Genomic DNA, 70586 nt, shown 5'->3' with positions numbered 1-70586 from the left:
CCACATTTTTGTCTTTGGTCCGACTCTGAACACGTGTTTGTGCGTGTGTTTTCCTGCCTCTGGGTAACCTTTGCAAGTGATTGTACTCACCGACCAGTATGTGCAATATGTGGAATATTTCAAGCATGGTGCCCTAAAAAAAAATCCACGTGTCCAAGCAACAGCCCAGACACGCGTCATACTATGTAAGAGAAACTTCTCTCCGACTTTTCCTCTCAGCCTCTGAAAAATCAGCATGCTTTCTGCCAATTAACTGTGTGTGTTCTGTTATTCATGCACATTTGCTCTTTTGAAATATTGGGCAAGGCCTTTAGATAGGCCCACACATAAAAGAGTGTACTTTGTCGATGTCAAGAGGGGCTCATTGTAAACGGGCCGTTAACACCGGAGGACAACTAGAAAGAGAGAAAAGAAGATGGCCTGGGGGGGGGTATAAACGCGCACAATGATATTCGCGCACACACAAGTCACTGCGGTGTTGACTCCTGGGTGCAGCGGTAGCCCGAGGGCTGCAAATTAGTCATTTCATCGGTGCCTAACGTTGATGTGAGGGGCACAATGTCTCCTTTTTGTCTCTCGACAGAGGGGGAAAGTCAAACCCTGCAGAGGGTTAGAAGGCTACAGGACACAGACGGGACACATTTTTACAACAGGCTCCTACCTGTGTAAAAAAGGCTGTTCTGTAATGACTACTGGAACAGCGCCTATCATTGTGGAAGAGCCTTGTAATTACAATATGTCTGCTAGCCTTTAAAGTAAAATTCTTAGTCATTTGAGGCGAGGGGATGGGCTCCGACTGTGCCTGTGACATAGTAACAGTACACGTGGTGAGATATTAGCCAGGATTTTAACTTTTCTCTCAAGCTCTTTTTTCCCTTATCTCTACATACTGTGTACAACTCACCATGAATGTCTCTCGGTAAGACTGTCCTAAAAGTGTTGAAGTAAGTACTTGTCACCGTTAATTCATCATCACAGTAAGACACACACAGAAAGCTGCTGGTCCACTGCTCCCCGAGGGTTCAAGATGTCTCACCTCTGACGGCATCGCAGGCAGTGGAAGCATGTGCTCTGCCCTTGACGCAGATGGTAAACACCTTTAAGACATTTACTTATAAAATTGCTTTTTTTTTTCATTATTTGAGGACATGCCAGTCTCTTAAGACTTCCATGTACTTTTTCTTTTCTTTTGCCAGTATGACTTTATAGCCTTTTGGATTGAACAGCTGAGATCAACACCAGATGAATGTTTATATAAAGTTTAGAATTCTTGCTTTTCCAGAAGGTCCACGATCAGAGGGAATCCGGGATTCATTTCTTTCGAAACCAACTGAATATGTATTTGTTAAAAACAGAAGCTTCCTAGTGTAACTATGATATGTAAATTGAATCTGTCAGTAGGATCCAGTGGAAATTAAAGGACAAAGGAACTTGAGGATCAAACAGAAAGAACAAAGCATTGTTAGAGTTAAGAATGAACCAGGAGATTTATTTGGCTTGAAATTGTCATGATGTTCCTAAATTGACAGTTTTTGCAATGTCCATTTTTCAATTGAGTGTTCTTGAAATCAAATAAAGATTAAACACTATCAAAGTTAGTGTTATCTATTTATTTATTTAAAACATTCTAAATACTTACTCTAAAATAAAAAATGCAAAACTGAGTTTCACATTTAAATCACATGAATATATAATATTAATTCAACTATGTAACTAACAGAAAATCCACTTGCTAATAAAAATTGCTTTATCCCAAAAATGTGTGACCAGCATAACAGAAAGGTGGCCATTTTTAGTTGATTCTCTAATTTTTTTGAAATATTTCATCTCTAATAACGCATTGTCAAAGAGTATACTATTTGACCATCAACTATGTTGGGTAAATTGTTATGGTTTGCAATTATTTTATGATTGTAATTCAAATGTTGAAATTTAAGGATAACCCAATAAAAATGTCGTTAGCCATGCTAGGCTAAAATGATTTGCTAAAATAGGGAAATTGTCGACTACTACTAAAATAAAATATATTTTCCTTTAAAATATCAATGAAAATGTTAACATTAGGCTTTGCAATAGTGGATATATTACACTGACTGAATATTCTTACTTACAAGCACATTACTTTTTTGTTCATGTGAAATGTACCCCCAATTATAGAGTGCCTCTTTTACAGATCTAATGAAATGGCAGTTAATTACTCTCTACTAACCCACCACCCAGATAATAAGGCCACGGGGCAAAAGTCAGTCCAGTTTGATTCTTGGGGGCAAGATCACACAAGATGTGTGCGTAAAAACACACCGGCAACCATAATTCAGTTGTAAAGTGAGGATGTTCTGCTTCTAACTGAGTGGAATCAGAGGGTGTATTGTGTGTTAGGTAAGATGCCCTTTTGTTGACACTTACTCCAATGAATCCCTGCTTGTTCAAAACAAGTCAGTCCTTTGTCCTCGTTGGATCTGGTCAATTTGAAGATGATATCCCACTTTTAAAGAAACCAGCGCATAGAGATCGGTGGGGGGAGGTGAATTGCTCTCGTAAAAAAGCAAACAAAAAAGACATAGACAACAAGAAGAGTGAGACCCTCTTTGCTCTGAATTGTAAATCTGTCAGTCACAGACAAGAGCTGTAAAAGTCTGTTACCAATATGGGAGATAGTAAAACATGAGTTTGAGACAGCTAACCTATTGATGTCAGAGTTTCTTTCAAAGTAGCAAACTAGTGGAGTCACAATGACTAATTTAGCTCTAAAAATATTCCTGAGCAGTTACAAGTTACTTGCAAAATATAATAAATAAAATTACACATTACTCGTGTTACTTCTGGTTGCAAAAGGCCAAGATGGCGATGAACAAAATGCCGTACTTACGGCAGTCCACAAACTAATGTCGGTGACTACAACCATGACTTATATGAAGCCACCAGACTGAAAAAAACTAAATACTGGTCGCTAGATTTTATTTTCAGTTCAGTTTCCCGTCAGAAAATATTCTAAATATAGTGTAAACTCAAACTGATATAGATTTATTTAATGTGACTACTACGTTTTGCTGCTGCCCCCATCCACAGCGGTACATTGCTTTGCTCCCGTGTTGGTACATCCACCTGCTTCTCCAAACATTGTAGTTAATACACTGACTATAGATAAGTACCTCATACAACCCCACTTCAAAAACACCCAAAATATCCCTTTAAGGTAAGGAAGAGGAGGCATAACCTCAAATGTTTCCAGTTAAAGGATTTCACTCAGCTCTCTGGAACATCTTAATATTCTGGCATCAAACCAAGGCCCTTATCTAAACAAAGGTCCAACAATGATTAATATGGAAGTACTGTAGTGTTTTGAAACTGTAGTGATAATTCTAACTAGTTCATATACTGTTGTGTGATTTAATCTATGACTATACTTTATAAATGTGTAATATTTTATAAGAGGATTATGTTGTGTATGCAAAATCATAATTTCTAAAGTAGTAAATGCAGCAGTCAATTAAATGTAGTGGAGTAAAAAGCATAATATTTATCATTATAATGGAGCACAAGTATAAAGTACCATAAATGGTACCATATTATTTTATATTACCTTAGTAAATGTGCTTAGTAACATTTGGCCACTGATCCACATCACATGCAAGCGGCTGCATGATACAATCAGGCTGATGCTTTACAGTTTAACAAAGATAAGAATGTTCTTCCTTTGAACTCTCTGGTTGAAGTGGCCTTAATATGAGATCGTAATCTATCAACAGAGAAACACATGGTGTCGATGGCCGTCTGGCCTGTGAGCAAGTCTTTTCTCAGAAAATCTGAGCCTCACGGGGACGATCAACTGAGGGGCCAATACAGTTGTGGTTGCACACCAGACACACTTCCTGGTCATTAATGTACAGTAATTCAAATTATTACATACATTTTATTATAGCAGTCTTCACATCATAAAGCAGACAAGAGACAGAAAGGCTGTTGGCGCTTACTCTCACGTTAATGACATTTCACACGCGTGCCCCATTGGATCTTTATGTGACCAGAAAATTGCTTTACGATGCAGAGAGTGGATGAAGTGAAATTGTGACAGAAAAATCACTTCCAACATCTTCATCCTTTTTAGCAAAGTCACAAAGAAAAAACTAAGCACGTGGTGTGACACCAGGGAGAGGAGATTCATAATAACAATAAGAGTTACTAAATGCTCATTTTAAACCACCATACTGCATATCACACATATGCATATAGATATAGAGGTAAAGGCCTACGCATATAGTGCACAAAGTTCTTTTAACGTTTTAAAAGTATCAACAGCAACTCATTACTATGGATTAAAAGTGATTTAAAAGTAAGTCTTGATATCTTCTCTCACGCAAAATTGGGGTGTGGTCCCATCACATTTTTAATTGTTTGATCTTATTGTTACCTCGGCAATGGGGCAGGTTGTAACAATGGGACTCCTTGTATTTGACATCTATTCATTAATTCTGTGGTTTAGTTGGAGGTGTTGTAAACATTGCTATTTGCAGCAGACACATGAGGGTCAAAAAATTTGAGAGCGAAAACTTCAGGGAGTAATACTGTAGGTTACTGAGACAAAAAAGTGTTAGAACCTTTCCTGGTCTTGCCCTACTGCTTTGAAATAGAAGATAGGTGTCTATCCTTAGCCACTGTCCCATTTGGAAAATGAACCAAAGTGCCAAAGTAATTTAATTGTTGATGTCTAAAAATTTGATGTCAAACAACTCTAACATGAAGTTTTCTCGCCTCAGAAAAACTCAAGATATTTTTAGAATACTGGCTCATATAAGTAGATATCTTTGTTTGGTTTCAGCCATGCTAGTAGCTCTGGAGATGTCAATGTCAGTCCATCCACCACTTGGGTCCAGACTGAAATATCTCAAGCAATATTGGTTGATTGCAATGAATGTTTGCACAGAGGATGAATCCTTTACCGACTTTGGCGATCCCCTGACTTTGACTGTAGCGACAGGACGGAGTTGACATTTTTTGATGTTTCAGTGAAATGTTTCAGCTACTGGATGTATTGTCATGACATCCTGTATAAATATTCTTGTCCCCCTCAGAATTAATTATACAGCGCCATCGTCAGGTCAATATGTCACCTTGTGCAATATTTTGGAGTTCGACCAACATACCTGCAAAACTGAAGACATCTCATCACCCTGAGCTGTACTTTATCTTTAGTGCTAATTAGCAAAAGCTTGCTAACACCCTAAACTAAGATGGCGAACATAATAAAAACACTTAACCTGCTAACATCACCATGTTAGCATGCTGTCAGTATTTAGCTTCAGCAGTAGCGTAGATGTAGACTCTTGTTAAAGGATTCAAGGTGCATCGACAACTTTATATGATAAAGTAGTGGATGAATATATTTTGCTTTTAAAATGTAGACGGAAATGTATATCTTGCTCAGCCTTTTTAATTGTTAAATGTTTTTTTTCTGGTCATATATTCAAAACTGATTTCCAAATACTTTGACAACTAAATTGTTAAGTTGTATTGTATTGTAATTGGATAGGCTCCCATTCCAAACAGGTTAAATAAACGCTGATAACATTGACTTTAACAGCAAATACCTGAGATTTGACTGATAACAAGTTCTATTGTTGTAGTACTTGTGTGTCTTTCATTACAATGAGGAGCAGCTTGGCGAACATGGTGAGTTAACTACAATGTGACTGCACTTTAACAGCCTGATAAGGCCCAAGTGATAATTGATTGACGTGGATTGAATGAAATGGCTCAATATCAAACGCTGGTCTTGTTTCACTGTTTGTAAAAGAGAACACTGGTAGGGCTAAACTGAAACACTTTATTATGACTAATTAAATAGCGATGATCAATCCCTGCAGGAATATTAATGGATGCCAAAATAAAAATAAAGTAAGGCATAAACTCACCATTCAGTACCAACAACACAATATAATCTATATATATAAAAAAATATCTTCATGAACTGATTTATGATTTTACCCCATTTCCTCCATTAAAACAAGGGCGCTGTAATGAACAGCGATTAACTTGTAGACATCCTGTCTGTCTTCCTCGGTCGCCCTCCAACCCCTCCTCTTCTTAGGGAGAGGAGGGGTTGGAGGGGTAGGGAGAAACTCTGCAGACTCTTGACACTGTACACTGAGACTCAGCGGCCAGTACTGGAGAGGAATGAGCCACCAGAGGAGCTGACTGGAGCTTCTGGAGCACTGAGCTAGAGCTTTTTCACTTCAGACACCAGTGACAGAGGAGGATGACTGGAGCGTCGCTTCAGGAACAGCATCCCTCCAATCTGGGAACTTTTCTCTGTCCTGAGAGCTTGAAAGTTACCGGGATAGTTTGATCTGAAGAGGCACATATATTGGATTTCTGCTTCGGCTGCAAGTTAGGTAAGTAAGAGCTTAAACTGCCATGACCGGAGAACATTAATTGATTTTAGGGACTGTATGAAAATGATTGGGGTCTTCACTTTTAAACAAAAACCAAGGCCTTCTCCAGGGTTATTGATGTTTACTTTGGACTCCTATTGACTTTAAACTGTAATACCCTCCCCTCATTATGTCAAAAAAACATGTTACATTTTGATAATTTCTTCCCTTTTCTGACTCCCTCTCTCTTCCCCTAATAATTGTTGTACAGTCCGTACACTAAAAATTACAAAAAAAATTCTGCAGGGTGTGTCTGCGTATTAATTGTGAGTTTTAGTAAGTTTATATAGCTAGAGGATGGCAGCTGAGCTTAAGTCACTTAATAAACCCTGGAGCCCTAATGTGCCTCCTAGACCGTGAGGATGTTTTTTTCATAAAGCGTAATATTCCTGTAGTCAGAACAGGCCTGAATGCAATATTTTCTTGCAAATTGTGTTCCAGGCATACCCAAAGAGGATCAGTTGCGGCCTTGTTGGATAAAAAACACATTTACAAACTAAACTGCAGGATGAAGACTCATCTCCTCTGTTTGGAGTTGCTCCTCTTGGCGGGACACGTTCTTCAGGCTAGTGGGCAGCTGGAGTCAAAGCAGCAAGCGCCCCAGGACGTTCTGGCTGTTACACAGAAACTTGGGCTCGTAGAGAGAGATGTGCAGGGTCTGGTGAGGCCCAACATCACCATTCCCCGCCGCCGGCTACCTCCCATGTGCACAGGGCCCACAGAAATCCGAGACACCTTCAAGTACATCAACACGGTGGTGTCCTGCCTGGTATTTGTTGTGGGCATCATAGGGAATTCCACTCTGCTGAGAATCATCTATAAGAATAAGTGCATGCGTAACGGGCCGAACATCCTGATCGGCAGCCTGGCACTCGGAGACCTGCTGCACATCATCATCGGCATTCCCATCAATGTTTACAAGGTGAGCAATACCGTGTTAGAGTGATCTACAGTGTTTTTAACAGTGTTTTTATTTGTCAATTCAAAACTCCCTTAGATTTTCAATTCATTTTTGATGCAATCTTGTTTGAGGTCATATGCAAATATTGTGCTGCATATTGGATTTTAAATATTTTACACACACACATTCTTTCATAACACACTTGTCTGCAGACTCACACATACGCACTCTTGAAAGGAGGCTTTTTCCATGTTATTACTTTACTGGATTCTGAGGCCCTCTGTATCCCCTTATGGCTCTGCCATGTTATTATCTGTTGGGCTCATTGTGTGTGTGCGTGAGAGAGAGAGAGCGAGAGAGAGCGAGAGAGAGAGAGAGAGAAAGAGAGGGAGGACCAAAGTTTCTGTATATTTGGGTAAGGGGGTAGGCATGTTAAAACAACTGGCTGCTGTTGCATACCAGAGACCGGAGAGACATGGGAGGTATGGGGAGATACAGGGCTACATATGATTCCAATTGATCCACCCTCACATTCCAGTCACTCATACAAAGCAGACGTGAAACATTTCAATACTGTACTGGTTTAGCAGAGTTTTGTTCTCCAGGAGCTATATTACCTGCCTGGGTTACCGTGCCTTGAGGCCAAACAGGGGCCTCGTGTTTTCAAGAAAAGACCAAAAAAATGTAACCTGACATCTGCCTCTTGGGACTACAGATGAAAAATAGCCTCTTGGCTAACTCTGGCGCATTTACAGAAACGTTTTTATTAATGTGCACTGTCCCTTATCAAATAAACCAATAAATAAAAAATACACAGAAACCGATAACTTCAGGTTCACGGATATCTGGTCAAGACTGGATCCCCAAGGCTGGGGAGAACAACTTGGTGCCAGATGATTTGCTTCACTCCCTCTCATGGTTTAACTCTGTCACCAACTCTCTCTCTCTCTCTCTCTCTCTCTCTCTCTCTCTCTCTCTCACATCAGCTCCTGGCAGAGGACTGGCCTTTCGGCGTAACTCTGTGCAAGATGGTGCCATTCGTCCAAAAAGCCTCCGTGGGGATCACAGTGCTAAGTCTGTGTGCTTTGAGTATTGACAGGTAAACCTATCTTCATTTTCTAATATGACGCAACAGTCATAGGGTTACAGAAACATTGCAGAGCGGTGACTTCTGACCTCCTTGCCGGCTGCTTTTAACGTTGCTGATCGATACATTTACACTTGTTCTATTGCATTTGTCAAGCTCATCTGGTTATGACTGTCAACTACATGTGTGAGCTTAGAATAATGACTTGACATCTTGCTGAGACCACGCTCATGTCTGTACGGTAAATGTGAAGCTGCAGCCAGTACAAGGTTAGCATAGCTTAGCATAAGTACTGGAGCTTTAGCGGTGCATGTTAGCTCAGTTAAGTTAACTGGCTGTTGGCACTATTTACCCTACAGACATGAGAGTGGTATGGATCTTCTTAGTAACAAAATGAAGATACGTGGATTTCCCAAAACGTCAAACTATTTCCTTAACTAATGGTAATTTGTTGGTTGACTGTCTGCACACGTTGGATCTTCCAGGTATCGAGCCGTGGCCTCCTGGAGCCGTATCAAAGGGATTGGCGTTCCAAAGTGGATGGCTATCGAAATTGCGCTCATCTGGATAATATCCATCGTCCTGGCTGTGCCAGAGGCAATAGCTTTTGACATGATTACCATGGACTACAAGGGAGAACACTTGAGGATCTGTTTGCTGCACCCAATGCAGACAAGCGACTTCATGAGGGTGAGCTGTGACACACATACTCATATAATTCAGTGTGATGTAAAATGGTGTTTGTTGACACAGCTGTGCATGCTGCAAACCTGCACATGCACGCATTAATAAACACTGACACGTACAAACACACAAGGAGAAGCAGATGTATGTGCGTGTTGGCTCGCACGCCGACCCGTGTATGAATATATGTGGACACTTACCATACTGTGAAAGACTTTCTGGAGTCATCACTGTGTGTGTGTGTGTGTGTGTGTGTGTGTGTGTGTGTGTGTGTGTGTAACATGTGCGTTCACGTGACTCCCATCGACTTTAAAACAACTGTGAACCGTTTTCAATTCCACTGAGGTACTTTGATAAATAGATTTTTAAATGAAAGTCAACAAGTGAATTTGAGACACACCCTTGAGTCTCACTCCGGTCCAGGTCAGACTTGGGATACGTCCCTTAAATTTACTTCTGAAATGTTTCACCTTTAACTGTGAGCTCTCTCGTACAGATGCTGGCGCATAACTCATCGCTGTTCTCCCGTTTCCTCTGTGCAGTTTTATAAATCAGCGAAGGACTGGTGGCTCTTCAGTGCATATTTCTGCCTGCCGTTGGTCTGCACTGCTATTTTCTACACCCTGATGACCTGCGAGATGCTGAGGAAGAAGAATGGAGTCCAGATCGCTCTCAGTGACCACCTCAAACAGGTTCGCTGATGGCTGACGTGTCATTTAGCCCATTTTGTTAGTGGCTATACTGACTGTCCTCACATTGAGTGTTAAAAGATAGTTAAAATTAGATTTTTCTTATCAGTGGCAGGGCAAACACAAAACTGACCCAAGGGAATCTTTTATGTTTAAAACATAACATAAGACCATTCACACATTCACAAGCGTGTCCAATTGAAGAGATAAAAACTACAATTGGCCCTTATTGGTCAACGTGGCAATATAATCTACTACTTTATTTGTTTTGATTTATGAAAACAAAAACCTTGAGGCAAAAACTTTCCAAGATTATAAAGCTTCTTTGTGTACAAATTTCACCATGTCGGTACAATCAGTTACTACATAGTTGTTAGATGTTTATGCTTACATCTGTTCTACTTTTTTTTGTATTTTTGTTTTGTTGTCCTTGTTTTTTATTTCTTATATATACAATTTTTTTCCTGTTTATTTGTAAATAAATGTACGTGGAGAGCAATGAAAAACTGGAGTCAAATTCCTTGTATGCATACGCGTACATGGACAATAAAGCTGATTCTGATTACGAGACAGTGATTTATGTGTGTTTGTGTGTGTTCAGCGAAGGGAGGTGGCTAAGACAGTATTCTGCCTGGTTCTGGTCTTCGCTGTGTGCTGGCTGCCTCTCCACCTCAGCCGTATCCTGAAGCTCACCATCTACGACGAGAAAGATCCAAACCGTTGCGAACTGCTCAGGTATGGAAGAGATGTCATGTTCCACAGTGCACAAAATAGAGGACAGAGCAGACATGACAATTTAGAAGAATAATGAATCACCCTCCTGGCAGGGAGAGGTAGAAGACTAATGTGTCTCTGTAACCTTTTTTAGTTTCTTTTTGGTGTTGGACTACATTGGCATCAACATGGCATCCATCAACTCCTGCATCAACCCAATCGCCCTCTACGTGGTCAGCAAGCGCTTCAAGAACTGCTTCAGGGTAAGGTGCAACTTAGTTGTACGTGTGCCACGTGCATAGTGAAATATCTTGAAATTTCTTTTGAAGAATTTAATGAGATGATTGATGCCACTCTTATTTCCATACGATTAATAAGAAGCAGCCGGTTGGCGTAGCTTAGCATAAAGACTAGAAACAGCTAGCCTGGTTCCGACAGAAGGTAACAAAATCCACCTACTAGCATCTCTAATGCTTGCTAATTAAAATGTTCTATCTCATCTGTTTAATCTGTATTACAAAAAAACCTAAAGACAACAATTGTGTTATATGCAACTTTGTTGGTCGGGCACTGTAACTTCTTGTGCTAAGCTAAGCTAACCGGTTGCTGGCTCCATCTTCATATTGAACTGACAAACATCTAACTGTCGGCAAGAAAGCAAAAATGATTTGGAACTGCCTTTCAATGAGCAAGATCCGAGATTGGGAGCATTTCGCTTGGGACGGCGTTATCAGTTGTAACCACCTAAGCTAACCAGTGGGGCACGCTCACATGCACTAACATGCACTAAAATCACATGCTACCAGCGACAAAGAAGGGAGAAGGTCAGATAACAACATACACAGAGGGAGACATTACTCCACTATGTCTTTCCGTAACAAATAGTTGTTTGCTGCTCTAATAACGTTCAGAATGTCCAATACAGCTCCTTTAAGGCAACAACAACAACAAAAAAGAAAAAGAAGGAACTACTTGCTCCTTTCTTTTAGCTGTGAATGCCGTATGCAAACGTTTCTCTCAGCCTACACTTCATAATCCCTCTCACCACCTTTCTCCCTCCTCTAGTCCTGCCTGTGCTGCTGGTGTTTACCGGCCGAGATGTTGATGGATGAGAAGCAGTCGTGCATGAAGATGAAAGTCACAGAACGAGCCTCCGACCAGAGCAACTCCCGCTTGACCAACAAGTCCACTACCACTGCCTGAGTAAGAAAGGAGTAGATATGGCAACGAAAAAAAAAAAAGAAATATTGAAGTGTGGATGACTGAATGAGGATACGCGCTTATTCTTGTCCCATCTACAGCATCATATGAAGTCTCCATCAACTTTTAACCAACGTGCTTTTGGAGATCAGTGAGATGAGACTCCCTCTTACCTAAAACTCTTTTTTATACTGGACTACTGCGCACTCTCCCTGTCCAAAACGAAATAAGCGTCAGTGAACTCCAAAACACTGTATTCTTGGACAACAAGAGTGAGACATGTGTGAGGCAGTAAAACTGCCGTTCAAAATACCAAATATCGAGAGTTAAGGTGGGGCAAAGTTCAGCACAAGTGTTTTATAAAATTGGAGGTCAAGGGTCGATTAGCAAAGACAGCTCATCAGGCTCTCGGTCTGGTGGTTACTTTGACGCTATGAATCTCGCAATGAGTTACGCATTACATTTGAGTGTGACGCTGTGTTCCGTGTTGCTACCACGCACTGCAGCGGCTTGGAAGAGATTAAATCCAATGAGCTTGTTTGAGATTTGTTTACGTCATTTCGTTACATATTTCTTTGCATATATGTATGTATTGAGAATTTTTTGCATGCTGTATTGCTTGATACTTTAGTGCTGTAAGAGCCATATTAGACTCGAGATGTGATTCAGTAACGAAAACTGTTGAAATGCTCCTTTTGTTCGGCTACTGGCTACGTCATGGCCACCAGCCCTCGGTTGAGGTTAATCGGTCTGCGGATCAAGACCGTTGTGCCAAGTTGAGCACAGAATGAATCTTGTAACTTTATTTTTTATTTTTTAAATGCAGTTACTGCCTCTGTAGACTAATTTTGAGTCAAGCTTATTGCCAATACACAGACTGTAACAGTAGCGGTAATGTGGATTACCGGACAGAGAGAAGATTGCCGCTACAAGTGCCTTTAAATGTATCGTCTCTGTGCCATTTTCCCACTAGTTATTGAACTACTGATGTTTTCAAGCTGTGCAATGTCAGCTGTGTGACCACTCTGCTATTGTATTATTCTGATCAATATTGGGCCTGTTCTTGAGGCTTCCAAGTGTATTTGCTCTGCATTATCTTAATCTGACTCCTTACTTCAGCTGGTATGACAAGACGTAGGGGTTTCTTTTTGAAATATATAAAATGAATATAATAAATAAGAAGCTAAGCACTCTATACTTTTCAAAAGAAAAAAAAGGGGAAGCATAGATTTTCAGGCAACTATCTGTTCAGAGATACAGTCACAATCAATTATGACTGTGAATGTTCTAGCTTTGCCTGTTATCCTGGCCTGACTGTGTGTGTGTGTGTGTGTGTGTGTGTGTGTGTGTGTGTGTGTGTGTGTGTGTGTGTGTGTGTGTGTGTGTGTGTTGTGTGTGTGTGGGGGTGTTTGATTTAAGTGTGACGGCAAGCAGCATCATATGATAGTGAATACTAAAACAGAACATTACTGTGATCTCTCCATTTTCCACCAACTTCTTCACTTCAAACACACACACACACACACACACACACACACACACACACACACACACACACACACACACACACACACACACACACACACACAGAGTTCTGACCTGGGAATGTTCCTTCGGGCTAAACCACTGTCACGCATGTCATGTTAGCTGTCAAAAGCGCTTTCTGGCCTGTGATCTCTCACCACCCCTTCCCGACTTGTGTCTTCATCTCCTCTCCTTGCCTTCACTCCCTCTTCTTCTTCTTCTGCCTGTTTCTCTCTTCTTTTTCAGGGCCTCTTCCCTCTGCTCTCCCCTCGTTTCTCTTCCCTTTCCCTCTGAATTCCTGTCTCCACTCCTCCCAATAACCCCTCTGCCTTTATTCTTCCATTATGGTTTCAAACAATTCAGTGTGGCTGGAAATTAAATCAAACCCAGTGCTGTAAGCGGCCTTAAGTGAAAGAAATCACATTTAGCACATTCCTCTCTAAATCATTCTCTTTTCTACTCCCAACTGTGTTAAACTGATGTATCTGCTTGTGGATGCAGACGTTGGCCCTCTACTGATGTGATTGATTGTCCTCTAAGATCCCTGCTACAAAAAGAAACAGCCATAAAAAGTTGCAAAGAAAGGAAATGTGGTGCAGTGAGCTACTTACTAAACATACTATAAATCAAAGTGTAATCAGCTCAGAGGCAATTTAGAGCCTCCTTTTGCTCCATAAATGTTGTGTTTGAAAAGAATATAATTTATTGGCCCAGGCAGCGTTGATTTATGGTGATTTAGTAGGCTGTAAGAACAGTTGTGATCTATCACAGAGTTTAAGATAACACTTATAAGATTCACTGAGTCAACCTGCATTAAAGGAATGGTTCAACACTTTGGGAAATGCGCTTATTTGCTTTCCAGCTGAGAACTACCTGAGCCTACAATAAATGTGCCACCGCGAGCAGCCGATTAGCCTCTAATCTGGTTTAACCCTGTTGAATCTTTACAAAAGCCAGTAGGTTGTGTTTTTACAAGTTGTTATGTGACCATTTCTTGAACGGCACAGCAGCTCTCTATGCTTAGAGAGCTACTAGCTAAGCTTAGCTAACCAGCTGCTGACACTGCTTCTTTTACCAATCACGGTACATGCTCTGGAAACAGACTGAAAACAGCTAGCCAGGCTCTATCCAAAGGTTAAAAAACTGCTGACCAGCACTGGTAATTGCCACTGTGTCTTGATTATTTACTTCGCTCTTTTAGGGATCAAATAAACTGGATATAACATGTTAATTTGGAAGCTTTAGAAGTGCTGGGAGGCAGATTTTGTTAGCTTTGGATAGAGCCAGGCTAGGCGTTTCCAGGTGTTCCCAGTGTTTATGCTAAGCTAAGCGTTTCTTGGGTTAGCTTCATTAGCATACAAACATGAAAGTGGTATCAATCTTCTCATCTAATACTTTGCAAGAAAGAAATGAAACACATTTCCCAAATTGCCAAACTATTGCTTCAGAGGAACAGTGCGGCACTTTTTCACTTTAACTATCTAGACTTCCACATTTAATGCAGGTAAACTCTGCACAGTCCAGCCAGAACTAATATATTGCTACATCAGTCTATTGTAGAGACTTAATTTCACTTTTATTGCTATGAGGAGCCAGAAAATAGAGAGGAAAACCTGCAGCAGATTGAATGCCGAAAGGTTAATGAGAGACCGTGCATTATTTAGCAATAAAAACTACTGTAAACTTTTGATAGACTTATAATTTTTGGCTTTGCTGTGAGCTTCTCTGCACTCAACACACAATGTGGACTTCTCCTTTTTTAACTGCGTTGAACATTGGGACTGTATGTCCTTCTCAGCAGACAGACACGCGTGTGCAGTACATTTGGACACCGCACATGCACGAACAGACCACATACCAGTACACACAGTTCATTTTCTCCTCCCTACAGTTTTCGAGGCCAACCCACAGAGCTGGGACATGGCAGGATTGGAGGGTTGATGTTGTGGGGTTTTGAGTCTGAGGGGTTGGGGCGTGAAAAGACCTGGTTTGGCCCCTGTCTGCTCACTCTTTATCCAAACATTCTTTACTTGTTTTTCTATTCCAGCAATCCACCATTTAGCATATTTACACAGCATGTTTGGCAGACAAGTGCCAGCGAACGGCATTCAGAAACAATTATCAGCAGTTGGTTGAACATGATGTTGGACTTAGCATTCAAATATTTGACCGGCAGTATTTGTTCCATTTCTTAACCTTTTTGGTGCTCATAGAACAATCCTGCATGGCAGACCTAGGTATACAAACATATAGCATATAGACACATACAGCTTCATCTGTTATCCAGATAAAGCTCTCACTCCGGTCTTTTTTACCTCAGCTGCATCTGACAGAAATACCTTGAAAGACCTCGCACAGTTCTTGATGTGCAAGACTTGCTGGCTTCCTTCTTAGTTTTAGAATATTTATGCAGGATTGATAGCACAGGGAGGAGAGCTTTCAGTTGGGCATAGCCCTTCCACTGATATTTGGGAAGAAAACATGCTACATTATGTGCGTGTGTGTAGGTGTTTGTGAGTGTGTGTGTAGTTCAGCCATGGAGATACTTCAAGGGAAAAATGTTGAACCAAACTCAAACCAAAAACCTCATGCTGCCGATGAGAACACAAAACAAAAAAAAAGGTATGTGAGTTGGAGTCTCTGTATTAGTGCATGAGTGAGTAAAAAATGCACACCACGGTCCATGAGTGTGTGCACGCGTGTGAAAAAAATGTTCTCTGCAGATTTGTCTGATTTGAAGTGCTGTTTTTTTTTTGGTCACACATCATTGATTTCACACTTCAAAGAAGGGTTGATAAATGACACAAAAAACGCAACTCGTCACTCACTTTCACAGATGTAGAAATGTCACACCCTTGAACACATGCATATGCTCGCACATGCACACGCACGCACGCACACACACACACACACACACACACACACACACAGTGCAGCAGCAGAAGGTGAGCAGACGCAGCGAGCAGAAGGAATTCATCAGACTGACGTACCGTGGACTCAGTCCTACACTGTTACTGTACCTCCCCCGTAATGCTTATCTGGCTAGAGAGCGGTGCAAACGTGACGGTTGTCATCATGTAGCTTACATCAGGTAAATATCCAGTTGTTTGCAGCTTGTCAGTGAGGTCAATTTAAAGCCATATACTGTAAAACAGACACATAGTATAAGGGCTACAACTAACACACTTTGTGTCAATCAAGCTGATAAATATTGTCACCGTTTGTAAAATGTCATAAAAAAAGTTAGAAAAAAAAATAGCTTGTTTCCTATCATAGATGACTAAGTAAACAACCAAATATTTAAATTTGATAACCTGGAACCAGAGACATTTTAACAATCATCCTTATCAAAACGAATTTGTCGACCGACTAAAGGATTCTTTTGGGCATAATCACCTGAAAATAAGAATATTATTTCCTTAGAATGAGCCGTTTATATACAGACGTAGAAAATCCTCTTCACGGAAGCCGCCATCTTGCACCGCCATATTTCTACAGTAGCCCAGGAAGAACAAACCAAACAGTGGCTCTTGGGCCATTCGTGTTTTAACGTCAGCCACGCTTGGCACACAAGAGAAGTTTCAGTTGGTTGCAATCTGCAATTTCCCCGCTAGATTTCGCCAAATCCTACACACTACTCCTTAAATAAAACCCAGAACAGAGACAGAACTGTTGTCCTCTGCATGTGTCAAAGTGCACCTTTAGGAACCATGTTGCCCAAGTGAAAAGTATTTTTGAGGTAATTAATTATGTCATGATTAACTATATTGCAATGGGAATGCTTAAACTAAATATAATTTTAGTATGAGAAAAAAGGCACACCTTACCTACAGCTAAGCTTTCAATACCCTTCCTCTTTTCTGACCACGTCTCCCCCGATAGTCATTTTCATACAGTCCCTCATCGTTTCAGCTTAACACATTTATTTTGGGGTTCATTTGATTACTTCCAGGTAATAAAGTAATTTCTCAGTAATTCTACCACCCTCCTTCCTTCTCACCCTCACAAACACACATGCACATATTGTAATAATAAAACCCTACCCTCTGTTATAAAAATGTTATGGGAGTTAACCTGGTTTTGAGCCAAACCAGCACATTCTTGAAGCTGCCTGCTGTTGCAGAAGATGGGAAACATGTTTAAAAAGAAATGAAGGAATGAAGGTTATACTTGATTTATTCTGCCTTGTCGATCCATATCCAGCCACAGATATAGATAGATTGGATGCATAAAATTGGGATCAGTTTAAAGGTAGAACAATCTTTTCAAAAACTCTGTTCGTTGCACAAATTTGAAATATGCAAAAGTTTAAATCCTCACAACCCAAATTTTCTATAGCAAGTATTACAACACGTTGGTTTCTATTCATAGATCATGATATCTTCTGGGTCCAGGCTACAAGGCTAATGACACCAAGGATTCTCTCCAGAAAAAGTCGGGGCCCTGTATGCAGCTAGCCTTCTCAATTCCTGTCCTGATAGTTTATAGAAAAAGACAGGTCAGGCTGCGAGGAAACAATAGTAAACCTGCAAACTTATCAAACTTAACTGTAAGAGCCAAATTCAATTTGCTGTAAAATATTTACTTGTATTTACATGTCAGTCAGATCTGTTTCTACTTTGAATGTTACAAGGACGTTGTTATAATTTGTGATGACACACTTTGTTGTTTATGGAAAACAACAAAGTGTGTCATCATAATTATGCAGACGACACACAAATCTACATAACTATATCACCAGGGACTATAATCCCATACAAGGGCTGGGTAAATGCATTGAACAAATCAACAACTGGATGTACCAGAATTTTCTTCAATTAAACAAAGATAAAACAGAAGTAATAGTTTTTGGTACCAAGGACGAACGATTGAAAGTCAGCGCTCAGCTTCAATCACTGATGTTAAAAACCACAAACCAAGCCAGAAATCTAAGTGCAGTTATGGATTTAGACCTCAACCTGAATAGCCATATCAAGACAATCTCAAAATCAGCCTACTATCACCTGAAGAATATATCAAGGATTAGAGGATTTATGTCTCAATAAGATTTGGAAAAACTTGTCTATGCATTTATCTTCAGTAGACTCGACTACTGTAACGGTGTGTTTAAAGGTCTCTCTAAAAAGTCAATCAGAAAGCTGCAGCTGAAGTCCTCACTAAGACCAAGAAAGTGGATCACATCACTCCAGTTCTGAGTTCTTTGCACTGGCTTCCTGTTCAACAAAGAATTGACTTTAAAATCCTGCTGTTGGTTTATAAGGCACTGAATGGTTTAGGGCCAAAATACATCTCTGATCTGCTGCTACCTTATGAACCATCCAGACTCCTTAGGTCATCTGGGACCGGTCTACTTTCTGTTCCCACAGTTAGAACTAAACATGGAGAAGCAGCGGTCAGTTTTTCTGCTCCACATATCTGGAACAAAGTCCCAGAAAGCTGCAGGTCTGCTGAGATCCTCAGCTCCTTTAAATCAGTGTTTTTCAACTGGTCTGGGTGCGGGACCCACCATCACCCCTTAATGACAAGCCGCGACCCAAATTTTCGACTTCTCAAATGTATTTAATGAAAAGATGGTGCAGTTTGAACCTGAGCTGAAAATGTCCTCTGCAGTAGTATTAGGGAGCTCTCTTGTGCAGAGAAATTGTTCCCGTCAGTCCCCGTCCCACACGTTACACGTAAACGAGTAAAACTGCTTTGTTTGTTATGTCTGTACATTTTAGGGGTGTAACAGTTCACAAAATTCTCGGTTTGGTTCAATACGATACAGTGGTGCCACGGTTTGGTACGTTCCAGTACGTTTTCAATACAGCAAAAAAGCAGAAATGCCAAATCCTCACTGGGGAGACTCTGAAGGGGGCGTGTCTGATTTGATTCTCTGTTTGGGCTTTTGTTTTCTTTTACAAAGCAGGAATTATGGTCTGGAGAAATGGGCTGGTGAAGGATTAGTGTTACGGGGCTCAATAGCATTAAGCATGTTGGTACAGCCTGGTTTATCACTCAGAGTAGGGATATACCTTTAGTCCTGTTTGAATCAGTAGGGAACAGATACCTAAACGCTGCAGGAGAGTTTGTAACAAATATTACATGACTATTCACGTACACTGGGCGTGATGGTGCCGGTGTAAACAGGAAGTAGATTGGTTGCTTAGTTTGAAAAAATACAGAGTAATAAAGTAGTCTTTAATAATGAAAGGTCGTGTTTGATACTTAAGATCTTCTCTAAAATCTTCCTCTATAAACTCAAACAGACACATTTCATTATTTTTCAGACTTAGTTACAGTGCTGCGGATCTTACTCTCTCTCACCTCATATTTACTTTAATATGAACACTTACACTCAAAAGTTTAATAGATTATGGGTCTATAAATGTGGTCAACACTCGTCTCACTCGTTCCCTCTGTTTCGTTGTTGTCTGTTCTCACTCGTAGCTCTGCTGGTGGCTGAAGTCTCTGTCCTACTGGAGAGCAATCCATGTTTTGTTCCTTTATAGTTTGTGTGTTAACTTGTTGTACATAGTTGTACAGAACAAAATAAGCATTAATAAGAAAAGTAAAGTCTTCCGATTTGTGTCCATCCTCCCTAAAGCGGCTAACGTGACTTCAGACGGCCGCTCCGTAGGGCTGATACGCCGCTCACTAATCGCTCCATTAACAGCTGCTTCCTCCGTAATAACGCAGACTTTAACTGAACAACAGCTGCTAGTAAAGACAACACGGTCAGCAACGCCTGTAATCAGTTGTTCACATTGAATTAACCTGGTAGTAAATCGGTAATCAATGCTGTTGTCATTTGTGAACATCCGGGAACGGTCACGTGATAGGACCGTGGCGAGTCAGGGAAGGACATCACGTTACGTCGGGTGGGTTGCCATGTTTGAGCGCAGTGGCTCCACCAATTTCAGCTATATTTTATTTTTCAAAAGCAATTTAATATTATTCAAACGTATTGTTCGGTTCGTAATGCGTACCGAACCGTGAGCCCCGTACCGAACCGTGAGCCCCGTACCGAACGGTTCAATACAAATATGTGTATCGTTCGTCCATTTGTAATGCAAAATAACCACTTGCCTTAATTTGAGCTGTGGTCTGTTGTTTGATGTCATCCGACATGTCTTCAATTCGCCTACTTATTGCAGGGGTGGGCTGGCCATAGGGGATAGGCCGACGGGGTTGGGCTGGTCCGACTATAATCTATGCTTCACAGAACACATTAAATTGACTAATACCTAAAGTCAATAATCACTGACTGAGATCTATACTACTCCTCGCGATCTGTATTCACACTCATGGTTTCCATCTTCTTTACTCATCTAATCTCTTCCGTCAGTCTAACTTTGTTTTAGGTGTTATTAAATGTCAATCACTCTAGCCTACTCAACACTTGCGTCACTCGCTCACAGACAAAGCCATTTTTGAGAAATCAAAATGTATTGATATGATGGTAAGTTGTAGCATATTCATCTAGCAAACTATAAATACCTTGGAGTATTACAATAGCCAGTATTATTTTATTCCATGTGTCCATCCAGGCAAATTGGTGGATCCAAATGTTATAAAAAAAAAACCATATATGATGTAATTTCTTTGTAATCATCCAAAATAATGTTAAGTGTATGGGTATTTTTACAAGTAGGCCACTGACTGGTCGATACGTGCGATGCATTGAGTGGGCAACACACCGTGTATTGAGTGGGCCGGTCTGACAGTAACTCCCGGGCCACTTTTTTCCCCCGAGTCCGCCCCTGACTTATAGTGTCATTTGACAGAGGTATAGTTTTCAGTTTATCTGCTGCGGATTGATCCAACACGTCCATGTCCATGGCTGCAGGTAAGTAAGACACTTTTGTGATGTCCTCAGGTCTTGAAGTCGTCTTCGAAAGTACTCAACAGGTTTATCTTTGAGAGAAGGGTGTTTTGTTTCCAAATGCCGCTTCAGTTTTGACGGTTTCATGCTTTGCTGTGCCAGAACCTCGCTGCACAAAAGACAGAGGTTTTTGCCCTCTTTTGTCCTCAATGTAAGAAAATCAACAGTTACGAATGTAACTACGGTTTTATGAATCCTGGATGACCGCCAGAGGCAGTGTTTAACACTGGATATCTTCTGTCTCGCGCATGCGCAGGTTGAGTCTTTATATCAACAAAGTCACCTGTGACCTCGGATGACCCCCGTCGTCTATAAGTTCCAGTGTCATCCTGAGATCAGTCCTACGGAATCTTCTCGCGAGCTCACGGGATTCCAAGTGACCAAGACATGCAGCTCGCCTACACGTTTAGCTTAAGTGATGGCAAGGAGAAAAAACGTTTTGGTCGCCAGCCATCTCAGCTCCGCCTGTGCCAGGGGTTCAAAAGGCAGCAAGCAAAGGGTGTCCAATACCAAATGTAGGTCCCATGCAGGGGCCCTCGGGGTGTTCGGGGGACACAATCGCAGGGCCCCTTTTAGGAAGAGGGACACCGGTCTGTGGCTCCCCACTGCGTCATTGTTGACCATAGCATGTTGCCAAGAAATAGCCGCCACGTATACCCTCAGGGTAGAGGGAGACCGGCCCTTATCTAGGAGGGACTGAAGAAACTCAAGTACAGCAGGCACGGGGCACTGTACTGGGTCCTTGTTCCGAGCTGCACATCAGTCAGAAAACAGCCTCCACCTGTTTTCGTACTGCAGACGGGTAGATGGTGCCCTGGCATTCAGGATAGTTCTTCTGACTGGTTCTATGCAGCCAGTCAGCAGCTGGGCGGGCCCTCCTGCGGCCAGACCCATAGTTGGAGGTGGCTGGGATTGGGATGCCAAATCCGACCTCCTAGTTGCGACAGGAGGTTCCTCCTGTCGGGGAGGCGCCAGGGTGTCCTGCAGCAGAGTCTGTGCAGTAAGGAGAACCAAGTCCTGGCTGGCCACAATGGGGCCACTAGCAAGAGTCTGTGGCCCTGTTGAAGAACTCTGAGAAGCGTTGGCAAGATCAGAGGGAACGGTGGAAAGGCATAAAGAAGCCCTTCTGGTCACGTGTGAGCCAGGGCATCTCCGAGGCAAAGAGATCCACCTCTGCCCTGCCGAAGAGACCCCAGATGTTCTGTACCACGTCTGGATGAAGCCGCCACTCCCCCGGTGAAGACAGGACAGGAAATCTGCGACCTGGTTCCGCTTTCCTGGCAGGTACATTGCCCGAAGGCTGGTAAGGCGAAGGGCAGCCCAAGTCAGAAGGGCACGGGATACCCGTAGTAACTTTAGGGATCTGGTAAACCCTTGATGGTTTATGTGGAACACAGCAGAGGTGTTGTTCGACCGGACAAGCACATGCTTTCCCCTCAAGTTTGGCAGAAAATGTTTGAGCGCTAGGTGTACAGCCCGTAGCACTAGAACATTGACATGCTCCATGCGGTCTTGAGCAGACCACTGCCTCTGAGCAGTCCTGTTCTGCCACACTGCCTCCCATCTGTTGTGACCACCTCCCGGCGGAATGGGACCGAGCCCATGGGGACACCGTTTGCAAGATATGCTCTCTCCCTCCATGGGGATAGAGCGACTAGGCACTGTTTTGCTACTACTATTGCCCTGTGTCTGTGCCTTTTGGTGTCCAAGTAAAGGCTGTTCAGCCATCTCTGCAGGGGGCGCAGTGACAGCAAACCTAAGGGAACGACAGCTGAGGCAGCTGTCAGTTTGCCCAATAGGCGGAGAAAAAGAATGTAGGGCAACCACCTGCCCCCTCGGAAGGGGGAGAGGCTGTGGAGGATGTCGTCCACACGCTGGGGTGACGGACAGGCACTCATAGTCCCGTTTGAGCGGGAGTGCTCTGCTGACGAGAACAGGCAGGGAACAGTCAGTGAGAGGGGAGTGAGGACACTTTTCACTAGGACAGTCGTTGCAGATATTGGTGTCCCACCAGTTAGCCTGAGCGAGAGCACTTTGCTACTGGGAAAAAACAGGCCAAAAAAGAACAGCCCTTACAGTGAGAGGGGAGCGAGGACACTCTCTTCACCTAGACAGTTGTTGCAGATATTGGTGTCCCGCCAGTTAGCCTGAGCGAGAGCACTCTACCACTGTGGAAACAGGCCAAGAAAGCAGTCCTTACAGTGAGAGGGGAGCGAGGACACTCTCTTCACCTAGACAGTTGTTGCAGATATTGGTGTCCCGCCAGTTAGCCTGAGCGAGAGCACTCTGCCACTGTGGAAACAGGCCAAGAAAGCAGTCCTTACAGTGAGAGGGGAGCGAGGACACTCTCTTCACCTGGACAGTTGTTGCAGATATTGGTGTCCCACCAGTTAGCTTGAGCGAGAGCACTCTGCCACTGTGGAAACAGGCCAAAAGAAAGAACACAGAAAAAAGTCCTTACAGTGAGAGGGGAGTGAGAACACTCTCTTCACTTGGACAGTTGATAGCTGTAACTATTGGTGTCCCACCAGCTAGCCTGAGCGAGGACACTCTGCTAACTTTGATAGCCGTAATGTTTACAAAACCAATGGACACAATCCGAGTAATAGCTTAGTCTAGTTAGCGTCCCACCAAGTTAGCCGGAACGAGGACGCTGTGCTCACTGTGACAGCCGTAATGTGTCAAGTAATCAATGGACACAATGTCAATGCCGATCTAGTCTAACTAGCATCTCACCAAGTTAGCCTGAGCGGGAACGCTCCGTTAACTGTGAAGGGCGGCCCGACAGCATAACTCTACGCTCCCGCTAGCACGCCGCCACTTGATTAGCTAGAGTGGAAGCGCTCTGCCAATCGTGGAAAAAACGAACAATGGTTATAGAAAACAATGTTAATCGATCTCACCGATTGTTGTCTTCGCGATTTAGGTGGCCCGTATCAGACTGATACATCACGGGCTCGATGGTCCGAACGGCGAAACACGCCGTTCCCTCCTAAGAGGGACAGCTTGTCGCAGCCTTTGGAGGGCGAAGATCCGCCACTCCGACTGGTGGTCACAAGGCTAATATGTCTTGATCATAGACAAATCATTTTTGCTTAAGCTTCTACTACCATGGTAGCTAGCCTGCATAGCGAGAAGATGAAAAAGGACTGATCTCAGGATGACACCGGAACTTATAGACGATGGGGGTCAGCCGAGGTCACAGGTGACTTTGTTGTTATAAAGACTCGGTGTGCGCATGCGCGAGACAGAAGATATCCAGTGTTAAACACTGCCTCTGGCGGTCAGTAAGGATGAAATAAAACCATATCTCATGTAGTCGATGTAGTACTTGCGTTTCTCCATGCTCAATTAGCACATGAAAACAAACTTTGTGGGTGTTCTTCTATACTGTGAAATGGGTGTCTATTACCATTACAAGACATTAACGCAAAAATATTGTTAAGGAGTGTGAATAACTCGCAATAAAAAATCCCCATAAAAATAAAAGCACAGGATTTTTTCTTTTTTTCTTCAGGCAAAGGCTGAAAAACAGGTCTGCGACCCACTTTTGGGTCACGACCCACCAGTTGAGAATCACTGCTTTAAATCAAGATTGAAGACTTTTCTGTTTGCTGCTGCCTTAAATCGAACCAGATTCAAGGATATTAATCAATTTCCTGCATTTCACTACTGTATTTTATTTCTTACAGTTTTTTTGTGTTTTAATGACTGTTTTTAATGTTTCAATGAATCTTCTTAATTGTTTTTAAATATCCTTTTCTTTTTCCTTATGTTTTGATGCTTTTAATGGTTTTATGTGAAGCACTTTGAATTACTTTGTTGTTGAAATGTGCTATACAAATAAACTTGCCTTGCAACAACAGGTTGGTTTCTACTCATAGATCACCTTACACCCTTCAGTGTGGTTGAATAGACATATTCAAAGTAGTGAGTTTTGCCAAAGAACTTATCACACATATGAACATATGACGGTTATGTACTGGGAGCTAGTTTCTCCTACATGACGTTCACAGACAGGGTAGTTATGCAACAGTCACAGCAGTGACAGTGTACAGAGACAGCATGTCTGGCTGCAGAGGGCCCCGTTCTCATGAGAGAGCTGATGACTTCCAAGAAGCAGCGGTGACGTTGATCACACAGCCTGTACCAGACCCCTGAGCATCACTGGACCACACTCTGAGACGACTGCTCATATAAGCATTACCATTTATCGTTTTTTTTTTTAAAGAGTGAGAAAGGAAGGACAACACTTGTTATTAAAGGGACAGTTCACCCCAAAAAAATACCTTATGTGTAGTGCCTGTAGCGAACTGTCCCTTTAAGGGTGTTGGTGCAGAGCTTTGCCACTAGGGAGCATCAGGGACTGGATAAAAACAGGCGTCTTTTTTACTTTATCTTCCTGTGTGCCTGTCTGCAAGTCTTCTTTAATCTTTTTGTCCCTGCTTTCCAGCCTATATGTACATTTTCCAAACATGTACTAACATTAACTGTACCAGGCATAAAACAGAATTTCATAATGACATAAATCCTTTTTGTTCATTTGAAGCTGACCAACAGGTTTAATATGATACGTGGTGAGATCATCGCACACATCGACTATATGCATATAAACCAGCTGGGCTGTTTGCAGATAGCTTGTTTGTCCCGTCTGCTTTACATTGCAAATACACCCGTGTTTACATTTGTTCCACACTGACAATGGTCACTATGGGTTACCTTGACTCACAACACAGGTAACCAATCAGAATCCACAGTGGGGGCAGTTCTCCGAGAAAAAAAAAAAAAAAAAAAGAGGAAGCAATAACTGGCAAGGTCTGAAGGGAAGAAGAAGAAACAAAAATCAACACGATCCCTACTGATTGAAAGCCTGTGTGGCACTTTCCTTGGTGACTGGGAATTCATGAGAGGAAACTGATCCCAGGTCTGTAAGCAGATGAAGGTTCTCCGTTTGCCAAAAGGGATGAGAACCATTTCCGTTCCTCTTCTGGATCCTCCAGGCAGCTGCTGTTCTGCCACAAACAGACACAAGCCATAAACACAAGGTAAGCCGTTTTATTCCATGTAAACAGGCCCACTGCCCTGTAGACTGACCAGTACTCAGTGGAGCAAAAGCAAAAAGTGCCAGTAGCTCTTCGGCTGACTTTTGGTTGCATGACATGTGCTGGAGGGAAAGTGAAAGTATTTTTCAGACAGTGTGTGGGAGACTCTGAGTTGGCGGTTTGACGCACTTTTAAAACTCCCTGCCAGAAAGGTTTAATAAAAAAATTGTGTTTTAATGATTTACTATAAATGACAGCTAAACCTTGAGCACATGTGCACACCAGGAAGAGAAAAAAAAGGTGTGTTGTAATCACTTCCACCATTCCCCATTTCCCGATCTCCTCTTCCACACACACACACACACACACACACACACACACACACACACACACACGTTTCACTGTGTTCATTTAACAAGGCCCGGTTACCGCAAGCAACAAGAGGGGCTTATCAGCTGCTCCCTCTCTTGCCATATACTGTTATCAGCCTGGCCTAGTTCACACACACACATACACTCTGTGCCCCTTTCTGTCACACACAAACACACACACACACACACACACACACACACACACACACACACACACACACACACACACACACACACACACACACACACACACACACACACACACAACTGGGGAATGAATGTTATGGGGGCTTATCAGTGTCCTTAGGGGCCTGGCAACCACTTCACAGACTCAGATCCCAGAGCCGAGGCCACAGAGACAAACCTATGTGACCAGAGTACTGATGAACAAATGCTCTGTGCTGTTAGTGACTCTTCTATAGAAGCAGCAGGCTGCAGGGCACACCAACAATGAACACACACACACACACACACACACACACACACACACACACACACACACACACACACACATATACACATATATATATATATATATATATATATATATACATATATATATATACACACATATACATATATACACACACATATATATATATATATATATATATATATATATATATATATATATATATATATATATATATACATACATATATACACACACATATGTCACAATGGCAGGCAGTGGTGGATAGCCACTCGAAAAAAGAAAAATTGCACAAAAGACTAAAAGCAAGCAGCATTCTTTATGTTTACACTACATTTACTGATAGTGTCAAAAAGCCTGGCAGCCTGCAACACTACACCCGGAGCCTGATTTTCAGGTTAGGAAGTGGAGAGTAGCTGGTAGTTAATTAATTAATAATGTTCAATCTGCACTACAACTCAACACTAATTGACAGTCAGAAATCATTTTAAAACGTAGGTGATTTAAATTAAATAGATCTCTCCTTGGGCTGTGACTATTTTTTACTCTCAAAGAAAATTGTGAAGAATTACCATCACATTTTCCCAGAGTTCCAGACCAGCGGTCTAAAACCTAAAGATAATCTACTTACAATCATAGCAGACTTTGAACACCAGCAAATATTCACATTTTAAGAAGCTGGAACAAGAGAATTCAAACAATGAATCAATTATGAAAACTCCTCCAGATGCTGATCAATGTCTGGCTTCTGCTGTAATCCCTCCTTTATTCAAGCTTTGCATAATCCAAAGAACATTAGAAGAACATTATTTTAATTTTCTCCTCATTAACTTGAAGCTACACCCCCTCCCCACCCCCTCCCCAAACACGTCAGAGGAAGTCAAACTTGAGAAGGCCATTGCAGGCCGATGATGTTGGCAGCGGTTTGGCACAGGAATTCAGGAAGCGGTGCCTCCTAACTGAGCTGTGCTTCCTGTGTGATAACTGACCCAAACATGTTGTGCCTCTAACACCCCCCCCCCCCACACACACACACACACACACACACACACACACACGCACATTGACAAAGAAGCCTACTCAGACACTGTGAGCATACCAAGACTGTTTCAACTACACAAAGGATTGATGGAATTAAAATGTAGGCGCTCAATGACGTTTATTTCCTTGGATGCGATTTGTTCACATTTGTACACAAAACCTAAATGCCGGTGTGATCTTCAACGAAGGAGGGCTGAGGGTAAGTGCAGGTGTGCAAACCGTGTTTACAGCTTGAGTTTGACATTTGTGATGTCTTGAATCACTGAATTTACTACTGATGGTTAACTTCAGCCTCAAAAAATTACCTAAAAATAAAAAAAGGGCAGAGGAGGATGGTCAGGGGACAAGGGAGGAAGCGAAGAAAAACAAGTGACAAGGAGAGAATAACGGGGAGTAGAGAAGAGGAGTTTAGTTTTGTTCCGAATGTCCCCTTCACAGTCATGTTGTGAGGAATGTGCACGCAACGCCCCTGAAACCTTGAGCGATGTGCAAAGACATGACGTTTCAAGTTCAACACCAGCTGCCTCCCCCCTACTCGTACCACACACACACACACACGCACACACAGCAGTGCAAACGCTTCCTTCCTGTTGCTGGTTGAGCCTCTTTTGGTAGCGAGATAAGAGCAAAAACATGAGCGATATATATGAAAGAGGGAAGCAAACTGTGCTGGTTTCTCTGCTCCTCAGATCACAGTGACCACATTTCTTTATTTGGACATTTTATTTTAAAAGTCGAACTGGTTACCACCTGACATTCACCGCAGGTGTGGCGCTCTCAATTTGTGTTTTGCCTCCAACGGCTGACACATTTGCTCTCGTTTCTCTCTCTGTTCTTATCTGGCAGGTTCAGTCAGACCACAGGACAGTTAGCAGCCCCCCCACTTCCTCATCGAAAGTCAGAGCGAGCGAACGCAAGTTTCCTGTGACGCCTCCGTGTCTTTGGTCAACTGGTTTACTCACGTCCCTCTTCCACTGTTGCACTGCGCTGCATGGAAAGAGACCGGCCTCGTCGTATCCTGGGTGGGGGGGGAGCTCTCTGCTAGATCTACGCCGACAGTCAACTGTTCATCTGAAGATTCTCTCCAAAACCTGGATCTGTCAGGACACAAAAACACACCAGACCTCAGTTATTAATAGACTTCAGAGGAAAGCTGCGATGCAGTCTTCACACAGTTAAGGTTGTGTGTGGGTTTGGGATTTTTTCCACCATGCTGCAGCAGTCAGACCTCATCTTTGACTTCGCCAGTGACCATGTCAATATGTCACAGGTGAGTAAATGTTAAGCAGAGATGCATTTGTTTGTGTGTGTGTGTCGAGGCAGAGCCCACGTTTCAATCTGACAAATCTGCTTTCACTTAATCTAATTTTCTTTGTGTTGCAGTTGGGGGGTTACTTGGATTACCCTGCAGTGATTGTGGAGCAGGTGCCCCATCCACACCTGCTCTCATATACAGGTCTAGCATGTGAACAGTCACAGACAGAGCATCACCAGCAGCTGCTCAAAGGTCAGTGCAGACAACACACACACACACACACACACACACACACACACACACACACACACACACACACACACACACACACACACTCCAGCCTTTCTTTACCTGTCACGTTTAATGACTGAAGCTCACCTGTCGTGCAATAGTCCAAACAAACGGTTATTAAACTGTCTAAGCTTTGTTCTGAGACGGTTTTGTTCAAGTTCTACGAAATACAAATTATCAGCATATAAAAGAAAGCCTGGGACTGGACATGCGCAGTCACACCCGTCGTCGCACATGGCCCACCCTCTGCAAAGATTCAGGAAGTGAAACAAAACATCACTGGGCTGCTTGTCCCTATGAAAGACCGTTAATGAATCATATTAGGATGTAGACGTGGTCAATTCGGGCTACAGCACACATGCTATGGCTTGTTCCTCACCAATGCTGGGAATTAAAAGTAAGTTATATCACTGTATCGGGTTGTTTATTCCCAACTGTAGTCTAGTTGAAGTGAGCAGTTGAAGTTGGGCATGGCGAGGCTCGGTTAACTTAGCTAACGGTGACTGACACCGCTCGCGGACTGTCATGTTCAATTAACCTCGAAATTCCAACCGTGTTGGGGAAACAATTTACCCGCCGTGTTTCTTTAAACACGGCTATTTGTTTTGAGTGGTCGTTGGCTGTTTTTTCTGGGCAGAACGTGTTTGAGCCCACGGCACACAGCTGTTAGCTAGCAGATACTTTCTAGCTCCCTGCTTCACAGCCTGCTCACGTCACATAAATAAATGCGCACTAAACAAGTAGTCCTTTTTAAAAAAATACTTTGGCTGAGAGGCAGACATGTGGTTATGTTCACAGAAGCCCATAGCTGCACATATTGTTATTAAAGGAAATGCACTATAAGCGGTGAAAAAAACAGACTCGGATATTAGTAGGCTGTTATTTATCTAACTGAAGTTCATAGGAAAGTTCAATACGTGAAGTAAAACAGTAACGTTAGGTAAATCTTTGCAGTTTGGAGCCAGTGCAAATAATTAATGACCGTCCTGCTCGATCATCCATTTGGGTCATTAAAGGATAAGTTCACCCAAACTCCAAAAAGAACATTTCGTCTCTGTCTACCTCTTGTGCAGTGATTCCTGACCCCGGAAAGATTGTGGAGCAGCTATTTGGAGCTGTCTAGTATATTAATTGACACAACAACCAGCACACCTCACTTTCTTACCAACAAGAATCAGTTGGAGCACCTCAGCCCCCAAATTTTGCAATTGAGAGTGTGTGAAAACTAGTTAGCAAGCAGCAAAGAGTTAGCCAAAAGTAATGGATAAATGTGAACGCAAACTTGACCGAATCTAATGGAAAACAAGGCTATGACCAAACATTGACAGATACTGGATCACTTTGTCTTTTATGAATTCATATATGCAGAAACAGATCCATCTCAACCACAATTTTCTCTATGGTGAAATACAGTTGAACAATTCCAGGAAAGCTCATCCCATCTTTTGAGGGGGTACAATGAAGGGGGACTTGAACCTATTTGATAGGGCTGTAGAGGCAAGTCAGACAAAAAAGTTTCTAATCCTGTAATCACAACAACTGTAATATTATATCCTGTGGTGATTAATGGAAACCAGAAAGGAATGCCTTCTTTTGGGTATGCTTACTCAGCAAATTAAATACCTAACATATCAAGGAGATTCATGGCTAGATATCTCTAGCATTGAGAGGGTGTTTTGTGTAATTTGGCTCAGCCGACAAGCTTTGTCCTCTGTGTTTCTCGCGTTTAATTATCCTCTTACTAAATTCCGTCCTCCTCCACCTGCTAAAATAAATGTTTTCGTGTGTTCCTCCCTTCTCTGTCGTCTGCAGTGGAGCAATGTGAGAGTGGAGAGGAGGAGACCATGGAGACGCTTGTCGCTGCTGACTCGCTCCTCAACATGGACTGCCCTGACACCCTCTCCCTGGAACACTACTGTAAGCACACACACACACACACACACACACACACACACACACACAGCCGAGTTAGCGCTGCTCCCATGCACACTAACTGAGTTGAGAAGATGCCCTAATAAAACCTCACTGCTGCTTCCTTGTGTCGGACATGTCTGACTGCGAGATGTTATTTTTAGACACGGTGGTCACAGTTCTGTTCTCTCTCATTAAATCTGTTTATGCCCCCCTCCCCCACCTGCAGCCCAGACCTTCTTACCATCACTGGGTGATGTCATCACTACTCCTGTTACCCAGGTGACTGTGTCAGCGGAGGGGATTGTGGGAGCTTTTGACCAGCCACAGTGGCACTCGTTGCACACAAACAAGCCTGCAGCACAGCTGCAGTCCAAAAAGAGAGGTCCGTTACCTTCTGGGTTATCGTCTTATCTGAATTGTGTTTTTTCTGTGAATAATTGTGTGATTATATTGGATTATTTGCAAATGACCTACTTTTATTCTTCGAATGCTCAGGGAGGAAAGCTCGACATAGAAGGGCGGAGTCCCCCACACCAGACATTATAGTGAAGAAGGACAAATACAACAAAGGTATTGTGACACACAACAAAATTAGCATGTGTAAATGTGATGGCAATTCTACATGTTGGTCCCTCGTGTCTGAATCAGCACCAGTCATCTTTACATTATTTTTCCATGTTGTTTCTCCTTCTTTCCTTTTCCATCATGTGTCCCTGTGTTTGTGCTTCAGGAGGAAACACACTGTACCTGTGGCAGTTCCTGATGGAGTTGCTGCAGGACCGACAGGTCTGCCCCCGCTACATTAAATGGACCAATCCCGACGCAGGAATCTTCAAGTTGGTCAACTCCAAAGCAGTGGCCCGACTCTGGGGCAAACACAAGAACAAGCCGGATATGAATTATGAGACGATGGGCAGAGCACTCAGGTAAAGGACCAAAAGAGGGCTAAGACGACTCAAAATGTCACCGTAATGTGTTCTTGTCTTTACTTTGATGAAAATATACATGTGTGTAGATGCATGGTTTGTTTTGTTAATGCTGAACCTTTGTGTTTGTGTAGGTACTACTACCAGAGAGGCATACTGAATAAGGTTGAAGGCCAGCGTCTCGTCTACCAGTTCACCTCGCTGCCCAAAGATATGATTTATATCACAGATGGAGATGGCATGAAAGAGGAAGACGATGACGATCACGACGACATTAGTGGTATTGATGAGGCTGTGAGTGATGACTCGGATGCCAGCACTATACCTTCTAGTGACCAGTCGGTTGAGGAGGAAGACTCCCACCCGCCACAGAAGAAAACGTCCTCCTGCTCCCTCCGGGGCCCGGCCACCCAGCGGACCAGGCCGGCCCCCAGGCTCTCAGGCCAGCGCGAAACCGTCCTGAGGCCCGCCAGCACCAGCCTGATCCAGGAGCAGCATTTGCCTATTGTGTCCGCGGAGATGCTGCGAAGCCTGCAGAACCTGCAGAAGGTCCAATCCCTGCAGCCCGCGGGCCACGCCTCTGTCTTCAAAACGGCTCAGCTGCTGGGGAGTCTGTGCGAGCGACAGGCCGCCGCTGAGACGGCTGTGGACGGTGAGGGTGCGCGGGAGACGCCCGATGGAAAGTCGCACCCGAGACCCAAAACTTCCCAAGTGGAGGCTCCACAGCTGGTGCCCCTAACTAGCTCTCACCAATAAAAGAATAATAAAAAAAAGCTATCCCCCCCCCTACAAACACACACTCAGGACCAGTTACAGAGCCGCACTTGGCTGTGGCTACGTCTGCACACCAGGGCCTGTGTTTAAGAGTGGAAGTATTGATCTAGGATATTTTTTTTATTTTAGATTATATTATGAATTTGTAACAAAAGTAATTCTAGATCACTACTTTCCTCCCTGAGTTGCCAGCAAACCCACAACATTTTGCAGTTTACTGTCCCAAGAGACTTCAAAAGCTCACGTGCTTTGTCTCAGCCTTCTGTCACGCTCTCTAGTCGTTAACCCCACAAGACACCAAAGACAGACATGCACTGGAACCTACAGCCTCTCTGCATCTTCTGCAGATACACCTTCTGCTTGCACTTCACCTCCAGCGTCACGGAGCAAATAGTCCGATCAGTACACTGTGCCCTCCTTCTCTGCCTTTGCTCTCGCTCTTTCCCACTCTTTTTTTTCTTTTCTTTTTTTTTCTATCAAATCATTCCTCTGCCTTGAAAATGGCTTTGCACTAATGTTTATCCCTGCTGTATGTTTTCTTCTCTTAAGTGCCTGACGATCTCAGTCCATCCTGTCCCCGCTTCCTGTGTTCCTGATAATCCTGAGGTTATTGAGGGAAAACATTCCATATTATTGTTGTTGTTATTATTTTTTTAAGATTACTGAACTATGTTTGTGTTGTGAAATGTTGAAAACAAGGGATCACTGTTATTTCTAGAATAGTAATGTAGCACTGCTGCTGTTTGTAGTTGATGTATCTACTCGGTGGACTTTCCTTTTGTCGACAATCACCAGTGAAATGGCCTTTTATTTAGCTGCTCCTGTAGAGTCATACAGCTACTATTTAGCCTTTCTCCTCTTCCTACATTCATTAGTTATTACATGTATATACACAAATGCATATATGGACCTCTGAAGCCTTGATATCTTCATGTATTGTGTGTTATATACTGTGTCTGTGAACTCGCTTGACTTTGTGCCTTGTTGCCATTTTCTCCCTCAGGTTCGTACAAAATTAGTTTTTCTGCACCGACTATATGCTCTATGCAAGGAGTTAAACGGCTGGCCCTTTTATAATGAAATAATGCTAAATTTAGTGTTTTCCCTTCAGTTGATCGGAGTTCAGCCTCACACACCTCACTCCAAATGAAATCTGAGCTTTTAAGATTCAAGCGGACTTCTGTGAGGCTGAACCTGGTTTAGGAGATGCTTGTAACTGCCTTTCTCCCCAGAGAACCTTATATGCAAAACTGTTTTCACTTTATTACCGATTAAGCCATTTATTTGGAATCCCCTCGCTTTGCCTCGTCTGGAGCTCTTTTGATACTGTAAGTTTCACTGATGTTATATAAGCTTGTAGCAGAGGGAGAGGTGGAGTTTTTGTTGCCTTACTCTGGTGTGTTTGCTTTCATGCAGTCCAGAGATGTTGAAAAGATAATGGTCTATATATAAAATAAACTTCATTTTGTCATTGTCTATGTGAAATTCATCGTCAACTCATTTACTCACCTGCATATAGTACTGTAGTACTGTGCTTGAGCACATATTTGAGGTACTTGGACTTTATGCTACTTATTACTTCTACTCCACTGCAATTCACAGGGTAATATTGTACTTTCTACTGCATGTTATTTATTTTACAGGTTTATGTACTAGTTACTTTGCTGATACAGATATAATATCTTAATACAAAATATGATCAACAAATTTAAATTTATTAAGATTGTTTGATCCCTGTAGGGACATTCTCTAACAGTATGTAAATAAAATGACCCTCACCTTTACCAGCTGCCCCATTAAAGTGATGTACTCATTAATGCATCAATAATTATATAATATATATTATTCTGAAATGAGCCAGTCTGCATCACAAGTACTTTCACTCTCTGTACTTTTAGTATATTTTGATGCTATACTTTTGTACTTTTGCACAAGTACAGTTTTGAATGCAGGAATTTTACTTGGAGTATTTAACACAATTTAAGTATTTCTACACTGTGGGATTGGTACATATACTTAAGTAATCTTAAAAATTTTAAATCTGAATGCTTCTTCCAATACTGCTACTGCTTTTCAAAGGGAAATATTGTATTTTTTTACTCCACTACATTTCAACAGCCACGGTAACTAGATACTTTGATTGAAATTAAAATGTTTCTTACAAAACAAGAATAATTTTATAAAATCTGATTTATGATTATAGATGAAACTACAGTATGTAGTAGGATACAAAGTGTGTCAATCTAGCTCCCTCTTCCCCAGTCTACATTAAAATGCTCAAATAGTTTAATATACACAATTAATGATTATTAATGATAACCAATATATATTTAAGAAATTCAGTATTTAAGGAATGGCAGCCATTGTTTTGCACAAATGTATCTTTTTGGGGGCGACCGTGGATCATGGAGTAGAGCGGTTCGTCCGGTTTGATCCTTGGCTGCTACCTGTTCTGTGCTGAAGTGTTCCTGAGCAAGACACTAAACCCCTAACTGCTATATATATATATATATATATATATATATATATATATATATATATATATATATATATATATATATATATATATATATATATATATATATATATATATCTTTTCATGTCAGAAGTTTGCTGTCATATAAGAAAATTGTCATGTAATGACTCCTCCAGGCCGTTAGGTGGAGGTGTGGCGGTGTGAGCGGTGTGCAGCCGGATGTTTACAGGCCTGCTGCTGGGCTCGAGCTGAGGCAGCAGGCGCTATCACGTTTCCAGAAGTGTCCACATTTTTGCTAGAATCTTCCTGCCACTCCAGAAAGACTGTCCACATCCGCAGCAAATCCATGGCAACCGAAAGGCAAGACAAGCTCATCAAATTAATTCCCTTTTATTTCTTTTTTTCAATAATTTGTTTCTCTGCGGCTGGTTTTAACGGTTGGTCTCTCCTGTCGTTTTAGCAGGTTCCCCGATAGCTTCATTGACGAAGATCCACAGAAAGCTCTGGAGGTAAACATTAGCGTTAGCTAGCGATGTACAAATACTGAAAACCAGGGGGCTCTGTCTTATCACATTAACCGTAAAGTATTCCGACTAACTGTTTTACAGAGGGAGTTGAGTGCGGTGTCATAATGTTAAAGTTTCCGATGTTAGCACCGCTTTTTACACTAACTAACGCTAGCTAAATAGCTATGTTAGCTAACGTTTCCTGTTAGCATCACTTCGCAAGAAGAGCAGGTATGTGTTACAACTTTACGTAACAGTACTATTTCTATATTAGCAGGACATGTATTGTGGTTTGACTTAGCAACCATTACAAATGCAACACTTCGTTTTTACGTGTTATTACTAGATAAATAACGTTGGTGATAAGCATTCTGGTGTTTTAGATATGTCATGCTGTCCGCATGGTATTCTGAAACATGTTTAACCGGAAGTCATTAACGAATTCTAGCGTTATTTACTAGTTTGAATGAATTGTTAACGTTCGTTTTCATGTCCTTCTAGTTATACGGTCATTAATAAATGCATGATGGAGCCTGCGTTATGATATCTCATTTATGCTACTTTCAAAAGTAGTGGGTGGTGTCAGTGTAGCGAACAGGACACGGAACATGACTGCTGGTGTCAGGTTTCTTTTTAGTGTTTCTGCTTTTCCATTAGTATCAACACTAGCTGAATCGAAACAGTACTGTAAGCTGTCCACTTAAAATCCACCTTTTTCCTTGTAGGGACTTGATGAGGCCTTGCAAGGAGACTCCAACAACGCTGAGTGGTTTTGCCAGCGTGCCTACACCCACATACTTCTCAAAAACTACAGCTGTAAGTCTGTGGACTACATGCATTGACGGACATGTTGGTCATAACACAATAGCAAATGCATGATTTTTTTTTTCTTCAGAAAATATAAATGTTTTCAAATTGTGTGTTGTTGCCTTTTTGGTAACTGCCCACACTAAATGAGTATAACGTTGTTTCTTGTGAGATCCTTGATTTAATAATCTGGTACCAGTCTGTACAGTCATATAAAGTTTCGGAGTGATACAGGCTGGATGGACATTTGTGTATGATAAACATAGTGTTGTTTTCTTTCTTTTTTTGCAGGTGCTGTTGATGATGCCAGAAAAGCCCAGCAGCTAACACCCAGCCTTCCTCTTGCTTTCATGCGAACAGGGTGTGTACTATAATATGATCATGGAAATGAGAGAAAATCTCATCTTTTTTTTTTTAATGGTGTATGATCTCAACTGAAGCTCCTATTTGTTTAGCAAAATCTGTAGTATAAAGTTGTTTGGTAAACATAACTGGTTACATTTGACTTTTTCATCTGCTATGAAAATTAAACACGATATTCCTGTTGCTGGAGTTGGAGTCATGTTAAGGCCGATGTCCATGAGAAGATCCTTTCTCTCCTACCTACCCTAAAGTTCATGTATTCTATAATTGTTGTAGTTATTTAACTTCTTTAACAAGGTACGTGGTCCAAATTGTGTCTGTCGTAGGAGGTCGCTTTTATTTTCTTATTACTTTATTAAGTATACAGTATATGGCATTTTTTTGTCTCTCACCTGCAGAATAGCAGAATACCACCTGAAGCACTATAAGTCAGCACATGCAGCTTTCACTCAGGGACACCAACTGGATGGTGAGTACAAACTTCCCATCATCCCACTGACTATCAACCACTGTCTGCATCACTATGCTGTCTGTTTCACTCTCCTCATTGAATACAAAGGGATGAACCTTCTTCTTCACTGCCATTGTTGGCTTATTTCTGCACATCTGTGTGTCACCACCACCTGCAGATCAGTGGAATAGTGCATGTGTGTGCATGTGTTTTCTTTTGTGCATTGCACGAGACACACTAAATGAGAAAAAACAGCTCCAAAGCACCTAGAGTTTAAAAAAATAAAAAGAGAGACTGTGTTTATACTACTGTAGCTGGTTTGCCAAGAGGAAGATAACAAAGTGGATGCTTGTTTTGAGGAGAGGTTGTGTAAGGAGACCCGCCGTTGCCACTTTAGTATAAATGCGTCTATAAAGGAGTACAAAGACAGCAAACAACGTTATGCTACATTTATGCTACTAACTGGAATGGATTGGGAAAAGCTCATGTGATGGAACGCCAGAGAGGCGCGGACGCTCAGCTGTCGTATGACTGGAACCGCGTGCACGACCGCCTCGAGTCTACAGCTGCCTGCGGAACACTGAAAGCATGACTGAGGCTTCAGTAATTGATTAATCGTTTGGTCCAGAAACGGTGAAAATGGGCTGAATGGGTTGATGGCTTTGCCGGTTTTCAGTTAAGTAACATGAGGCCACATGATGATGTTACAAAAGAGCAGTTGTGCACTTTGGGCTTAAAGACAATAAATCCCCTGGACTGGGTTTGGCTCGAGGGATCCCATCCAGATGTCACATAATGATTAAATGATTTTAAATCTGCAACTACAAGTGTTACTAAACGTCCAGATTACGAAATGTATCTTTCCACATTGCTCACATCTGTAGCCATTGTCAACCTAGACACTAATACCTCTGTTTCAATATCAGTTGTGACCAAAATCTCATTCATGTCTCTTACTACAGCTATAGTGTTTCTGTCTCTGTTCATCAAACTGATGGTTTCATTATATTTGTATTTGTATGTCTTTTTTGTATTCAAATTAATTGTATATTTATCAGTGACCTAGTAACTAACTTAAAGCAGTTTTCAAACAGCTGGAGCTAGCCAGCAGAGGGTGAATAAGGATAGCTGTAGCATCGTTGCTGTCATCAAGGCGCATTAATTGATTTTAATGGATATATTTTCGCAGACATAACAGAACAAGCTATTTTATATAAGAAAAGAAGACATGCTTTGGGTCTTTTTTGGAGCGGTGACCCTACAGGGCTCTATTAGCAACTGGAGAAGTAGTCCGAGCTAGCGCAGTGGGATGGAAGAAAAGGATTTAAAAAGTCAAATGAGAATCCATTTCCAAACATTCTCAGTAAAACAGATTTTGCTTGTAAAATGTGGATCTCCCTTTGCATACTGATTTAACTGCTGGTTCAAACGTATTGAATGTATGACTTTAGCACTCTCTTAGTCAAACCACTTCTGACTTCATTAACACCTCACTGATGCCGTCAAATGTTTACACTAGATCCTTTTACTGTAGTAACGTTTATTACTTAAGGAAAAAAGGGAGAAAATGTCATTTTTTTTGTGTGATTTCCACAGTTTCTGACAAATCATTTGAGATCTGGATCAAGCGGTGTGAGGAGATGATGGGAGGTAAGTAGATGAACTGAAACTTCTATAATGTCTGTGGTTTTATTAATGTATTTTGAGCTGACGTTGGTCTTTAATTGTAGATTTATACGTTGGTCTTTAATTGTAGATTTATGAGGATATTAAACAGTCTTCATTAAATGGTTTTAATGTATTTAAAGATGTTAAATTTTGGTACACAATATGGCCTGTGGCGGTTTTCACTCCAGATCCATCACCAGTTGCAGTCTAACTTCTCTGTGCTATTTACCTGATGCTATTAAACACTGAACTAAATGGCACAGTCAGCGAGCTGATGGGCCCATCTGATCAAACAAATGAGCTTGCACACAGCCAATGAATCTACGGCATGAGTGTTTAGGCAGCGCTGCTCAGTCCAATGAAAGATGCATGCCGTGTTGGGGCGGTGTGTTTCTGTTTGCTGGTGATGCCCCGGCCCTCTGGATCATCTTGAGTAAACAAGAGCACGGGTTTTGACAAACACGCTTCACACCTGCATGCATGCGTCCTCCCGGGAGCGGCATGATTCATCAGAGTTAACGTTACTGACGTTTGAGAGGCCCTGATGAGACCCAACTCCTTCATAGGCATATGCACGCGCGCACAAATGCACACCAGGGTGTACACCCCCCCCCCCCCCCCCCCCCCCCCAAAAAAAAAAAAAACTTGAAAGTACCCTACTTGCGTCTGCTCACTCTCACACCAGCAGCACAACTTTTTTTTTCTTTCGGTGACGGTGTGTTTACAACCAACCAACACACACACACAGAGCACCTGGTTATTCCATCACATGTGGCACCCTGCTGGTTTAAAAACACACAAACTGTGACACACAGTCTTTTTCTCCAAACACACCCGCCCCTCCTCACTGTTTTAAACACGACCTCATTAAGACGACTTTAACACTCCTCCCATCATCTCATCCCTCTCTTCCCTTTCTGTGGTATCTCTCTCTCTCCCTCTGTTTCTGTCTGTCTCTTTGTTTCTCTGTCTCTCTGTTTCTCTCTCTCTCTCCCTCTGTGTGTGTGTCTCTCTCTCTCCCTCTGTGTGTGTCTCTCTCCCCCTCTGTTTCTGTCTGTCTCTCTGTTTCTCTCTGTTTCTCTCTCTATGTAATGAAGTCATTGAATAATGTATGATAGCATGTTGGTAAACGGTGATCAGACCTGCTTGGGCTCAGAGGGCTTTTAATGGGCGTGGACGGACCAGTAAACAAACTGGCGGAGGATGGGAAGAGCTTGTGACGGGTTTGTACAGTCATGGAATTTGAAATTTTTTTAAATGTTCGGCACCCTAGAAAGCCACTTGGCCAGGCACACCGCCTCAGCCGCATCCTCTCTCTGTTTCCAGGCTACCCGACATCCTCATCTGTTTTTAGGACTTTTATGAATTCAAATTGATTAGACAAAATTAATTTGTTCTCTAGCCTACTAGACAAAAAGTTTTTCTCTTTCTTTTTTTTCAGTTACGTTTTTATCTATTTAATTAATCCTCTTCACTCCTCCACTTACGCAATATGAAGCTACTCTTTTTTTAATGACTTTGTTTTAATCCGTTGCATGTTTTCACACAAAAGGAGCTTTACACACACAACCTTATCATAGCCGAATATTTGATGAATGTAGTCTTATTTATTTATGTAGTCACTTTTATGTTAAAAGGGTTGCAAATCTAGTTCTTCGAGTAAAATGTAGCACACCAGTCAACCTAAATCAAATAAAACAGAATTTCCCAGCAACAAAAGAAAAGACCTTATGGGGGGGAAATGTATGCGAGTCCTGGTGTGGAACAATCTGTCTGCTATTTGTTATCTGTAAACAAATGTGTGTTAAGTGTTTCTATAGCTTGGCCATCATAGTTAAGAGATCATAATTCGATTTAGGAAACTTGAGGGCGTGTATTTAATGTTTCCTCCTGCCAATCGCACACATTCTTCTTCTCTCTTTCCAGAGCAGACGCAGATCGGCAGCAACAACAGGGTGAGTTTCTTTGCACGGCCACCAGGGGGCATTGTTGCTCTCAGCATGGGTAGAGATCATCAGCCTTGTGTATGCTCCTGTTCAAAGAAAGGGAGCCTCACTAAGCTTCTTTTGTTATGTTTTCTCTCATTTTTTTTTTTGTTTCATCCCTCTGCCTTCTTGCCACATCCTCCTCTCTAATTGTCATTTCCGTCTCGGCGGCTGAATGACCAAGCAGACACCAGCGGTTCCACCTGTGAAGTAAGTGCACAAATGTAAATACACCATATCTCGGCATCTGTTTTATGTTTTTAATGTTTATTTTATTCATTACATCGGCGTGATGATTAGCCAAGTGTGAAAGCAGCCCCATTCTTTACATCTGTGAAAACAACATGCATGGACGAGACATGTTAATGATGTGCAGCGTTTTATCATTTCAAGTTCCTGGTTTCATGAAGTTTTATATATTCACAATTCACAATAGCAGTGGAGGAAATGGCAAAGGTCTTCAGTTGTTTATCAGTGTGTGTGTGTGTGTGTGTGTGTGTGTGTGTGTGTGTGTGTGTGTGTGTGTGTGTGTGTGTGTGTGTGTGTGTGTGTGTGTGTGTGTGTGTGTTCTTGCAGACATGACTGGTACCAAACAGAGTCTCAAGTCATCGTCACAGTCATGGCAAAAAATGTACCCAAGGATGGTGTGTGTGTCAACTTCATGGAGAAAGAGGTATAAACACACACTTAAGTGCAGTGTTGAAGTGAAGTGAGGCTTTGTTTTGTGTGTGTGTGTGTGTGTGTGTGTGTGTGTGTGTGTGTGTGTGTGTGTGTGTGTGTGTGTGTGTGTGTGTGTGTGTGTGTGTGTGTAACAGAGATGGGTTAGCTGTTGGGTGTTTCCTCAGGGGGGCCCATTAGATGGGTCTCTCTCACACACACACGTACACACACACACTCCCCATGGACCCAACTATGCCTCCAGTGGTGCCTTGTTAACATTGCCCCCAAAGTACAGATCTCAGAACAATTTACCCTCCCCAGCTTCTCCAACCTCCTAATTGTCTGTAGATAGACGGCATAACTGATCTAGGATCAGCTGCAGACCCCTCCAGGGACAACCCTATCTTTTTCTCTTCTCCTGTGCTTCTTTCCACTTCTTTCCCTCTCTCAGAGGGGTAACTGCAGGGCACCCCAGGGAGCGGCATTGTCTTTCCTAATAGAATAACAAACTGAGTTTACCCCATTTCAAAAGAAATAGTTCACTCGCTCCGAATCCCACAGTCGCTTGTTAAGCTCCCTCTGTCTGTGGTGTGAAGTACAGATAAGTTCATATATTTTTTACTAGGTCAGTATATACAAAAGAAATTAAAGATGAAAGGCAGTGGTTCCACTGCTTCTCCCTGGTGACCGAGCATGCGGCAGTTGTATACCTACAGACGGAGCGGGGATTCAACTGGAAATGAATAATACAGCTTTGATAGTTTTGTGGAATTGCCCAAAAGTGATGATTTGCAAACGATTACAAGTCCAAGTAACCTACTGCTGAGATGAGACGATAACCGCTGAGCTATTCGGCTTCAGAGCTTTTCTATATGAAGGCAGCTTTTGCCAAGAAGGAGTGTGAAGATTTGGGCCCCAGCCGAGTCCAAGACCCTCTAAACCAACAAGCCACCCACCCACCCACCCAGTCCTGGTGAGTGACAGGCCGTTAAGAGCTGTCTGACACCCCCCCCTCATCACTGGTCACTCTGTGGCTGAAGAGGACAGGGCGAGAGAGGATACTCCTGGCCGACAAACCGGCCACATCAGATGATTATTCTCGTGGACAAGCTGACAACTTCACTCCCCACACACACACACACACACACACAATCTTTTTCTATCTTTTTGTTTGGTGTGTTTTCTAATAGCTGCAGTTAAGTCAAATGAAATATTGCTACAATTTCAACTCAGAAATTAAATTATGAACAAAAATGGCAGGTCGAAAAGTATGATTTACCTCATGGACTTACTGCCCACCCTAATAGCCGCCAGCGAGGGGTGTTGACGCCTAATGTCTGCTGTCTGTGGTCTCTTCAGCTCTCTGCCACGATACAGCTGGCTTCAGGGGAGAACTACAACCTGGACCTCCACCTGCTGTACCCCATCATCCCTCAACAGAGCAACTTCAAGATCCTCACCACCAAGGTATCACAGTCACTCTGACTTTAGCTAGTCCAGTAAGTGGGCTGATGAAACTTTCTCCATCAACAGGGAGTCTACTTTTTAGGAAGGAAATGTTGATTTTTAAACCGCATATTTTACATTCTGGCATACGTTTTTGATGAGTTGACACGTTTCTGACAGGTTTAACAGACATTATGCTGTGACCGATGACTTGCTCGCGAAGCAGAAACAAACCGTCAGATCCGCACGCTTTCATTACACCTGTTCTGTTTAATGGTCCATCGTGCACTAAAAGGCACATCAAGGCGACTCTGATGTTGGACAAAAAAGAACAACCTGCTGCCCTTTGTTCTTTCTCAGGTCTCAGTGACCACGACAGAGCAACACTTAGTAGCTTGAGATGATAAAATGTCCTCAAAGTAAGCAAGTAAGTTGGATACTGCCAATATTTTTATGTCTCGACGTAATATTTTTTATGCGGCATGAATGTTTTGGGATTCAGTTCATTATTGTGAGCGCAATTTCTCTAGAACACCTGGAGGCAATTTGTTCAATTTTGGCACAAAGGTCCACTTGGACTCAAAGATGAACCGATTAGAATTTGGTGTTCAAAGGTCACTCTGACCGCCCAAAACACGTATTTGGCCATAACTCAATAATTCCTATGCTAATTATGACAATATCACAGAAGTGTCTAAAAGGATCGAATGATGAAGTGATAATATTTTGGACAATTTGACCGATTGGTGGAGGCATAGACCCGTGAGGCGGTAACTCTAGTTAATAATATACCAGGTTACAATTTACAGCATTAGTTCTCTAAGAATCTCCTTCATATCCAAGCTTTAGTTTTGTTACTAAAATATTTTCTAATCAAATCAAAATTGAACAGAGTCTGTTGGAATGAATGTGGGAAATCCGTGGCAGTACCCAGCCCTGTGAGATGGTGGTTTGCAGATGTTTTTCTCCACACCAACCCCAGCTGCAGTGGAATAAAAAACTGTTTACCACTTAACAACTTCTTTTTCTTTTTTTTTTACGAAACTGAAAAACATAAACAAACATGGAAGAAACAACATTTTTAGGTCATGGAAGCACTCCAGCTAAGTTTTTGGAAGACGAAAAGTTGTTGAATTTGACTCCGAGACAGTGAGGACACCGCATGTAGCCTTGCCATCCCAGTGGAGATACTCAGCAGTAGAGAAGCAGACTGTTCAACATGTTTTATGTCCCTGTAAAGACAATGTGACGTAGTAATGTCACACACTGGAGGAATGCACTCTAAATATGCTTCTAGTCTCTGAACGGCAATTTTGCCCGAGAGCATCGCACGACACAACATTATCTCTGTGTATTAAGGCTTTTATTGTCTTAATAGCTGATCATTAATTATTCTTTGTGTCTTCCTTAAAAATGTTAATGACTCAAATGATGTCAGATAGTGAAGACGGCAAAGAAGAAAAGCATGCAGATGCTAATTTAAGCAGCTCACTGAAATTGACTGATCGTTACCACTGTGAGATTAACATCTTAAATCTCTTCAGTAATTTAAAGCAGCCTAAAGTAGGCTGTCGCTACCTATAATTCCTTAATGCCGGCTAAGCTTACTGTAGCTGGAGTAGAAATGGGGGGAAAAAAAATCCACTCCGGCTGTATACAGTGTGGCTCCTGTGGAGACGTTAGCAGAGTTCATCTGAACAGGAGATTCACACAAATCCACACTCTTACACACACACACACACACACACACACACACACACACACACACACACTTATCAGGGATGTACTCACTGAGAATTTCTCAGCACCGTTAAAGGTGATTATGGGCCTAATGAGTAGGAAGGGCACTTTTTACTATCGACTAATTAGGGTGCATTATAGAGGATGTGGGCTAACGAGTGTGCTGATTCAGGGTTTAGGCCACTGTCAGGTTTTAGCCTGAGGATCAAGAGGCAGGTTTTGTGTGATTTGTTTTGATTGTTTTTTGTATCATTAAGGAGAAAGGAATCGTCTTTTAGGCAATTGATCAATTGATTCTTGCCAATACAAGTGCAACGTATAGCTCTGCTTTCTTCCATAGGGATGCTGTTTATTCCTAAGAACTGTTATTCTGATTTCACACTTTATTTCGGACGGCATCTTCCAAAGCATCTTGAGTTGTATCCTATTGCAAGTAACTCAACAAATAGTAAAGTATGCTTAGTTAAAGATAATTAACCATTTATTGGCTCTTCACACAGGTTGTCCACTTATATCCTGTTTTTTAAGTATTATTGAATGTCAGGGCAAAATTATGATCTAGTTTCATCTAAAGCAGACATTTTGGCAACATTAGGGCAGATTTACTAACAAAACGCAAATGCTAGCTGCAGTTTTCAAAGGATTTGTCGCTTCAGCTGCATTTATTTAACTCCTCATTCACTGAACGGCCTTACACACAGAACGCAGCAGCGCCACCACTGCGCTCTGACGCCCATTCTTTCCATAGGCTTGCGCGGCGCACCCATGTCTATCCGCGGCAGCGGCGGGAAAAGCTTTTGCCGCGATTAACCCAGCGGGCAGTGCCAACTGTGTGAGCGCTCATCATGTATTCACTTTCTGGACTGCCCTGCAGATGTAGTTCATCCACGGGAGTCTGGGAAATAAATTATAATTCAGCCGACTCCACGAAGTTAACTTCGACCAAAGTTGAATCCCGCATGAGAAGAAAAAGTTTATTACTCATAAAATTATGATGTAGCAATGTCTAGTAGCAGTTATGTCCGACCTTTATGGAAATGAAAAAGAGATGCAGTGAGACGAACCAAATTTACTCAAGCCACCTACACGAGTAGAGCGCATTGGTGATGATATTGATACAGCCGGTGTTTCTCTTGGAAATGCGTGAAATAAATGTCTTGCACTTTATATAAATCTCATTTCAAACGACAGAACAGTGCAGCCTGTAACAGGCTCGCTGTCGTGATTTTAAACAGCCGCAAAAACCTCAGTGAATTCGGCCGTTTTTGGTCTCCACCAGCTCCTGAGGTAGATATCTGCTTCTCTAGCTGATAAATGCTCCACTGTGTTCACCAGCTAAAGGCTGGGTAGTGTACAGTGGTTGTTTTTTTTGAAGATCTTATTTTCTTAAATTCTTGGCTTCTTTTGGAAATTGGGGATTTTTTTTTTTTGTAATCAGTAAATCAGTATTTCTAAGTAATATAAAATAAAAAAAGAATACTTTTGGCAGGGGTATCAAAACCCAATATCATTCTAACAATCCCCAACCCTATATATTATTATTATTATTATTATTATTATTATTATTATATTATTATTAGAGCTATATTTGCATAACAAAACAAGGGTTTACTGACATCAAGTGCCTAAAAAGATATGCTATGGTATCAACATCCCCTAAACAGCCCAGGCCACAGAGCCTCTGAAAGCAATGAGGACATTTATTCAAGTTTATTTCCCAGTGAGGCCGCGGGGGAATGAAAGGGCAGAGCATGATCACAGGTGCTGGAAATATACACTGTATGGTGCCACAGTGGCATTACATAACCTGACATCTATATCGTGTGCATTATATCCACCAGCTACACGTTGCCGAGTGGAGACTGACCTGCACGGAAACTGCCCCCTCTCAAAATAAAAAAATAAAAAAAACTCACTTTTCCATGGCAACAGCAGAGACTGCATACCAGAGGTGCACGTGGGTTGCAGCTTAAACAAGGGCTCAGTCTTCTAGAGACCACAGCTGAAGATGGTCTTGCACTTTTCTCTCGTCTTTCGTTCTTTCTTCTTCATTTATGGTCTTTGCCTCTCCCTGCCCTGTCACACACACACACACACACACACACACACACACACACACACACCCCTTCTGTCTGCCTTTCTTTCTCTCTGTCTTGCGTGCGTACACACACACACACACACACACACACACACACACACACATACACACACATACCTCTACCTCTCTAGGATAACGAGAAAGAGAGTGTTCAAAACCTCCTCCTCTCCCACAAAGCCCTTCCTGTTCCCTGGTCCACTGGGCTCCTCTGGTACACATGGCCCCTGCACTCACTCACTCTCTCTCACACACGCACACAACCAAGCTCATAAGCCCTCATTGGCAGCATTCAAATGTTCAAGACGACATAACGGCACCTCAAAACTCCACAGGTGAAACGTGTGTGCACACATGCTCGACAAATGTGAGAGCCCCACTACAAACTCGGCCTGCTTTCTCAATGCATGTCTCATTTAAATGTTTTGGAGCCGTTTTCATTTTTCTGTAGCCAAGGAGCCACTGTGTGGGGGGGGGGGGGGGGGGATTCAAATGAACAATGGCATCAGCAAATCAAGTTTCCCCCCCAGATTGGCATGCATCCCTAATGAGTGTTTGGAAGAGAGGAAGGGGGGAAAAAAATGCAGCAGCAGCATTGCCCTCAGAGCTGTTGATTCCCAACCAATGTCGGCCTGTCTGTCTCTGTAATAGGCTGCCCTGCACTCTTCGCTCCACAATGTTTACGCTTCATCTCCTCGCTGTCTTTAAAGACAACTTAGCAGGGGGAGGCTAAGCCAGGCTTGAGTGTGCAAGCACACACACACACACACACACACACACACACACACACACACACAGACACACACACACACAAGCAAATACAGAGTCTGAACAGTAATCTCTCAACACACTTGTGCCATTTACACAAAGTATTTGGTGTGTGTGTGTGTGTGTGTGTGTGTGTGTGTGGTCTGTAGCACATCACCGTCAGAGCGACCTCCTCCTGTCCTCCACCACGACAGACATTCCAACCGCAGGGGTCACCGCGACAACGGGGAGCCAATTACACACCAGTGTGTTTGATCAGAGCAGACGGCTGCCCCACACACACACACACGCACACACATACACACGGACGCGCGCACACTCGACGCAATTTGGGATCCACGCTCGCTCGTTCATTCACTTCCAAACTCATCTCCTTTTGGCAAATAGCAAAAGTGGCGTCTCCGCTCTTTAATTTCCACGCCTGTCAACGTCTAAGAATGTTTATATTTATTTAATTTATGCGTCTTTCTTGCCGAGTTTGTTTTGAAATCCGCGGGGATCTGGAGAAAGAGGGAGACGGAGTTGTGGCAGGGGAGATGGGGGGGTGAAATGGTTACAAACGCATGTGACAAACGACACGGGACCCCAGTGCCCTTCTGTAAATGGCGTGTGTGTGTGTGTGTGTGTGTAGTGCAGTATTGTATTGTCCAGCCCAAGGGTCCTGTGGGTGGTGGCCCCCGAATGTAGCTCCGCTGTCACATCCCTTTACAAGCCATCTTTTCGCCTGTCACACACACACACACACACACACACACACACACACACACACACACACACACACACACACACACACACACACACAGACACACACACACACACACACACGGAGCCTGGCCTGCCATGTCCCTTAGAAGCCAGGGAGCACAGATGTGGCAGCAAATTAATGTTGTATGGCCCAGGAGCACGCAGAGAAGCACACACACACTGGGCCGCGGCTCGAGTCCTGCTGCACTTCACACAACAGAAATTAAACACAATTTGTGGCACCTGCAAAGCTAGATGGTAATTTTAAGACATTTCATTGTTTTTGTTTTGAAACCTCTATGATCGTTAACAAATCAATTTAAAAAAGCAGCCGATTGAGCCAGTCTCAAGTGGCCATTTGAGGAACTGCAGGCTTTGGCATTGGCTTTCAGCACCGATTGATTGGATTTTGATGTAAAGAAATAGAGAAAATCAATATGTATTTATTTTTGGCGTATGTTTTCAAATAGGTGCACAGTATAACTAGTAATGTGATCTAAATGGGTTAAAAAGGCGTTTTTCTTGTCATCTGGACTTAAATGTGTAACTGCTCATCCACAGGATAAACAAAAACAAAAATTAAAAGACATAAGATCTAAAGAAATCCAACCCTGCATAATCAGAATTACAAGCGCTGCTACAAAGGCCGTGTTAGCTTGATCGCCAAGTAACTGTCAGCCATTAGAGCAGGTTGGCAAATCAGCACTTTGATACATACTGAAGTCTGGAAAGCACCACGAGACCCCTAACCGAGCTCAAAGGAGCCGCTGTGCCCAGATTGCAGGTGCATCTGTCAAAGAAACAAAAAATTATTTAACATGCCGAAATCAGTTTATCAAACACAGTCACAACTGATGATATAATAATTCTATTCAGAAGCCGGAAACAGAGAATGTTAAAAATATTGATTTTATCGGTTTTAAAATGATGAACTTTATTGATTAATCATCTAAACATCTATCGTTGGCAGGGCCAGCCAAATTAAGCTCAGATAAATGAATCATTAAGTTGGATTTTTGTTGCAACCATTCGCCAATTAACCATTTGTTTCAGCGCCATAGTTGTCGAATTATTGACCCAGTTGATCTAAACTGCTGAATGTGCTATAAGACCAAAAAAATGTTGCTTCCTGCTCGCTGTTAGCGGGGTGCGTACCAAAATTCACCTCGGACCCGTTAACATTTGTATGCACACGGGCTTGTACCCTTTTTTTTTTAAATTTTGTTTCAAGGACCAGATATGTTGTAAAACGGGAGCTCGTCTTTTGTGTTAATGATTCAGCCAAGAGGGTTTCATGCAAATCCAAGCTTTTGAAGTGCTCCAACAGATGGAGGCCCAAACATCGTCTATGCATGAAACCAATTCAATGAACGAGGGTTACATCCAGAAACCACGGACGCCCGAAATAACTTCTCCCACCTCAGAACTCTGGGGGCTAATATGACACAGCTCTGTAGCAGTGTTTTGCAGTTTATTCAAAATGAAAGTGGTTTTCCATTCAATCCTTTATCTTCTACTCCCCGTATGTACAGTGATGCTTACTGTAGAGACAGGGTTACGCTAAAAACATCTAGTTCCTACAACGTACCGTTCGGCCTCATCGGAAGACAAAAATGTTCACGACTGATCCAAACAGCCACATTTGAGATCGGGTTGAAACGAGGGACAAGGCGTGATGAATAATTTAAATATGAGTACAACGACTCACATTTACATGCGGTCTCTCCTAGAAGGCATTCATAGTGTTGGGCTCTCTTTTGCAGTTCACAACCTGCTTCCTTTCTCACCTCCTCACACCTTGTTAATCATTGCGTGAAGTGGGGGGGATGTCAGATTGTTGGGCAACCCCCCCCCCCCCCCCCCCCCCCTGCAAATTCCGATGTCGGAAAAGATTACCTCAAAGCATCAGATTGTATGCACAAACTCTCCAAAAAGCTGGGTGACACAGACATTTTGAAGGATGAGTATGAATTATTTGGGCGGCGACCTGTATTCTCAGCAGAGATCTTCTTTTTTTAGTCTCTCACCCCCCCCCCCCCCCCCCCCCCGGCTTCGCAGGTGAGCCAAAAAAAAAAGTTAATTTCGGACACCGAGCAGATGCCTAGAGAGAGAGAGAAACTTTTTTTTTGCAGGCCAGAAAGCGCTGACATGCACCGAAGCGATCCATCAGTGTGCCGCCGCTCGCGCCAGCTCATCACCTCGCTGGAGAAGGCGGTGGCGATGGTGCCGTCTCAATCTGCTCCCTCGCACTCCTTGCCTCTCTCTTTCTCTCCCCGGTGCCGGTCAGCCCTCCTCATCTCCGGCCTCGTCTACCTCTCGGGTTTTTCCCTCCTCTCCTCTCGCCACCCTCATAAATGAATCATCACATCGCCCAGCAGAGCAGAAATGTTCCTTAATTGCACCGACATCACCAGCGCTGCCTTTCACATGCGCACATATCAAACGCACACGCATGGCATTAATGGGTGGGGGGGGGATGTGCATGTGTACTTGTGGTTCGCGTGTCTCGCTGGTATGTGCCCTGTCAATGCGGCTCAGTGTTACAAGCGTGTGTCCATGTCCTCTCTCCCCTCATTGTTTTCTTCCGCTCCCATGTTCTCCCGGTGTAGTGATTTGGATCAGATGCTGCTGTGTGGAATTAGGCTCTCCCCCCACCTCCCTCCTTCCCCCCCGCCCGCCCGCTCTGTCTCTCACACTGGCCCTCTGGCTGACAGGCATCTCGTTAGTGCAGTATGTCTGTCAGTGAGGTTCGAGATTGAGCTGTGCCCCCGCATATCCCTGATGTCTCTCACACACACACACACACACACACACACACACACACACACACACACACACACACACACACACACACACACACACTCGCAGGATGAGTTGACGAGGAGCTCTGAGCAGACAGCCTCTCTGGCCTCAATAATGATCTGATGTCCTGTACTTTGAGGGTGTCACTTTAATGGAAGTGTTATTTTCGTCCTGTGCATCAAAGAAGATCATTTTTGTTATCTCCCTTGTTCCCTCCTCTTCTTCTTCTCCTCCCTCTTCTTCTGCCCCCCCGCCCCTGTTATCGCCCTTCTCTTCTTCATCAGGTGGAGTTCAAGATGAAGAAGACAGATGCCATGAGATGGGAGAAGCTGGAGAGAGAGGGACAGGAGTCCAACATCAAACACTTCGATCCAAGTCAGTCCACGGCCTCTGCATTTACACTCTTTCCCCCTCAACTATCGTCCTGTCTCTGCTCTCATCTCTCTGCTCCTGTCTCTCCATCGCCCTCTTCTTATCTCTCTCTGCAAAGATCAATATGAGCTCCTGTGTTTGTCTGTTCTGCACTTAAATGAGAGTGGGCAGTCGAGCCCTGCTCGAGTCTTTCATTAGTCTGACGGCGAAAGTATACGGGGAGAGGGAAAGGTATGACAGCAGAATATGACTCAGTATTTTAGCCCACACGTTGCCATTACTGACAGGATTAATTACTTATGTAAGTGTGTGTGTGTGTGTGTGTGTGTGTGTGTGTGTGTGTGTGGAAGTGGAAGGGCGAGTAAAAGTTAAGTGGGCAGCCAAACCATGCAACCAGCTCAGTTTATAGCTCGGACTACTGTTACATTTAAACATGATTTTTGACATCTGATTTTATGGGATCACATTGCCGCATGTCCACACTTGGCCTGAATATGTCTGCCGTTTGTGTCTGGCGCAGTATTTATGTAAATCTGCGTCTGGATTACACTTCCCGCTCTCCATCTCTTGTTGGGATTACAGTGGGCGTAATGCATCCTGAAAATATAGACATCAAATCGCACTGTGATCCTTCAGTCTGAAGATTCAGTTAATACGTCTCTGGGTGATTTCGATGATGGAAGTCAAGGTATTAAACTTGCACACAGTGAAAATCTCAATGAACAACATTTGTTTGTTTTTCAGTGTGATTGAAGAGCTCTGCTTACCGTCTCATCAAACGCCTCTCAGCTGGTTTGAAATCCCTCTCACTTGGTCCTAATTGAAACTACATGAGCTGTAGCCTGACATTTAGTTTCCCCCTCCATCAGATCAGTACCCTTCGTCGTCCCACTCTGCCTGCAACTGGGACAAGGTGATGGTGGACCTCGGCGAGGAGGAGAAGAGCGAGAAGCTGGAGGGAGACGCGGCGCTCAACAAGCTCTTCCAGCAGATCTACTGTGATGGCACAGACGAGGTCAAGCGAGCCATGAACAAGTCATTTGTAAGTATTGTGCTTCAGTGACGAGTCTTTCGCTAGTAATCACTTCAACCAGTGTTCTAGTAGCCCTCCCCCATGGGGCTTTAACTCATAATTGTTGACGCTCTGACTACGGGTCATGCAAACTTTGTGCTATCCACCTCCGTAATAGAGATTCGGGAACTCCAGCAGAACAACTTACGTTGGGGCAAAGCAGTGTTAGCCTCCTAAAGCTCCCAAAATACACATTACATTTGAGCAACTCAGAAGTAAGCCTCAAGGAAAGAAGGAAGGAGACCCACATATATTATGCGAATATGCTAACATGTTCACCATCTTAGTTCCAGCGTCCTAGTGTGCCAACGTTAGCTGATTAGCACTAAACACAGAGTACAGCTGAGGCTGATGGCAATGTCATTAGATTTGCAGGTATCCATAAAATATTCAACAAATTAAAATTTTAACCTGAGTTCATCCGTGTGAGAAATGCATTCCATGGCGATCCCTCCAATTGTTGTCGAGACTTTTCAATCCGCGCCGTCAATCTCAATCTCACGTTTGTGCTAGAAGAGAAGTCAGGGTATCGTCAAAGTTGGCAGACTCCATTCTTTGGGGTAACATCATTTCATGGCGAGCCATCCAATAGCTGTCGAGATATTTCCATCTAGACCAAAGTGGTCGAAAGGCCGACATTGCCATCCTTAAACGAAAGATGTCCTGAAAGGCTTTGGTTGCTTCGTAGGGGCTGTATTAGTGTTTGGAGGTCTGGAATCCAACACATGTAGTGTGGACTGATTATCTAGTTAACGAGCTTCCTTCAGAGTGCATTTAAGTGTACAGAAGGAAGCATGATGATTACGATTAGATGTTGATTGATGATGGGGGGGGACAATCAGCATTCTGCGTTACTAACGATATGATCTCACGATGCTGGAGTACAATGCTACACTTAAAAAAGGGTTCGCTGTCATTCCATACATACCCAGAGCAGAAGACCTAAAGGTCATCTTATGTGCAAATAAGCCTTTTTGAATGATTTCACTTTCACAGTTTATTGTGGAATAACGAGAAAATGAAATATGAGTTGCTGGTGAAAACTTCAACCTTGTTCATTAATACTACAACAGTCATGTGGAATTGATGATGCTGTCGGGGGGGCTTCAATCAGAGAGAAGGTGTTGCAATAACTACAGCATTGTGCCCCCCCCCCCCCCCTTGTGCAGATGGAGTCCGGCGGCACAGTTCTGAGCACCAACTGGGTGGATGTGGGCAAGAGAAAAGTGGAGATGAACCCACCGGAGGACGTAGAGTTCAAGAAGTACTGAGCGCTTCACTCTCCCCCTCCCCCTCTCCTCTTCCTCCTCCTCCTCATTTATCCGTCTGAACTCCAGCAGGAATGCTCGCTGCCCTGTAGTCTCCGTGACCGCGCTCTTCTTCCTCCTCTTCCATGACCCCTCAGTTGTGCTGTTGCTCACTAAGTGCAGGGAGCCTCAGTATTCCCACTTTCACTCGACCAAAAACCCCCCCCATGGCCCACCCTCTGCAATAACTTACTACCCGATGCTGTCGGTTCATTTGACCCATCTACCCATCTGTTGAACAGATTGATTTACATATCTGATTTTAAAGGCCAATGGACTATAAAGGGAAGTCTGGATTAAAGTTGTGACTGACGGAGCTTTCAGATCATTCTTTTTTTCTCTCCTCTGCCTCCCCTGGTTTTCTCAATAAACGCCCACAAGCCTTTCTATTTCAGGGGCCTTTCATGACTTCCTATTATCAGCACTTGTATAAAAATGTAAAGTTGTTAAAAAAATAAGAACCGGTTGAGATGTTTAACTGGTAGCTATGATTGCTTTTCTCCCCTCATGCAGTTTTTTTCTTTTTCTTTCCCCCTGTACGCTCGGTAAAAAAAAGTCAACAGCAGTCCTTTGCAGACTGGCTTCTCTGGAATGTGTGTGGCGTGTCAGCCAGCGGTTTAGCACCGGTCGCTCCCTCAGTGTGATTCAAGCTTCGGTGTAAATAAAAGATTTGTTGTTTTGGCTCACAAACTTTGTCTCGCGTTTTATGGTCCGTTGTCTCTGGAAACTGCTTAGGACGGGTTGGAGAAGTAGGAAGGGATCCACCAGATGGGGGAAAAAAACCCAGCAATATATTATGAAGGAGAGCCTTGCTCGGTGATTATGTGCTGGGAGGAATGAAATGTGGCATCACTGATATGAGCGAGAGGCGGTTCAGATATGGCTTACAGCTTGGGGGACGCGGTTTACGCACTCGATTGGTATCAAGACAACGAGGAGAATTCCCGAGCTGTTGGTCCAGCAGGTCAAGGATGCGGCCCTGAGGTGGAGTGGTGATTTCCACACGGAGATGTGGGACAGCAGGCACCTTCTCCTACCACATATATATGCGGCAGCTGTGACAGTGAGGGGGCGTCCTGCCGCGGCAAGAGAGCATTAATATGGATCAGCCTCCGAACCGCATCATCAAGCCTCTCACACTGAGTTAAGTGTTAAATTCATCACACATCGTTTCATCTCTCGTGACGATCAAACGCCCCGTTTGTAGCTCTGGATGGAACTCTGAGCTTCATAAAACACACACACACACACACACACACACCAGCACACCAGCACAAACACACCGCCCCCATCCTTACCCGCTACCCCCGCCCGAGGCGGCTCTGTGACATCAAAAGGAGCTAAGCGCTTTGCATCGTGGGTAAGATCTGGGAGCGTGACGGCTACAGAGTCTTTAGTCTCATTAAAGAGTTCTAGAGCTGCAACTCTCACATTAAAGGACTCTGGAAACTTCATTCTGCTCATCCCTGTGGAGCAGCTACACCAGATGTGACACATCTCCAAAAACTGAGACGTGTCTTTGAGAGAGGGGCTGTTCCCAAATAAACCCAATGATGAATAGTAAGCAATATGTATTTACAAACAGGATATGAAGTCATCAGGTCAATCACACAGAAAAAAAAAAGTGACACTATAAGGTTTACTTAAAAAAAAAAGAAGATGTTTATTCACTAATATTGCACTTTGAGATTAGCTTCTTCAATGCAGATGAGTTTGCGGGACCACGTACAGTACATTGTTTTAATGAGAGCTACTCATGAGGGTGAAACGTGAAAGAGTTAAAAACACGGGAGTCCAAAATATTTCTCGCTAGAGTGACAAGTGACACAAACAACGGGTTCTACTTAAGCCAGCCGACTGCTATTGAAATACACTGCGCCCTATATATTTATTTACATCAAAGACTGAAAGGAACAATTACAAGCTCTAAATATATATGCTTTTCCTACGGATAAATGGGTGGCATAATACATAATGTGAAATCCATGCAGGTGTCAATACATCAATGCATTTAAGTGAAAACGGGTCAGTTGGGTGTTTCATACCAGAACCTCTTGACAGCATGTTGTGCTGCTCTGAATACTTTTGTATTAAGAAGAGCTGTGCAGTGTGCTTCTACATGTCTGTCCTAGATTCTGCACCGTGCATTTCTAATGTGTGGGCACAGTTACTGACGTTGTACATTTAATTTGCTCAGACCGACGTGTAACTACAAGGTAGGTGACAATAAGAAGCCCCCCCTCCCTTGGAACCCAATCCCTCCCTAGTTTCTTCCCCAGTTTGGACTCCCACCATGTCCCAGGTGGGTGGGTGAGTGGGTGAGTGGGGTGTTTACACCATACCCAAAATGCGCGCCACCCACCAGTTGCAGGGCATGATGACCCGACAGACCACCCTGCAGCCCCGGTAGTGGTACGGCCACGGGTGGTACCCGCCCAGCGGCTCGCAGATTCTCTGGCAGTGGGTGTAGCTGCGACGGCACTCGTTGCAGCACACGCCCTGGTGGTCCAGCATGGGGTCGATGTTCATAGCGCCCTGCTCGCCCTCGAGACCTCTCTGGGGTGGAGACAGACAGACAGACAGACAGACAGAGAAGACAAGCGTTTGTGGCGACACGTGATGCTGAGCGTCTTTAGGGCGGAGAAGGCTCGTTTCAAACCAATTAAAAAATGGATTTCCGACAGGCGGGATGGGGAGGAGGGGATGTTGTCAGATGTGGGTTTTTTGTTGTCAAATATTTTCTTTTTCAAACGTAGCGCTTGCTGTTCCACCCCCCTCTGTGGTTGTCAGGAGTGTGTCGCAGAGGTTTGGGAGAGAGGGGGGGGGGTGGATTAGGAAAAATGGGGCCCAACATAAGAGGTGAGGATGGAGGGCACAAGGGTGTGTATGTATGGGAGTCTGTGTGTGCTCAGCAGGGCAAAGGGGGCCGCAGCAGGGGAGGAGGGGGGAGATGTTGCGGAATTATTTATACACTGTTGAAAGGAAAGCTTTGGACAGGCAGCCTCACATAGAGAACACACCCACGCATACACTCAGATTTGCAGTGACAATCTGGGCCCCTCCGCCGTGACCCCGGCATCTGCTGCTGCTCGCACAGCTGTGAGGATCTCTCTTTAAAAAAAGCCTTCTCAGGTGGCCCTCAGATCCGAGCGGACAGTCGCGAGCGCTGCAGCGAGACCTAAACACAACAGAAGGAGAAGAAGAGTATGTCTGTGTGACTCACCTGATAAGGGTTCTCCGGGTTGAACTCTGCCTCCACGTCCTCTTCCTCCTCCCCGGCTGCCTGGCGCCGCTGGCGGGGGGCGGCCCTCCTCTCCCTCTGTCCGCCTGCACACATCACAGTCTCAGTATCTGACAGCAGCCCAAATTTAGGAGCGGAGTGGCACTAATGTGGTCGCGGGCTCCTGATTGCACAGCCGTTTCTCTGGCAGCATTTTGAAGTCCTCAGATGAAGTAGAATAAAATTGTGTTTTGAGAACTTTTGACCCCCCAGTGTGCTAAAAATTGTACACTTGGTAGCTCTGAAACTTCAAAAGGACTTCTGATTTCTTTTAAGCTTGTTTTCCTTTCTGTGGCTTCAACAACTGCGATGTTAAATGGAAATTCTAGAGACCGTTTGACCTATATCCTCTTTTGTTTTGTGAAATGCAGGCGTTTCACTCTCAGTTTTTGCTGGATTTGCATTTCCATATCTTTACCGCGAGCTGTGTGATTGCTTACTGGTTGAGTAGGTGGGACGGAGCCAGAAGATTGGCAGGTCTCCGCACAAGTCCTTTATCTTGTTGCTGAGGAAGCCGGAGTCCGAGAGGGGAGCGCCAGCCGCCACCAAGATCAGATCGTCCTCAAACTTGGCCGGCATCACCTCGTCCTCCTTCAGGGGGTGAAGAAGATGAGGAAAAAGTGAGCAGACTCCCAGTGAAAACGCAAACAAGCATCATAACAAAGCATCTGGCGTAATGTCACACTTGTTTATGGATGTTGTTACTAGACTTCCCCTTTAAATAGACCGCCGTCTCTGCATCCTGTCCGAGTCTGATCTGCATTAATGGCCTGCTGTTAAAGCTCCTTATAACGACATAAAATCAAGTAGTAAATAGAAAGCCCTTCGGGCTCCAGCATACAGATTCCCTTTGCACTAACATTTAGCTGTAAACGCAATGTCAGGACTCATCAAGATCTGAAAGGAAGGAGAGGTAGGATGGCCTAAATGTTCAGGTTTCTGCAGATAAACTAATGAGGTTTCCAGAGGAGAGACTGTAAAGTAAACATATATATACTCTGTGTTCACAGCCTGCAGGTATAAAGGGGATTCTGTGGGGATGATTTTGCCCACAGGCATTAGTTCCTGAGGGCTGCACTGCACTAGCCACAGCCGTGTTTAGGGAACTTTTTAGAAATGCTGTTTTTTTTTCTTTCTTCTTCTTCTTCTTCCCCCAGCTCAAATGATTTGCTGGAGGGACAAATAAAAGCAAGGGTCCTTCTCCACTGCTCCACTGATAAGAGTTTATCTGACCCGCTCTCTCTGGATGGCAAAGCGCATTTGTGTGTATGTGTGTGTGTGTGTGCGCGCGCACTTATCTAACCCATATTTGCCATCACTCTAAATTATAGCAAATGACCAGCCTGCAGCAACCATTATAACATCTCCTTGTCTCTACACACACACACACACACACACACACACACACACACACACGAACGTTAGCCAAACGATCATTTATGAGGCAAAGAGAGGCAATAACACAAACGCACACAAAAGCACAAACGTCAAATAAATGATCTGTTTAGGCAGAGAGAGGCAATAAGAGCAGCCCTGCGTGATAATTAATTGTGCGTTTGCGTGTGTGTGTGTGTGTGTGTGTTTCTGCACGTTCATGAGGGCAATTGTGGTGATGTGGATTCATGTGGATGTGAGGCTTATGCAGAGCTAAATGGTTTTAATTATCAGACAGCCTCAATTGAACAATCACAGGCGGTGGTGCGTGTGTGTGTGTGTGTGTGTGTGTGTGTGTGTGTGTGTGTGTGTGTGTGTGTGTGTGTGTTATGACAACACACACACACACACACACACATGGTATATGCAGTGCAGTCCTCTGTTGTGTTATTTTGAGTCCACCAAGCTGTTATGTGATGGGAACCCACATAAAAATCACCCATGTGTTTCAGGTTTATCATTGGCTCGGGTGATTCATGCTAATACCTCAGCATACGCTAGCTTTATATCAGAAGTGGGAACTTGTAGGACAAAGGGTTTATAATTTGAAACTACTGGCGGCGTAAATGGCCTTATTAAAGATATGATTACAAATGTGTCAGTAATAAGTTGTTTTCAGAACAATGTTTGGGTTTCCAGGTTTCAAATATCCCTTGATATGTATCATACCTTGTATTGTTTATTAGAAAGTGTAGAAGTCGTTAAAACTGGGTGGTCATATCTGCAGATGTAACTGTTATAAGTACTAAGTACTAGTTATATAATGTATTTAAATAAAGAAGTGGTCAAACTGTCCAATACTTTCCTGATTAATCAAAAAGCTAAATATCTGTGCCTAGCTACAGCGGTGCATTGAGCTAAATGCTAACTGCTGTGCTCACAGTGACAATGCTAACATGCTGATGTTTAGTAGTTTTAATGTTTACCATGTTCACCATCTTGGTTTAGAAAGTTAACATGCTAACATTTGCTTAGCAATACTAAACTCAAAGTTTTGCTGCGGCTGATGGGAATGTTAGTTTTGCAAGTATTTCTTCATGAACTAAACAATTTCGGAATTCATTGGCTCTTGGTCTGACGATGGATTAGCCTCTGGGGACAAGGGGCTATACTTCTGGGGTTTCGGTGTAGCCAGCGGATACCCGTGCCAAGACTATCTGTCCGCTGCTTATTGTTTACAGTCCAATAAGCAACTTGAGATGCGAGACGGGAGTTTAAGTTGAGAGATGACGTGTACGTGTTTCACACACGTCCCCAGTTTACAAGCTAATTTTAAAACAATAAAAAGGTAATTCATTGTCAAGTGATAACCAAAGACTGCTTGAACGTGATTGGTCAATACTACTTGGACTACAAACCAAAACCAGAAGGCTTCATATACCAAAATGTTGTCCCTTTGACAGATATTAACTAAAGTATCAGACATTTTAAAACTCAGACTTGATGTTGGCGCTAGAATAAAAGTGAATTTTGTGCCAATTCATCTAGTGGACGATGAAATATTTCACCGGGTAAGTACATATTTTGAAAAGCTTGAAAAAATGTCTGGGTATCAACAAGGTCAGTATGATTCATCCTCTGGGGAGCACAAATACTATAATTTCATGGCAATCTGTTTAAGACTTGTAGAGAGCAAAGTGGAGGCCTAACAGAACCTAAAATCATGATAATAGCATGACTAAAAAGACAAAGCTTGGTAAGCTGATAAAAGGACAAATACCCAGCAGAAGTTCTTCCTTTTCATTACTTGTCTATAAGATTATTTGGTAAAAATGTAACCATTTAAAAGTAGGCCGGAAGCTAAAGTCCTGATTTGTAAACTATAAGGAAGAAGGAAGAACTTTCCACCAAAGCCTTACAGTTTGTTAAGCTCCTGAGGTGGAAGTGTGCTATTGGTGCGTTCACTGAAAAACACCAAAATCACATCACAGAATGGACAAAACATTCTTTCCCAAACTAACGGGACCAACCCACCAGGTCGAAAGTCATCGAGTCCTTGTTGAGAGCCTCCACATCAGGCAGGCGGGCCTTCACTTGGGTCTTGATGTAGCACTTCTCGCCCCCTGAAAACCGGATCCCTGTGATCCCCTGGAGAGACCAGAGAACAAACAAAAAGCTGTAAGTCAGAAATTCTCCATTTGTTGTGTCTTTCCTCAGCACTCTGCAGTGAGTCTGTGGCTATAAATGTGTACATCGAATGCAACATCATAGCTGATCTAATGACATTTTGGGTGGACGCTGCATTATGTTCAAGATTTAAAAAATTCCTCTCACAGGGACGCATTGATTAAAGATCAACATTTTAATAGTTTAAAGACCACAAGTGCTGCTTCACTAGTTTGATTGGCCTGATTGGGGTGCTTTAATTAAAGGTCAAAAACCACGAGTCTGCATTTAATGAAAATTGGAGGGACGATGCATCTTGACACTGACTGGCCCAAAGGGAAATGGCATGAAATACTTGCTGCAATCTCCCCACAAGGGTCTTTAAAGTTTCAGCGAAACCGATCGACCTCTTCTCCAAATTGCTTGGAGAGTGCAGACCAGCGTGTTGATGAGTCAGGCTTTTCTGCTTTCACCCGATTATTTTAGATCCAACTCACAATCTCAAAGTCATGGACCTCCACGGCCTCGTCTGCCCCGCTGCCGGTGCTGAATCGCTCCATGTTATTGGCCGAGTCGATCTCCATCGTACCCTCCTCCACTTTGCCATTGATGCTCATGCTGTAGTGGACATTATAGACCTGCACACACACACACACACACACACACACACACACACACACGTTTTCAGATTGGCATGAAAGGTATGAGAGTCCTGAGAGTCACCCCGCCCCCGCCCCCCAGCCCCCTCCCTTTCAACACTCTCCTGCATGCTCCCTCTCCAATCTTACTTTTCCCTCACACATACTACCTCTCTTTTCTGGATGTCCCTTTCAGGCGCACGTATTCATTCAAACTTGGTCAGAAGAGTACAATCCGTGCAGCTCTGGGTGATGATGACCCTACAGAGCCTTTCATCTTGTCTTAATAGCATTTTCTAACTTCATATTGGAAGAAAAATCACTCAGAAAAGCTACATTTTCCCTCTGGTCTCCTCCACCTCTTGCTCCTGGAGCATCAGCTGGACCAAAGAGGCCCCACCACCACCACCCCTCCACCCTGCCAGGATCCTCCAACACACACCACAAACACACACTCACACACACACACACACACACACACACACAACGCCCCCATTCACCAAGCAGACTGCACCATGGAGCTGGAGTGTTTAATTTACATTTTACTGTTTGGCTACACTGCAAAAAAAACTCTTGAGTCTCTTTTTAATTCCAACAAGTTAAAAATGTTACCAGCGACAACTTAATTTCACTTGTCACCAATTTAAAACAGTTCATTTCAAGAATTTCTTCAATCAAGTGGCATTATTTTAATAGGGTGTGAGTCTGTTTTCTTCTCTGGTAGTGACACTCATTTCAGAAGTGTTTTGAAAGTAGTGAAACTACATCAGAACAAAACTAATTATTCAGCAGATCGGATTCCATTTGATTTGATTTTTGATTGAAAATTGTACTTTGTTAGAAAAAAATGCATTCCAAATGCTTATTGATGTTTGCATTGAATATCTTATTTGTAATATATTAATAGGACCTCTAATGTATGTCACCAATTTATACATAAATAAACACCTGACTCAGAGACAGAACTGGTGTCCTCTGACAAAGGGCTCCTTTATGAACCATGTTGGTGGAAGTTGTCTTTTGCAAAGGAAAACAAAATTAAATTTAGGATGAGAAGAAACTACAAGACCCTCTCCAGCTCTTCCCAAAAAAAACAAGAGACAAAATGACAACCCCCCTTCCCTCCATAATCATTTTCGTAAAGTAAGAGAGACGTTAAAGTTTTAGTCTTACGTGTTTTTCATTGTTGTTCCAGAAGTAGAAAGCTCCGACTGCCCCCAGTAGCAGTAGGAGAGCCCCGGCGATGAGCACCGCGATCCCGGCCTTCAGGAGGCGGCCATTGGCGGCGGGCTTCACCGCCAAGGCGGAATAGGCCTACCGTAAAAGAAGCAAACCCCAAAATGACCATATCTCCATGAACACAACATCATCCTGGTAGGTAACAAAGTAATTTCACCCGACAACCCAATTACACCTATGATTGGTTGAATTCTGATTCGTGTAAAACAAACAGTGAAAAGTTACAGAGTGGGGTTATTTGCTCATCTATATGCGCCATATGTAAGGTCAAACTTCCGACTGGCCCCTACAGATACAGCCTGTCTACCGTATTCTCTATCAGGACTACAGGCCTCCATATCCCGGGATAATCTGACCACATTGAGCTGAAAACTCACCGGGGGCATGAAGTGCTGCAGGTCCTCTGGTCCCGCCGAGGCGATCGGTACTTTCTCTGAGTTCCCGGCCATGACTGGAGCCAAACATCTGAGGGGACCCCAGTCCACTAACTCCTCTCTCTCTCTCGCTCTCGCTCTCGCTCTCGCTCTCGCTCTCTCTCTCTCTCTCTCTCTCTCTCTCTCTCTCTCTCTCTCTCTCTCTCTCTCTCTCTCTCTCTCCTTCTGGAGGAGGATGGGTACGTCCTCACACAGGCAGGTCGTGTTTTACGCAGTATACTGTTGAAAATGTGCATAACCTTTTCAACGGTGACCACCGCATTATGAGTTTCAACCACTATGCTTGCTTTCTGAATAGCATTCATCATGTTTCCCCTTTTGAAGATCAAATGCAACCTCCTGCTATACGATCCAGAATTTCATATCACCAAGGCAACCTCGGTTAAGAAGGTAGAATGATAGCACCTTAGCCCATACACACACACACACACACACACACACACACACACACCTTTGACCCTGGCAGGAATGTTGTATGTTTTCTCCAGCTTGGAGACAGTGTGTATTTACATGAGGGCGCGCAAGAGCGGCTTGTTGGACACACTGGCTTTATTTCATGTCTTTTTTTCAATCAAGAACTGCATTATGAATATTTCCCTGAACCCATAATTGATAATGTAAGTGGCGCAACGTGCGCATTTGGCAGATAGACAAGACAATAAAAAAAAAAACATCCTGACTGTGTAGCAGGAGGATTTTTCTCACAAGGACTTCTTGTTATTTGACAAAAAAAACACCTGCGTGTGGATGAAACTTGTTAGGCGGTTAGACTTAAGCTTCGGAGACGAACAGTAAACGCGCCTTTACGCATGGTCAATCTCGTTATATCTACCGTGCGCGCATTTCAGGTGGTGATGATTTATGTATGCCTAATGGAAAAGCTCAGCATATCTTTAATTCTTGCATTAACATGCAGGTCTTAGGCAGTAAAATGCAGTTATTACGTCCATGAAAATGAGAGAAACTGTGAGGGAGTTCGCTCTTGATATGCATGAGGTGTTAGAGTGATTTGCTAGAAAACCTTGGCGTCTGCTCTGGCAGCAAACCAGCAAAATCGTATTCACAAAAGAAAAGAAAAAAAGAAAAAACTAAACTGACCTTCTTCGGTGGGCGGCAAGGACAGAGGTTCACTATGCTGCAATAACAGCGACGCCTGTTGGCTTTTCCTATATAGACTGGCCTGACTGATATGTTTCACACGCTCCCCACTCTCACCTCATCGGGATCTTCACGTTACAGAGCAAACACACCACTCACATATTCAGAACAGTATTTCAAAGTTTATTTTCTCTCAGAATAGTGTGACGATTTAAAAAAAAGAAGAAAATTCTGTACAATTACTTGTTATTGCATTCAAATGATTTCATACATCCTTATCAAACTTGATACACTGTGGGGTCACCGGCCCTCCAACTGCACAGTTTCTGGGGCCATTTTTAAATAAGTCAGCGTGCTTAAAGATCAATAATTACAATTCATATGTACATATCTTTGCTTAGTTATTACTTCTTTATAAAAAAATAAAATCTCTGTATGTACAAAACTTGCATATGATACACTTCATGTCCAACAACATGTCTCAAAGTGATTGAATGGCCATCAAGTGTGGCTTTTTACAATAAAACAACAAAAAAAAACACTGAAATATTAGGGTACAAACGTATATATGCACACTCTCCACAGCAACAAATTACTTTAAAAATGTACAGTATTCTCATTGTCAATGAAGCATAAATTAAATATTTGAATACACTATACATTTCTTTGAGAGTGAGCTTAAGTGTGTATGTGTGCAATGTCTTTTTTCTTCATTTTTAGACGTCGTCGTTGGGACATTGTGTTGGGGTGGGGGTGTAAACAGGAATGGCTATATCACTGATCTCCGGCACCCTCACAGGCCTGGGCGGGGTGACCAGAACGTAGTCGTACTCTCTGTGCAGCACCTTCTCGTACACGCTCTGCAGACCCACTGTCTTGGGGATTTGGGCCTGGTAGTAGTTGTCCCGGCGGTTGGGGTCCCGGGGAAGGGAGGCGGTCTTGGAGAGGCTGCTGAAGGAGGACAGGGTGGGTGCTGGAGAGGGAGCTGCGTTGGCTCTCACTGCCGAGGGGCTCCAGCAGCGGTCTGAGTGACCCAGGACCTTACATTCACTGGTGCAAGCCCACAGAGCTGGAAGGGACCAAGAAAAAAAAGAAAGGAGTTAGATTTAGAACCACAGCACTTCAATGACATCATCATGTATAGAGCCATTTAAATGTGTCACATGCTTTTGCCCTCACCATTTTGGCCACCCATGGGAGGAACCACAACCCCATCCTTCTTCAGGCCGGTGTCTCCACTGACATCACTGTCACTGTCGTTGAAGTCACTGTCTCCCTTGCCACTGTCTTTGCCACTGAAGGCCGGGTCCCTGGCAGAGATGGTGGTGTAAGAGTTCCCCTTCCAGATGGTGATGGGCCTCACAGCCTCTTTGGCGTTCCCGTAGCCCGGCAGAGTGGAGTAGCCCTGCAGGAGGAGAGAAAAGAGAGAGAACACAAAAGGTTAGCGTATGCTGGATGAACATGTCGCGGATTACTCATTGCTGTGTGCCACTATACACCTCCACCTCCCCACCCCTCTCGAGCGCATTGTCCTGAAGGCGCATCTCACCTCGTGTTTATTCCCTCGAGGCTTGCTGTTGCTGTCTGAGTCATACACGCAGGGCACCTCGCTGCCGTCCTCTGAGGCCGAGCACATGTCGATGCCCCCGGGGTGAGCGGAGGTGAACCCGCCGGGCTGGCTGCCGTAGGAGTGTCCTTCAAAGCCCGCTCCGCCCACGTTACCGTGGAGCGGCAGCAGCGGGTTGTCCGCCACGTGGTTCCTGCCCCGCTCCAGCGTGCCCTTCTCGCCGTACGAGTCGCTGTCTTCCCCGCTCTTGTCCCGCTTGCGTCGGTTGCAGGTGGTGGCGATGAGGATGATGGCGAGCAGCAGGAGCGTGCAGCTCCCCGCGAGGACGACGATGATCACCACGGACAGGTCCCACTGCGCGTGCACCTCTTCCCCGCCGCCCGGCTGGTACACAGTCCTGTCGCTCGGCGGGGAGCCCGCGATGATGAGGAAGTGGAGCGTGGCGGTGGAAGTGAGCGCGGGCCTCCCGTTGTCGCTCACCGTCACGGTCACGCTCAGAGTTTCGTCCACGTCGTGGCTGAGCACCTGGTTGAGGTAGATCTCTCCGGTGGCCTTGTTGACCGAGAACACGGAGGGCTCGCCGGTGGCCAGCCCGTAGGACAGCTCTGCGTTCACGCCCTCGTCCGCGTCCCGCGCCTCCACCCGGGTGATGACGTAGCCGCTCGGCGCGTCCCGGGGCAGGAGGACTTCGGCGGAGCCGTTGTTGAGAGGCGGCTGAGTGATCACCGGCGCGTTATCATTCTGGTCCACTATCCTCACGTAGACGTTCGCGCTGCCGGACAGGGGCGGTGAGCCGCCGTCGCTGGCAGTGATACGGAGATCCAGCTGTTTCATCACCTCGTAGTTGAAGCTCCGGAGCGCGTAAAGTGACCCGCTGGCGGGATCCAGCGACACGAAGGTGGAAATCGGGGAGCCCATGAAATATGTGTCCGCCAGCTTGTAGCTGACCTTCCCGTTTGACCCCATGTCCATGTCCCGCGCCACCACCGTGGCGATGTACGCGCCGGGCGCGTTGTTCTCCCCCACGGCCACCTCGTACACCGGTTTGCTGAACACCGGAGCGTTGTCGTTCTCGTCCGTCAGTCTGATTGTGTACTGAGTGATGGTCCTGAAGGGTGGGGAGCCCAGATCCTCCGCCACCACCGTGAGGTTATATTCCGGGATTTTCTCCCGGTCCAGCGGGCTGGTACTCACAATCATGAAGCTGTCCTCGTACGCCTGCTGCAGTCTGAAGTGATCGTGTCCGTAGAGCGTGCAGTGCACTTGTCCGTTAGCGCCGGAGTCTCTGTCCGAGGTGCTGACCAGAGCCACGAAGCTCTCTCTGGCCGCCGCCTCGGTGATGTACGCTATCCCCGCCGTTATGGACGTCATGGGGGTGATGGAGATCTCCGGTGCGTTGTCGTTAACGTCCTGCACCTGCACTACAATTTTGCAGATGGCTGGGCTCGGGTTCGGACCCAGGTCGGTGGCCTGGACGTCAAACTCGTACGTGGTCTTACTTTCAAAGTCAATCGGGCTCTCCAGGGTGAGCCGCCCGGTCTTCCTGTCCACTCTGAAGAGTTGCCGTATTTCCGTCGGCGCCTGGTGGCCGAACCCGTACACCACCTCGCCGTTCAGCCCTTCGTCCGGGTCCTCCGCGTTCAGGTCCAGCAAGAGGAAACCCACCGGTGCGTCCTCGGGCAGGTCCACGGAGAAGCTGTTCCGGTCGAACACCGGGCTGTTGTCGTTGTAGTCTTTTACCTTGACGTTGATGCGCGTTGTTCCGGTGCGGGACGGGTTCCCACCGTCCATGGCGACCAACTCCAGCGCGTAAGAAGCCTGCGTCTCCCGGTCCAGCTCCTTCATGAGCACCAGCTCCGCATATTTAACCCCGTCGGCCCTGCTGAGCACGTCGATTGAAAAGTGGCTGTTGACGGAGATCTGGTAGCTTTGGATGTAGTTCAAACCAACATCCTCATCTACGGCGAAGTCCAGCGGGATCCGCGTGCCCACCGCTGTGTTCTCGGAGATCTCCAGGCTCGACTCTTTCCGGGGGAACTCGGGGGAGTTGTCGTTGATGTCCTTGACCTCCACCTCGACGTGGATGAGTTTGAACTGCTCTTTGGAGAAGCTGACCACGTCGAAAGCGATGAGGCAGTGCAGGGTGTGTTTGCAGATCCGCTCCCTGTCTATCCTCTCTCCGATGGCCAGCTGCCCGTCGCTCTCCCTCAGACGGATGAAAGAGGAGTTGAACTGTTTCATCATCCTAAAATTGGTCCGGGAGCCCGTGGAGGACATGTCCTTGGCCAAGTTTCCAATCACCGTCCCCGGTGCGTCTTCCTCAAATGTCTGATATTTCACCGTCTTCCCTTGTGTGACAGCAGCCAGGCTTGCCAAAGAGACGCACATTAGCACCAACAGCCCGTTCCACCCTGTTTCTCCCATCTTGGCACCTTCACTCCAAAATAAACTGAAATTCGGCAAACTGTCCGCGCTGAGCCCGATTTAAAGTTGAAACAAAACGCACCTGGGAAAATCTACTCCTTCCCCGCTCACCTCCACTCTCCGGGGTTGTTTGTCTTTTTTGTATAAAGCCAGTAATAAATATTCCATATGTTTTTCAATGCGCACTGTAAATGCGCTCCACTCTCTCTCCCTCTCCCTCTCTCTCTCTACTGAGGTGTGCTGCTCTCTCAGCGCAAGAGGGCTGCAGTGTCTGCAGGAGGGTTTATACGGCGAGGCATGCAAATGAGCCGCACTGTGACCAATCCGGGCTTTGAGAGGGAGAGAACAGAAAAAATAATAAGGGGGACTTCTGAAAGACCTCTAAACCCTGTTTAGAGATTCCTGGACTGTGCGGAGAAACTTGGCACCCAATATGTGGGCTAAACGCGGGGCTTGATTTAATACAGCTATAGTTTCCGTTGCTTGTTTATGTTCCTCGGGCTGTTAAATGAGTCTGCGCACCGACTCATGGGGGGGGGGGCAGAGATGCGCAGTGTCCCTGAGCTAGAGGACAAAGCATTTGAATAGGAGTGTCTGCTCAGGATTCTGTACCATATAGGCGTATACTTTCAGTATAAAGAGATTTATGCTCGAACACTGTTCGGTTGGATCCCCACGCACGTGCCCCATGTAACCCCTCTAGAGCAAAAGCAGTGACCGGGAGTGCTGAGCTGTCCCAGTGACCTCCTCACCTCTGGTGGCAGAATAACTTCACCCATTGCAAGAATATGACGTGATTTGTCCTTTTTTCTCCCACCTCCGAGTGCCCCGATCCACTCACCCAGACAGATACGATTTCATATAATGCACTTCTGATAGACCCATATTGCTGAGGCAGCTTAACACGCTGAATAATGGCTGAGCCGGGGATTCTAAGAATGTGGTGTAACCGGTGGCAATAGCGTCGTTTCATTGCTCATTTTTTTCTCATTAATAAAAATCCATAAATTTGCTCTGATTTCTATTATTCGTCCCCCTAGTGTGTTGTAATCCAGTAATTGTTTGCCCATCAGATCATATCTGGGACTAGAAAGGGACTGTATCCACTTAAACATTGATTTTATTATAATTCGGTCTCAACTCGGCTCACGAGATGTCTTGTGCGCAAGAGAGGGGATTTTTATTTTTTTCTAAATTAAAGCCAGTGTAACGGGCCGGTTTAACATGCGACTCTCCTTGGCCTCGTCTGCCAGAACAGAGAGGCGCAGGTGAAGACGACACACACACACACACACACACACACACACACACACACACACACACACACACACTCATAAGCGGTCACGCACACACTCACTCACACAATGTTTCGCGAGCCCGTTACAAATGGGATTTGGCTGTAAACGCAGGGGGGGATTTATCAGGAATTCAATAGTGAGATTATATCAAAGGCGTATGAAGCCCTCGTTAGTAGCGGCGGGATAATGGCTTGGCAGGGTCTCCCTTTGCAGCCGTCCATGCCGGTATTGTGGCCCCTGAGCTGAGCCGGTCTGTGGGGACCCTAAACCCCGCTGCCTCCATGCAGCCCTCCGTCTAACTGCAGCATAATGAGGCAAAGCCACATGCAGCCTTTGTATGCCATCCCTCCAACCCCCCCCCCCCCTCTTCCCCAGACCTGGCCCGGTCCAGCCACGACTCCTTTCATTACAGGGAGATGGGAGATGAATTGCCTGGACAGGGTCCCTCCTATTAAAATACATTTAGAGAGCGACCGGGGCCCGTCACGGCTCTTTAAGAGATTTTCTCATTCTTCCCCATTGGAATCAGTCTCTCTTTCACTCTTTCCCTCTCTTCCTCACCCCCTCCCCCCTCTCTCTCTCTCTCTCTCTCTCTCTCTCTCACACACACACACACACACACACACACACACACACACACACACACATGCACACACAGCTTTTCA

The 70586-nt window shown here is 44.0% G+C and overlaps 5 protein-coding genes across 7 annotated transcripts; 3 read left to right on the top strand and 2 right to left on the bottom strand.

Moving 5' to 3' along the window:
- The first annotated feature begins 6185 nt into the window (after window positions 1-6185).
- Window positions 6186-13101, top strand: ednrba (endothelin receptor Ba). The gene is made up of 8 exons (XM_068701807.1): window positions 6186-6392; window positions 6873-7353; window positions 8319-8431; window positions 8905-9109; window positions 9646-9795; window positions 10394-10527; window positions 10661-10769; window positions 11572-13101. Exons 2-8 carry the CDS (start codon window positions 6940-6942, stop codon window positions 11707-11709), a joined length of 1263 nt encoding a protein of 420 aa, XP_068557908.1. The 5' UTR covers window positions 6186-6392; window positions 6873-6939; the 3' UTR covers window positions 11710-13101.
- Window positions 13102-29008: 15907 nt separating this feature from the next.
- LOC137865936 (ETS-related transcription factor Elf-1-like) lies at window positions 29009-34617 on the top strand. 2 transcript variants are annotated; one of them, XM_068701526.1, is made up of 7 exons: window positions 29009-29251; window positions 29365-29488; window positions 31340-31444; window positions 31668-31823; window positions 31937-32011; window positions 32172-32367; window positions 32502-34617. In XM_068701526.1, exons 1-7 carry the CDS (start codon window positions 29192-29194, stop codon window positions 33121-33123), a joined length of 1338 nt encoding a protein of 445 aa, XP_068557627.1. In that variant the 5' UTR covers window positions 29009-29191; the 3' UTR covers window positions 33124-34617. The 2 variants fall into 2 exon arrangements, with proteins under 2 accessions (XP_068557627.1, XP_068557628.1); XM_068701527.1 differs by lacking the exons at window positions 29009-29251; window positions 29365-29488 and adding an exon at window positions 29558-29924.
- A 1235-nt stretch (window positions 34618-35852) lies between these two features.
- sugt1 (SGT1 homolog, MIS12 kinetochore complex assembly cochaperone) lies at window positions 35853-55093 on the top strand. Of its 2 annotated transcripts, none has more exons than XM_068738014.1 (13): window positions 35853-35977; window positions 36081-36126; window positions 36849-36939; window positions 37222-37291; window positions 37692-37762; window positions 39341-39394; window positions 41339-41367; window positions 41585-41607; window positions 41974-42070; window positions 43417-43524; window positions 51937-52027; window positions 52894-53066; window positions 54266-55093. In XM_068738014.1, the coding sequence occupies exons 1-13, from the start codon at window positions 35964-35966 to the stop codon at window positions 54365-54367; spliced, it is 969 nt and encodes a 322-aa protein (XP_068594115.1). In that variant the 5' UTR covers window positions 35853-35963; the 3' UTR covers window positions 54368-55093. The 2 variants fall into 2 exon arrangements, with proteins under 2 accessions (XP_068594115.1, XP_068594114.1); XM_068738013.1 differs by having other exon boundaries at window positions 36078-36126.
- A 954-nt stretch (window positions 55094-56047) lies between these two features.
- LOC137892872 (leukocyte cell-derived chemotaxin 1-like) lies at window positions 56048-63618 on the bottom strand. Its single transcript, XM_068738278.1, has 7 exons — window positions 63478-63618; window positions 63035-63175; window positions 61721-61861; window positions 61092-61205; window positions 58124-58274; window positions 57627-57730; window positions 56048-56959 (listed from the first exon to the last, which is right to left on the bottom strand). Exons 1-7 carry the CDS (start codon window positions 63547-63549, stop codon window positions 56735-56737), a joined length of 948 nt encoding a protein of 315 aa, XP_068594379.1. The 5' UTR covers window positions 63550-63618; the 3' UTR covers window positions 56048-56734.
- A 1212-nt stretch (window positions 63619-64830) lies between these two features.
- On the bottom strand, window positions 64831-68859 carry LOC137866247 (protocadherin-8-like). Its single transcript, XM_068702027.1, has 3 exons — window positions 66182-68859; window positions 65812-66037; window positions 64831-65701 (listed from the first exon to the last, which is right to left on the bottom strand). The coding sequence occupies exons 1-3, from the start codon at window positions 68621-68623 to the stop codon at window positions 65349-65351; spliced, it is 3021 nt and encodes a 1006-aa protein (XP_068558128.1). The 5' UTR covers window positions 68624-68859; the 3' UTR covers window positions 64831-65348.
- Between the last annotated feature and the right edge of the window lie 1727 nt (window positions 68860-70586).

This window comes from Cebidichthys violaceus, unplaced genomic scaffold (genome assembly GCF_023349555.1).
Source record: "Cebidichthys violaceus isolate CVI_PGR_0920_01 unplaced genomic scaffold, fCebVio1.0.p SCAF_8, whole genome shotgun sequence".
Classification (NCBI taxonomy): Eukaryota; Metazoa; Chordata; class Actinopteri; order Perciformes; family Stichaeidae; genus Cebidichthys; species Cebidichthys violaceus.
Note: the sequence above shows the minus strand (reverse complement) of the source record. Positions and strands in the feature narration are given on the sequence as shown.

Excerpts from the sequence above, each read along its gene's own strand:
- ednrba (XM_068701807.1), top strand. The coding sequence starts at position 6,940 with ATGAAGACTCATCTCCTCTGTTTGGAGTTGCTCCTCTTGGCGGGACAC. Across the intron at positions 9,796-10,393 it reads TCAGTGACCACCTCAAACAG|CGAAGGGAGGTGGCTAAGAC; the intron begins GTTCGCTGATGG and ends GTGTGTGTTCAG. Across the intron at positions 10,528-10,660 it reads AACCGTTGCGAACTGCTCAG|TTTCTTTTTGGTGTTGGACT; the intron begins GTATGGAAGAGA and ends AACCTTTTTTAG.
- LOC137865936 (XM_068701526.1), top strand. The coding sequence starts at position 29,192 with ATGCTGCAGCAGTCAGACCTCATCTTTGACTTCGCCAGTGACCATGTC. Across the intron at positions 32,012-32,171 it reads GAAGGACAAATACAACAAAG|GAGGAAACACACTGTACCTG; the intron begins GTATTGTGACAC and ends TTTGTGCTTCAG. Across the intron at positions 32,368-32,501 it reads ACGATGGGCAGAGCACTCAG|GTACTACTACCAGAGAGGCA; the intron begins GTAAAGGACCAA and ends GTGTTTGTGTAG.
- sugt1 (XM_068738013.1), top strand. Across the intron at positions 37,292-37,691 it reads CTTGCTTTCATGCGAACAGG|AATAGCAGAATACCACCTGA; the intron begins GTGTGTACTATA and ends TCTCACCTGCAG. Across the intron at positions 53,067-54,265 it reads GAGCCATGAACAAGTCATTT|ATGGAGTCCGGCGGCACAGT; the intron begins GTAAGTATTGTG and ends CCCCTTGTGCAG.
- LOC137892872 (XM_068738278.1), bottom strand. The coding sequence starts at position 63,549 with ATGGCCGGGAACTCAGAGAAAGTACCGATCGCCTCGGCGGGACCAGAG. Across the intron at positions 63,176-63,477 it reads TGCAGCACTTCATGCCCCCG|GCCTATTCCGCCTTGGCGGT; the intron begins GTGAGTTTTCAG and ends CTTTTACGGTAG. Across the intron at positions 61,862-63,034 it reads GGAACAACAATGAAAAACAC|GTCTATAATGTCCACTACAG; the intron begins GTAAGACTAAAA and ends GTGTGTGTGCAG.
- LOC137866247 (XM_068702027.1), bottom strand. The coding sequence starts at position 68,623 with ATGGGAGAAACAGGGTGGAACGGGCTGTTGGTGCTAATGTGCGTCTCT. Across the intron at positions 66,038-66,181 it reads CTCGAGGGAATAAACACGAG|GGCTACTCCACTCTGCCGGG; the intron begins GTGAGATGCGCC and ends CTCCTCCTGCAG. Across the intron at positions 65,702-65,811 it reads TCCCATGGGTGGCCAAAATG|CTCTGTGGGCTTGCACCAGT; the intron begins GTGAGGGCAAAA and ends GGTCCCTTCCAG.